Genomic DNA, 66606 nt, shown 5'->3' with positions numbered 1-66606 from the left:
TCTAGGAACCAGAAGTTTTGTTTTTTAATTATTTTTTAGTTTTAGGTGGACACAATATTTTTGTTTTACATTATGTGGTGCTGAGGATTGAACCCAGTGCCTCGTGCATACTAGGTGAGCACTCTACCACTGAGCCACAACCTCAGCCCCAGAACCAGAAGTTTTAATTGGCTTAAAACTCAAGATTTTTTGAAACTTTGGATTCAGTGATGAAATAATTTCAGGGCAAAGCATATGTCTGCTTCTAAAACCTTCACATAGGATGCCACAGGAAGGAGGCACACCAGAGAGATCTGTGTAGCTGTACATATCTGATGTCTACATTCTGAAGGTAAATTTTCACAATGAGAAACCTTTGAGGTATGCACCAAAGATCACAGGGGAATCCACACCAGCTGGTATGACTCTCACATACAGCATCACTGGGGAGACCAAGTTGAGTTGGGGATCCCTTTGTAGGGGACTTCAGAGTCCTGGCCTGAGTTCCACTCACATATCTGCTTAAACCAAAGTGAGAGGAGGGCAGTTGTTAGAACTACATGAAGAAATGTGTAAATTAATTATATATGCTAAGCAATTACGTTATGAAGAACAGTGATTAGAAATTAATAGTTCATGTTAATGTGACAATCTTTAAAGGAAAATATTGTGATAAGGTAGAATGGGCATACTTGGAATTGAATCCTTTGTTCTTTGCTAGTTGTGAAGCCTTGGACAAGTTCCTAAACTTTATGGACTGCATGTTCCTTATCTGTAAAGTATCTTTTCACAGGGTCATTGTGAGAATTCATAGAATACATAATCAGTGAAAACAATTGGTAAAAATAATGATATTTGACACTTACATAGTACTTTCTATGTGTCAGAAACTACTTAAAAAATTAACACACATTAGCTTATTTCATTCTCAGAAAAAGAAACAAATGAGGTAGTTACTATTATGCCATTTTGAAGAAGAAACTGAAGCATAGGGAGGCTAAATAACTTGGAGAAACATAAAAGGTAAGAGAAGAGCCAGGGTTTAAGCCCAGGAAGCCAGGTTGTTAAGTACTACATTATATTGCCTCTCAGTGTAGTAACAATCACAATTAGAACCATGTTCTAATGTAGGTCCATTATGAAGATGTTGAAACATGAAATTCAGAATGACTGGCATTTATGAAAGACAAAGAATGTATAAAGATATAAAAATTACTTGAGAAATCACTGGATATGTTAGTTTATATAAATAATGAAGCTTTCATCAGCAGCTAGGGCCATTACATATACATTTTATTTAACATGTATGGCAGTGTCATGATGCATTATTGTTATCTTCAGTTTGTAGAAAAGGATAGCAACAAAAACAAAGGCTTAGTGCTTAGCCTATCAGGCACTTTGAAAACTTTTAAAATACTTTATTTAATCCAGTTTATATATTTATTTCATTTAATTCTCATAATAGCCCTCTGAAATACTTTCTGTGTTTTGAGATGGGGGTTTGTCTATGTTGCCTAGGCTGGCCTTGAACCCCTAGGCTCAAATAATCTTCCTCTCAGTCTCTCAAGTAGCTGGGACAACAGGCATGTACTGTAGTACCTGGTTCCAAATTACTGTCATCTCCATTTTTATAAATGAGGAAACAATCACAGAGAATCTAATTTTCCCAAAGTGGTACAACCAACCGTAAATAACAGAGTGGGATTCAGACCGAGGTCTGGATCTCAAGCTCTTATTTACTCTTCTACATCTTTGAATCGCTGCATTTGCTGCTCCTACTAAATAGACTTTAGGGAAATTCTACTTGTTCAGATTTCAGGTTAGAAATTTCTCCCATGGTTTCTGATTCCAGAGCACTGGTCTTTTCTCATAATATGTGCTTTGTTCTTATAATATGATTACATGCTCCCACATAGACTACTGACCTATTTCCCTGAGAGAAGATATTGAGTTTGACTAGTTGTAATCCTAGTCCCCTTCCCAGGGCCTGGCACACAGAACACACACACAAAAAAAAAATCTGTTCAATCCTACATGTTCCCTTCACCTATTTAGGCTTCCCAAGTCTCATTTGTTAATAGTGTATGTATCCATATTTCTTTTTAACAGATATAAAGTTACTTGACAAAATAGAGAAGTTATTTACATACCCAAAGCTCTCTACAATATAAATTAAATAATGCTTGGTTTTGCTCATTATGAATAAGAATCTTAATAGGATCCACCTGGTAGGTAGCTAAGTGAGCCATCACATAAAGAATGGTATAATCAGGTTTTCATAAGGTATCAGTTTTGAGAATGTTTAGGCACACATACAGAATAGAACCACCAATGGTTTACCCCACTTATTCTCATATAATAACCCATAAAGGCTTTTATTTCACTCAGTAAAAGCCAAAGTCCCTACATAGCCTTTTAGGACCTCTCCTTGAAATCCCTAACCATGCTCCATCTTTGTCCTTTGTCCTCCACTTCTTTGTCCTTATTTCTACCTCTCAGCCCCCAAGTGACATTCAGGCACCACATCACCTAGCTAATTCCTTCTGCTTACAGTCTCCATTGACCTTTTCAATGGGGCCTGTCCTGACCACCATTTTTAAAATAATATTTATTTTTTAGTTGTAGTTGGACACAATACATTTATTTATTTGTTTATTTATTTTTATGTGGTGCTGAGGATTGAACCCAGGGCCTCACACATGCTAGGTGAACGCTCTACCGCTGAGCCACAACCCCAGCCCCTGTCCACCCTTTTTAAAATTGCAAACTGAGGCACTTTTTCATCTGCACTCTCTCAATCTCCCTTATCTGCTGAATGTGCTCCTTATCACTTTCTAACATACCACGGTAAACTTTACCTACTTATCATGACTATTATCTATCTGTCCCTGCTAGCACATAAACTTCACAAGGCAGAAATCATCATCTATTTTCACTGGTCACTGATGAGTCCAAGCACTCACAATAAACTCTTAGAAAACACTTGGAACAGGGTTGGGGTTGTGGCTCAGTAGTATAGAGCTTGCCTAGCACATGGGAGGCACTGGGTTTGATCCTCAGCACCACATAAAAATAAATAAATAAAATAAAGGTATTGTATCTATCTACAACTTAAAAAAAAAAAAGAAACAAAATGCCTGGAAAATAATAGACACACAAAATAATTTGCTAAATGAACATAAATGGTGTTGATTTCAGTCTCCATTTTGCCTTTACAATAGAAATAGAAATCACCCTTAATAGATAATAGAATAATTGTAGTTCAGTTTGGATCCACCTCTGTACTGTGCTTATTCCAGTTGGAATACTCTGTTCTGGAATATTCCCTGGGTTGTAATGGTAGATTTAGTTTATACACTCTCTAACGCTGGCAATGACTACATCATGCCACTCTTAGCCCCTTGAGTGGTCATTTTCTATGTTCTTTTTGAGGACCTCAAAGTTCTGCTCTGGCTGTTTTCTGTCCTTAGGCTTCAATAATGGCACAGAGTTTAAAGTTCTTTTGCCTTAAAGACAGAGAGGAAAAGATGGATAAATTAGTTTATATAAATAGTGAAGCTTTCAACAAGACAAAGAATACTATAAATAAATTCAAAAGGGGGAAAATAATTGCCACACTTATAACAAAAGGCTACTGACATGAACCATAAATCAATAAAATAAAGGCCAACAACAAACAGAGCAAAGGAAATGAAATAATTAATGGAAGGATGCTCAATCTTACAAAAGAAATAATATAATCAGCCAATTAAAAATAAAGCAACGAGGAATTTCATTTTTCTTCTATTAGTAGCCAAGAAAAAAATGTTTGCAAAAAATGTAGGGAAATAGAAACACTTAATGTATGTCCTTTTGGTGGAACTGTCTATTGATACAACCTCTTTGAAGGACAACTGGCAATTATAAGTATATTTATGAATGTATATGTCCCCTAAGAAGATGATTTTGTTATATTTTCTTTGATACAACTTGGGATTTTTTATTTCTAGGTGTGCATATAACTTTTTCAAGTATAACATATTAAATAATTAGAAAAAAAATTCCTTCTAATTGACAGGAAGACTACACGGCAACATTTTCTTCCTATCCCATGCCATTAAACAGTCCCCAGCCCAGCAGCAGTAGCCCATGAATGTCTTCATATCCCACATCCATGTTAGATGTGCTTCAGGACTCTGAGAGCATCTGCTTACATCTTATCCACTCATTCATATTCTATTTTTCTCTCTCCTCCCCCTCATTTTAGAAATAATTGGAGGACTTATGGAACTTGATACAGCTACTCAAAAAACTAACTCTAATCAAAGTAATTTATGCTTATATTATTATTTATGCTTGTCTAATTCATAATATTAAATTTTAATTATAGGAAACTTATCTTCTGAAGTATGTTGTTCTATTTTAATAATTTTTTATTTTCTCAACATATATATGCTGTAACAGTAGGAAAAATGTTCCAGAGCCTGATGGGAGGTTGGGCGAAGACAGCCAGGATTTAGCATGATTATGACCAGGCATGGTAGCACCCACTCATTTGAACAATTCCCAAATCCAATCAAAGTTACCTGGCTATAATTTTAGGGAAGCAAGGCTTAAACAGATATAAGTGATATTAAGAAACTTTAAAACTTATCAAATGTGTTCTTTTAGAAAGATAGAATTAATGGTTCTGGGGAGTGCATCATAGTTATGAAAATGGGAAGTTGGAAAGCAAGTATTGCTCATGTGTCTTGAAGGAGGAGCAGAAAGAAGTCTTAACCACTTATGATTTAACCAACAGCATTTGGTCCACTTGGAAATATTGATCCCAAAGGGAGTATGTATAAAGGAAGTCATTAAGGTATTGCAACCCGTTTCCAGCAACAATTCCTTGTTTCACCTTCCCAAGTTTTCTTGGTTTCTCATACAGTTTTATCTGTAGTCAGCCTCATTAGATGCCATCCAGTCTCAGAACACCCACTAGGGGCTTTAAGAGTCATTTTAGTTTAACCTCTTCCCAATATAGAAATGTTTCCTGCCACCATGTTCTGAATGTTTGTGTCCCCACCACCAACTTTCACAGGTGGCAAACTAGTGCCCAATACAATAGCATTAGGAGATGGGATCTTTGGTAACTGATTAGGTCATAGGAGCTCCACCATCAGGAATGGGATAAATGCCCTTATAAAAAGGGGCTGAATAGTTTGCTCAAAAGAGCTTGCTCACCTCTTCTGCCATGTGCAACAAAAAGGTCCCGTCTAAAGCAGAGAACAAGCTATCATCAGACACCTAAACTGCTGTGCTTTTAGACTATCAGCCTCCAGACTGAACAATGAATTGTTTACATATTACCCAGTCTAAGCTATTTTGTTATAGCAGTCTGAATGAACCAAGTCACTCCCTGACTTTTCATCACTCTATATCCACATCCACCATCCTACTAGCCCAAGTAAATTTTCCCTCCTAGCTGCATTCCCAAAATGTCTTTTTTCAATTTATTTATTTAATTGGCACATCATAGTTAATTGGAATAAATTGTGATATATTCATCCATGCACACAGCATAATTTGGTCAACTTCATTCCCCAATTTTTCCTCTTTCTTCCCCCTTTGCCCTTACCCTTGGTCCTACGCTTCTATTCTACTGATTTCCCCCTGTTTTTCTGAGATCCCCCTTTTAATTCCTTTTTTCTCTCTAGCTTCTGCATAATAGAAAATATCTGACCCTTGATTTTCTGAGTATGGCTTATTTCACTAAACACCCAAGATGCCTTTAGGACAGACTCTTTAGTACCTTTTTTAAAAAAGGCTCCTGAAACTCAAGTTTACTTTTATGAGGAAAGTGGTTATTGTTTGTTTGCACAATTTTATTTGGCCTTGACTGAAGGGAAGGAAACCAATAAAACTATTATTTTATTTATTTTTTATTTATCAATAGTAACCAAAAAAAAAAATCAGGAGTTACAAAAACAAGTTAAATGCAATATGGAAGCATACTAAATACAAATACATTTTCACAAACACACAGGCAACAAACCTGTTAATTGTTTCCTGAAGTTTGACTATTTAAATCATAGGCTAAAGGAAAGACATTCAGACTGGTTCACATGGGCTTATTAGCTGATGGAAGAGCCCTGCTTTCCCAAAACAGTGATAGTCCAGAGTCACGGCATGTGGGAAGGTTTCCATGGACACTGGATCTTAGCAGACACTGCTTATAAAACCACACACACACAGAAAGCCCAAAAAGCTTGCAGCTATGCCTTACATGCTTTCAGAGGGCTGAAAGAACTGAACCTGATTTGATCCTGCATGTTCGTTTCATGCAAAGCTCTATGTACTCCCCAAACTAGGCTATTTAGCAGCTTTTCCATGAATGGTCCTCAGATCATGTGATCTCATGATGCAGACAACAGCTGCCCTATTTACACAGAAGCAGCAGAACTCAAGAGGACTGTGGATTTGCTCTTGGGAATTCAATGTTGCAGGGTTGGGTAGAGTCTTGGATGGTAATCATTGTTCTAAATGTGACCAGTGAACAGACACTGTGGCTTCTTGCTTTAAACCAACTAGGACTCTTGCCCTCTCTCATTGTGTCCAAGAACTGGCAAAACTTCTTTTAATTAAGGCATGCTGCTGTAAGTTCTCCAAGGCACTTGGACAGGGAGCTGCATTTCAGACTGCACAAGGGTGTGGGGAGGTTCAAAGTATTTTTTAAATGGGATGGTACATGAAAGAATTTTTTTGAAGAATTAGAATCGAAGTGGAATTTTCCCCTTTCAAATAGAACAAGGAAAACTACTTAGAAGGAATTCTGGCAGACTTTCTCACAATTGCCTGTGCATACAAGCTACATAATATGTAATTTAATTTTTGCAAATGAATTCTTCAAATGTTTGACCCTTGTTATGACAAACACATCTAAAACAGGGTAATGAGCAGGTAGAATAATCCAAGGCCACAGACACAGGACTGACTGTGAACAACTGACTTCTCCCCAAGGTTCAGTTTGAAAATTCCATCTCTGTTTTTCACCCCCTCAAATGTCAAACCTTCTTTTGTTCTCTTCTCTAATGGGAAAGCTCTTTCTGACTCCAACAAGAGATTGCCCATGCCATGCACAGCTGAAGACAGAGGGGTGGTTCTTTCTCTTGCACTCTCCTCTTGGGCACACTTTCCCATGGAGGCCTGGCAAGGGTCATTCAGGCTGAGGTCCAACTTGGACATCTTATTTTTGGCTATCTGCCTCTTCTTGTTGATAAGGTTTATCACAAGAAGGAAAATCACAGGAACCTACCTGGATCTGGACTAATTACCAGAACCACAAAATCTGTCAGATCAAAAGGGTAATGCATTCTTATCAGCTCACTGAGGAAACTGAGGCCCAGTAACAGGAGATAGGGGCCATATCACTGTGCTAGCTAGTGGCAGATCAATGAGCATGTTGGAGGCACTGTAAGCTTCCAGTCTTTCAAACAGTGATTTGCCTGAACTTCTCAGAATAAATGAAAACAAATTAACTTTTTGGATCTTGAAAGCTTTATATGAAGACGCTTCATCCCCTGGCTTCTGTCTGAGGAAACTTCTGCCCCTTGTGGTACATAGCTGATCTGCTAGAAGCCAGAGGTGCTGACATTGTAGGGTATATCTACTCTAGTATGTGGTGGGGTGGGGGGGGGTCTGGGTTACAGAAGTTCCTGTACCAGGAAGAATCCCAAACTCCTTCCACCTCTGAAATGGTAGTACTGGAAAATAATTACAAAAGCTTAATATCTAGTCAAGAAAATAAAATATTATAAAATAACAACAATAATATAATGATAATAATTGAAGAATGAAGTCAACTTGCCAAAAAAAAAAAAAGTGTTTGACAGAGATATAGCACCTTTGGTAAAAAGTATTTAAAAAAATTTGGTTAAGTCTCTACGGGGCTTGAAGTATGCAAGTATCTGCATCATTTGGGCATACCCTCCCAGAAACTCCATCCAAGCCTGTGGGACACAGGTAACTAACAGGGTGGTTGTGTATCTAAAGGCAGTGGAGAAGCAGAGATGCTGGAGGTCTGTCATGCTGACAGTAGCAACAGCATGGGATGAAAGCAGAAAGAGTTCCTCTCCACTGTCCTCCTGCAGGGACGGCCTGCTCAGTCTTCTCTGGCACTGCGTGTCTCTCCCTGCAGTCTGCACACAGCTGTGGTGGACTCAGAAAGGCTTCAGATCTGGGTCTGCTCCCTCCCCACCCTGATGCAGTTTCTCTACTTGCCTCTAGCCCCAGAGCACAGTTTCTCTGGAAGTATTCCTAGAAATGAAGGCTATGGCCCTTCCCCTACTAGCCAGCCACCCCCACTTCCTTTATTGCAAAACAAATAAACAAAATAAAATTCATTGCTATATAAGCAAATACTGGTGATTTGGCGATTGTAGCAGACACTTGCATATACTGGACTCAGCACTGGAGTGGAAGAGAAGGTGCTGGGTTCCAGACACTGTGTCTCAGTGCCTCTTCTTAGATCTCTTTAGTGCTCACCTTCTTGGTCTTTTCAGCTGTTTCCTTTGAGATGTAAGAGAAAATAATCATCAGGGAAATATTAAAAAATCACTGGCATTTATCTGGGTCTCAAGACTTTATACAGCCGTCATTGACAGATGCATTCTTTTTTTAAAAAAATATTTTTTTTCTAAATTTTTAATTGTAGGTGGACACAATACCTTTATTTTATTTATTTATGTAGTCCTGAGGATTGAACCCAGTGCCCCACGCATGTGAGGCAAGCACTCTACCACTGAGCCACAACCCCAGCCCAACAGATACATTCTTTTTTTTTTTTAATGTTTTTAATTGTCAGTGGACCTTTACTTTATTTATTTATATGTGGTTCTGAGAATCGAACCCAGTGCCTCACACAGGCTAGGCAAGCACGATACCACTAAGCCACAACCTTAGCCCCCAACAGATACATTCTTATGCTGAATTTGAATTCTGGTAAGTAGGAGTTCTTTACTGAATTCAGAGCTGACTCCATCTGCACTCCTATGAAACAAGATCAGACCTTATTATTTCCATTTTACGGATAAATAAAAGAATATTGATATTCTGAATCCCACAAGTCCCAGAGAAGTGTTAAGAGCAACAACAGTTTCTGGAAGTAGACAATCTGAACTTGAATTCAACTGTGCTACTTTCTTGGTAACCTTGGGCATACTGTGAAACCTGTATCTTAATGTCTTCCAACAGTAAAATGAGAATAAGAAAGTACTGGCTTTTACAACACTGCCTCGCATTTTTCTCAAAGAAGATACACATAGTTAATGAGGACTTAAGAAGATGTCCAACACCACTAGTCATTAGGGAAATACAAATCAGAATCACAATCAGATACCACTTCACTTCCACTATTGAAGCTAAAATAAAAACAATAACAGCTATGTGTGGTGGTGCACATCTGTATCTACAGCTGCTCAGGAGGCTGAGACAGGAGGAGTACGAGTGTGAGACCAGCCTGGGCAATTTAGTAAGACCTTGTCTCAAAATAAAAGAAAAAGACTGGGGATATAGTTTAGTGGTAGAGAACTTGTCTGGTGTGTCCAAGGCCCTGAGTTTGATCCCTAGTAACAATAAAACAAAACAAAACAAAACAAACAAACAAAAAAACCCACAAAAAAACAACCAAATTAAACAAACAAGAAAAAAAACCCAAAATACTGACAAGGGTGTGAGGAAGTTAGGACACTGTTGATGAGAATGTACAGAGGTGTGGCCACTTTGGAAAATAGTCCTGAATATGGAGTTACCATATGACTCAACAATTGCACTTTCAGGTATATAAGAGAATTAAAAAAATATTATTATGGTTTGGATGTGAGTTGTTGGGTATCCCGATGATGGCAAATGCCTTCATTTATTTGATTGGGGAAGTCTCCAAAAGCAGGAGCCAAGAAAAAACCTCACATGTGAGACAATGCAAGACAGTTCAGAGGAAAGATGACTGGGTTGTAAGAGTCTTAACCCAATCAGTGAATTAATCCCCTGATAGGGATTCACTGAGTGGTGGGGTGTGGCTGGAGGCAGTGGAAATTAGGGCGTGGCTTTGGTGTATATATTTGTGTCTGGAAAGTGGAGTCTCTCTCTCTGCTTCTTGATCACCATGATGTGAGCTGCTTCCCTCTGCCACACATCCCGAGAAATGGAGCCAGCCTTCTAGAGAGTATGAACTTTGAAACTATGAGCCCTCAAATAAACTTTTCTCTTCTATAGTTGTTCTGATCAGATCCTTTTAATCATAGAAACGAAAAAACGGACTAAAACATACATGTTCATAAAAAAATTTGAAAACATACCAACACAAAAGCTTGTACAATTAATATTCACAGCAGCATCATTCATCAGGGCTCAAAATTAAAATGACTTAAACGTCCATCAATTGATGAATGGATATACAAAATGTGGTATATGTGCAATGGTATTCAGCCACAAAGAAGAATGAAGGACTGATTCATGCTGTAAGGATGAACTTTGAAAACACTATCCCAAGTTAAAGAATTAGACCCCCCACAAAATAAATAAATAAAAGACCAAATAGTGAATGATTTTATTTTTATGAAATATCTAGAATAGGCAAATCAAATCAAGTTAGAAAGTAGATTTGTGGTTGCCAAGGGCAGAGGGAGAATTCTTCCTAGAATTAGTGGTGGGAACTGAACAGAATAAATAAAACCCACTAAATTGCATATTTTTTAGCACTGAATTTTATGACATGTGAATTATACCTCAATTTAAAAAAATAATTAGAAAAAAACCATTGGCCACAGTGACTAGCCACAGTCAGTTTCCATTCCCAGCCCCTTGCTTCAACTGTTTTGGTGGAAACTGGCATGGCTTCTTACTGCCACACCAGCACCTCTGCCTGAGGGCTTTCTCTAGCTTTGGAAGTCTACACTGCCTGCATGTGCTATAGCCAGAAATGCCAGGGAATTAATGAACCCAAGTAGCCCTCAGCCAATGGCTGATGTGAGTTTTTGTAGAAATACTCCAGTTCCTCCCATCTCAGGCACAGTAACTCAGTTCCCAGAGTTCCCCAATAGGATTAAGTTCTGAGTGCCCCTGTAGTGCCTTGCCTGGATATTCTTCTTTTTATTATTATTATTTTGGTCTCCCTAAATTGTTCAGGCTGGCCTCAAACTTGCAGTCCAGCTGCCAAGTAGCAGGGATTATAGGTGAGCGTCTTCATGTCTAATCTGAATACACTCTTTATTGCTTCCTTCCTGAGTGCATTTCCCTACACTTCTGCTGTTTTATGGGATTGCCTCCCACATAAATGCTCTACTTGAGTCCTCGTCTCAGTGTCTGCTTCTGAAGAAATTCCCATAAGACAGAGAAAATTAAAAATGTTAGCTACTGTAATTCACTCCCCACCATCTGTTACTCCACTGTAACTTCTCCACACTAGATGAAAGAAATTCCTGTGAAGTTTTTCCTTCCCTTTTAATTGGTTGAACTCACTACTCACTCAAGACTTGTGAAATTAGGAAAAGCAAGACTAGAAGCTTCTGCTTAAACAATGGACAAGAGATTTTGACCCAATCGGTGATAATAATGTCAAAATGCACGTAAAGAATGATCAATAAGGGGCTGGGGTTGTGGCTCAGTGGTAGAGCGCTTGCCTCGCATGTGAGAGACCCTGGGTTTGATCTTCAGCACCACATAAAAATAAATAAACAAAATAAAGATATTGTGTCCATGTATTTTGAAAAAATATTAAAAAAGAATGATCAATAAATATGAACAATTACTACCAATAGTAATTTTTTTTAACTCATGTTAAACATTTCATCTCAGTGGTTTAGTAGCTTTTGTGACTGTGATATTCCTTAAAAACTCAAACGTCAGGGAGAAGGCTTCTATTATTAGATCTAGTCAACAGATAGATAATGCAAGGAGCAGTATCCTGTTAAGACTACACAGCACAGTGGTAGAAGGACAGGCCCAGGACCCAATATTGCCACAGTGCCTCAGTGGACCTCTACTCTGCTAAGAGCGCTTTCCTTAAAGAGGCTTTCAACACACTGACATATACTCTGAACAGAACTCTGATTTACTACCTTTTGAATCTCCAGGAAGGAGAATTTTTGTCAATCACAGGTTCTTCTCTGACCATATGGTATTGAACTTAGATCCTTTCTATTGAGGTATGAATCCACTCATTTCTCACTGAGTGTCTACTTCATACCAGGCCCAGTGCCAGATGTAAGGGCACAACGATGAGCAAGTTACGGAGCCTTCTCCAAGCGCAGTTCTCAAACTGGGTATGGGCACACCATGATAGGAAACACTAATACTGCTTCAGACCATGCTCACTTGCTAATAGCCACCTTGCCAATTCTTACTTATATAGTCACTCACCAAGTTGTAACTTACATCTGTTGGGTCTTGCTGGGCTCTTAGAGGACTTCATCAGTTTGATAATGCATGTGAAATGATATCATGCAGGATCTACTGTATTGAACAAAGTGTGTCTCCTTGGTCTCCTGGGGCAGTGGGCAGTGACTGAGAGAAGGGCCTGGAGGCAGCAGCAATACCTGAACCAACACAGTGGCCACCACTCACCTGGTGCTTTTGGAGCTCCTGGACATATCTGGTCACCTCCTCCTCTGTCTGGGTCTGGGTCCCCTTCTGATTCTTTCCTGCAAAAAGAACCAAAGCTCAGACATTGGCAGCTGTGGTAAGCCTGTGAGGAATTCACTAAGATCTTCCTTATGGGTTCTCAACTCATCGACCATTTAACCTATGGAGGGAGAGTAGATTGCTCACATTTCTCTTGAGTATGAAGCCATGCAGGGTCTCATACAACTGACATCTCCAAGGTAACACACTACAAACAAGAAATCTACCAACTATTCTCTGGCCTCTGTTCCCAGCATCTTTCAACTGATGGCACATCATGCCAGGGGCTGGCCTAGCAGAAAAGCTATGTCAAGAACCTGGGTCCTGGCTCAGGAAATTCCTCAAAATGCCCTGATGAACACTTACATATACCATTGCTGGATGAGGGAGAGCTCATTGGTAGAGCACTTACCTAGTACAAGCAAGACCCCACATTTGCTTTTGATCCCTAGCACCACAAAAGGAAAAAAAAAAAAAGCCTAGCTTTCATCTTCAGAGATTCAAATTTAATTTATGTAAGGTTGGGCCTTTGCATCAGTATTTTTTTAAAGAGGCTCTTGTGGTGTGCAGACAGGGTTATAAACACTACATTTAGTAATGTTTCCCAATTTTGTGTAGGAACAAACAAAACAAAACAAACAAAAAAACTTCACAGGTTCCCAAGCTCTTCTTTTTACAGATTCTAATTCAGTACATTTGGGATGGGACTCAGGAATCTCTGGGTATCAATCACAATGTTTACCATCAGGAAACACCAGGCAGTGGCATTGACCTGCCCCTCCCAGCAGTTTCACTTGGCCCTAGCTTCACGGGTCTACAACATCTTGATGTCCCTGCTTGCTTTCCCTTTGGGATTTGTGACCTAAGACCAGTTTGCTAACTTTCAGGCACTACCCCAGAAATGCCTCTGAATACTGCCTCTATAATTTCCTCTTAGATCCAGGGCCTCCATATCAAGATATGCTAAGATCCTTGGGGTACCACCATTGGGATTGCTCTTTAGTTTCTGTTGTGCTGGGGAGTGAACATGTGCTGGGCCTCAAACACGCTAGGCAAAAGCCCTACCACGGATTTATACTCCCAATCCCTGAATTATATTTTTATATCCAAACACAGATCTGAATTGGGCCTTCCTGGGAGGGAGAACAAGCAGTCTAGAGCTGTGTGCCTATGGAAATAAGCAAATGATGGAGGGAATGATTTGAATTTTATCTGATACATGTGATGGGGCTTATCCAGACAATGATGCTTAGGGTTCTATAAACCAGCTGCATGCTGACTCTTGCATCTTAGAAATGGAAGACTAACTTTCAAAATCCAGAATGAAAGCAGTTATGTACTGAAGGTGTTGGGGGAAGTCACGCAAAGGGTGCTTCCTGGTTGAGGCAGGCCTAGCTGCTGTTTTAAGATGTTCTCTGCTGGCTTTAGTAGCTACTGTGTGTGTATTCTGGCTATTGCAGCTTGATCTTGACTTCCAGCAACTTCTAGAAATTGCTAATATCTGTACTCTCCCTGCTCTCTGATCCTACCTAGAATTAGGCTGGTATCTTGCCCACAGTGAAAATGGACTTGGTCCTGGGTAGTGGTAGGCTAGTGATCCCATGGACAGCGTGAGCCTCTGTTTATTATACTGTTGGTGCTCCTCAGCTCCTCGTCCAGGAGAAGCTCTTCCTAGCTCCTTGGGCTCCTCCTCCCAGTCACCATTTTACCTAATCTTCCTGATACAATTTTAGGTACCAGTCCACTTCTTCTTGCCTCAGCTAACTTTTTAAAATATAATTTTAGGTTCACGTGTAACTTTTGGGTCTGGTTCCAACTGACCTTTCCTACTCAAACTTAAGGTGATTCAATTCCATTCCAGACCTGGCTTCAACACCCTTCTCTGCCTTGCCTCCAAACTGAATAGTCCCCAGTTCTTTGCTAGGGCTTGATTTCTGCCATCACTGTAGCCCAAGACTGTGATGGGACCCTATTGGTTCTAACACATCCTTTACTCTCTTCTCTGTCCCCCTAATTTTTTCTGACATCTTTATCTCCCCATCCCTCCCTGCCCATGTCTCAACTACTTCAACATTATTTCAAAAAAAAATTTTATTAGATTACCTAATTCTATAGTTCAATGAGGGTCTACAGATATTTTCATTCCCCACCCCCCCGCCCGCTAGGTATTTGCAATTCTAGGAGTTAAAATGAGGAGTTATTTTAACTTCCAATCACCTCAGTCTTTTATATATAGTATTCCCTAAAGTGTCACAAGGATTAAGTGCTTAGAAGAATGCCTGGCACCTAGTCCTAAATTGGTGTTTGCTTTCATTATGATCATTCCAGCTCATATCAACATTCACATGTGGCCTTGGTCTCAGTCATCACTTGTTTGAAGGCTCAGCTGTGATTTTCAAACTTAATGCATCTGGGCCAAGTACTTCACCTATAGTGCTGCCCCTGGGAGCTCTGACATTACAAGTCTGGGTCTGTTACTCGCTGCTTGGGCTCCTTGTTCCCAGTCACTGTCCTCTTTCCCATGCCCCCAGCTGCTCCTTATTTCTGCCAGGGGCACAGCTCACCATCACAGGTCATGGCTGTGCAGACCCAGTTCCCACAGGCACAGACACAGCGGTTACAATCCACCTCGGTCTCGGCTCCATCTGCATACCTTTCATCCTCCAAGGCGCACTCTGTTGGACCAGAAATAAGACAATAGTTTGGTTGTGAAGGTTCTTGCGGTAGTCTGCACCTTGCCCTTTTCCCTGACAAGGCCTGCCTGTCCCTCAGAGGCACCATGGCTGAGCAGACACCCTCACTCAACAGAGACCCTTTTGGACCTTTACAGCACCATGGAGATGATGGGCTGGGGCCCAGACTAGAACTGTGGAAAGGGATTTTCTCAGCCAACTCTAGGGAATTCCACCGACCCTCTCTATCTTGGCTCCCACTAAATGCCTCCATGCCTAGTAGCTCTCAATTTCTATGTTAGGCATACTCTTCTCAGGAGGGTTGAAAGATGGGTTGAGGCATTTGAGGAACTCTTGGAAGCTGAGTTTCCAGTCGGCATTTTCATCGGACAGTTCAATGAGCGCGTCGACACAGAGTCCTCTGCAACAAAACACAGGAGAAACACATCAGCAAGGCTTCAGCCTCACACCCAAGACAGCGAAGAACCAGACTCACACACAACTGGGGCCTCCAGGAGGTCAGGGAGAGGAGTGTTCATTGACCAGTTTTCTTTCTACACTGACCTGTCTCAAAACACCACCCAGACCCTGACTCCTATAAGCACCTAACCTTCAGTTTATTAAACTGGATGCCGGATCACTCAAACCTGTTCTAATGTTCTCCCAAGATGACTCAAGTTTTGTGAATGGTTCTGTCCACTTTGATTGATGTTTTCCCTACCTGCACACCCTCCACCAGCAACTGCCTTCCCACTGGTGTGACTGTCAAGTCAATCAGACCAAAAAAATAAAAAACAGAAGAGATGACAGATGATGTGAGAAGAATATGGGATTTGAAAGAATATGGCATACAAGCAAGAATCACACTACCACCATTCTAGAAATAGATCTTTCAGAAGACTTTTATAGAACTGCAGTTCATTCACATCACCCCTGGCTTGGATTTGAGCACTGACTTAATTTACTACCCAAATGGTCTTGAGCTAGTTATTCAACGTTTCTGAACCTGGTTTCTCACCTAAAAAGGAAAGACAACTCTCTTGCTGGGATGTTTTTAAGTTTCAAACATTGAAACTGTAAAACCTTATCTGACTTCAAAATATGAAGGATTTGCAGATTCTATACCTTAAGGTCATAGACTACTTTTAGGAAGAATCCTTTTAGAAGATGGGCTTTGCACTTCTTTTGAACACAAGAGAGGAGCTTTTACTATTTTTAATTCTTACTGATGTACTGGAACCGCATTAGAAGTTTCGTGGAGATTGATTTTTCTTAATATTTATTTTAGGATAATACCAGAAAATGAGAGGGATATACATTTATAACAGTTAGAGCGATCATGTGAAACAGCACTGACTGTCTAATCAGCAGTGAAGCTATTTTAGACTGAATCAATGTAATTCCTTCAAAAAATTAACCAATATAGTATCACCTAAATCATTCAGAAACAACTGTGCTCTGATGAGACCTTGATAATTTAAAATTCCAGTCTTTTTTCCTTGTAAGTTCTGGCCTAAAACTAACTATTTGATCAAATATCAACATATCTGATCAGTATATTAGTTCTTAATATATTAGTTCATAAAGTTCACAGAGTAGAACAGGAGAGAGTTCCTATTTTTTCTTCATGTTGTCATGGGTGGCTCTTTCCAGGTAGGAAGGGGCTCGAGTCCCCTCTTGTAGGCAGTGTTGCTTCATCTCACCTGAGCAGCTTGTTGTTCTCCTGGTCTGCATAGGTGGTGATGTTAATGGCAGTTTCATTCTGCTCCACAAATTTCAGGAACTCACTGGAGTCCAGGCGAGAGTCACCATTATCAAAATTCTAGAAGGGTATGAAGAGATTTTTTCAGGATTGTAGAGCCCCAATCCCATCGTTGCCTCTCCAGGACTGACCCATCTCAGATTCATGTCATTCTTGACATCTTTCAGTCCTGTCCTGGCCTGGTCCCGAAGAGCTATGGCAATAAAGGCTGGATCACTGTATACCCAGAGAAGGAAGCAAGTGACAGACCTGGATAAAAGCTACCAGGAGGCCTTTCACTCCAGACCCTCCTCAGGAAAGCAGACTGGACAGAAGTCCTAAGCTGCCCCCAAAGCCTGGGGTGCCTGAGTGTGCTCTGTGCCAGCCCTAACACTACCTACCCTGCAGACATTCTCAACTTGGGGACAGACCAGCCACCACACCACATTCTCAAACCTGGATGCACACAAAACAGCAGGGTGTGAAATCCCATGTGATGAATCAGCAGCTGTGAAACCTCAGTGCTTTTATCTCACTACTCTGGAGCAGCAATGCAAGTAACCCTCCAAGTTCCCTTGGGAATCACACAACTCTGTCTTGCTGTATGATTCTAGCCTCCCTGCCATGATCTCAGGGTCTAACTTTCATATTCATACCTATAACTGACCACAGCAGTGATAAGTCAGGGCAAATCAGTAAGCTGCAGGCAGGGGTGGTGCAAAGACCCCAATCCCTGAGAGCCCACTGCAGATGTGTGCACAGATCCAGAGACTAGACTACGCAGGCTGTCCAGACCACCCAGATGACATCCCATGAGTGCAAGGGGAGGGTGTAGTGAGCTCAGGCATTGTCCCTTCATGTTAAAATGCTAAACTGAGACCTCAGACATCTGGGACCATTCAAGAGGCCCAGGCCATAGCTGCATGAAGGAGTCTATTTCAAGGTTCTGATCAAATTCCACAATGGATGCTGCTGCTCTTCTAACTAGTTCCAATGTCATTTCCTTCCTAACTCTCAAATTCTTTCCCTGGGCTGCCTCATACTGCTACCCTGGGAAATAATCAGCATCCCATGTTACTTTCAAGGTGGCTCCTCAGATGGTGCAAGGAACTCTGGAAGGAAAGTTTGTCCAGGTTTCCAGGCAGAAGGGACAAATGTAGCTACTGACTGTCTGTATGAATGCCATGTGCCACATGTGCACCACTCTAAAGTTATAAATCAATCCATGGCATGTGCGATGACAGGTGTATATAAAACAACTATGAGGCCCTTGCTTAAACCTCGTTATCACTCTTGTCCTGATTTCCAGGAGCAGATCTCAGATACTCTTATTCACTATATGGTCTCCCTGAGAAAATTTCCCTGCAGTTCACCTGTGAGGTCTTGATTAACTAAGGGAGCATAATTAAATAAGCTTGGCCAGGAATATTCTTAAGAGCAAAGGACTTTCTGGAGTCCGAATGTTGCATGTGCTGGGTAGTCAGAGAATATGTCTAGGAGGGGAAGAATCCCACACTGGCTGCACACTCACTATCAGAGGGACCCAGTGGACACCTTGAACCTGGCAACTGTAGGCCAGAGGCTCTCGAAAGGCAGTGCTGTATACACACATTTCAGTATCACTGGGATCAGGAGGCAGGCTTGAGGCTGAGAGGACATTCCATTCTGTCTGTAGTCTTAATAAGGGCCCTGATGGGCCTCCACAGGCCAGTTCAGTATGTGGAGTCCATAGGAACACAGGTCTGGTATCTGCCCCAGAAATAGCATGAAAGGCCTGTGGGGTCTTGATCTGGAACCACAATCCAACATAATTCACTTGGCCTCTGTTCAGTCAACCAGTTACAAAGACACAGACCCTCTGTACGCCTGTACTTCATGGCTCTATATTCGAGACAACAACACTTTCCCTCTGTGGGACTGCTGGATTGTAGAAAGGCAGAAGATGAATGTTTGGAGACTCATGATTGGGGCTCATGGTTTTAAGTTTAGAGACTATTCAGAGCAGATGGGTTGAGGCAGATGTTGACTCACTCGCAGCAGCTGGGACGATGGGGTACATGACCCCAGGGTAAGGGAGACAAGAAGCCTGGCTCTAGTTTCAGCCCTGGCCTCCAGGAGTCAATCTGGAGTCACAGGGTATGGGTGACATGGGCAAGAAAGACACTTCCCGATGGTCTTCCCTTCTCCATTCTGTAATTCTTTTACCTAAGAAACAATGAGTGAACCACTGGTTGAGGTGAAAGGCAGATTTTAGCCTTATTCAAGTTCCGATTATATTTGCTCTTCCACTATTCTGATGTAAGGGATACCAGTGAGACTGGAGAGCAATTCAGTCTCTGGGAGGTGTCAGATCTGTCCCAGCAAGCAGCTGTTGACCTAGTAAAGGAGGGAGTCTCCCTGAGAAGAGACCACACAGGCCTCTGATAATCATTAAAACAACAACAACAACAACAACAACAACAACCCAACACTGCCAGTGTGTCTGGGAAGAGGAACGTTGTGTTTGGCAGCAGCAGTCAAACTCAGTTGGCAGAACACCCTAGAGAAAAGCTGTTTTCTCAAGGGGCCCTGCGGTTTTCAGCTGGGAGCCTGCAAGAGTATTACTGCTGGGGATGGGAGGAGGTGGAGATGTGTCAGGGGGCAGTGTGGCCTGGATTCTAGGGAATCAAATCGAATAACAGATGTCAGAGATGCCTGAGGCAGGGTGCCACAAAAGGGCAACTACAAACAGTTACAAGGTCCCAGGAGGCCCCCTGGAAGGAGCTTGCTGGGCCCCACAGCTCCAGCTGCAATCACAGGGCAAAGACACTGTGCACAACAGGCCCTGTAGGAACCACTCCCTCGGCTTTGGAAAAAGCATTTTCTTTTAGTTACTTTTTGCTCCTGTCCAACTCTCCTGCTCAGCAATGTGACATGTTCGTGTATGGGAGGGGAAACACGCCTGCCAAGGGTTCTGTCCTGTGGGAGTAGCTGAGAGAGAGGACAAAGTGAGAAGAGCTAAGCTTTTTCATCTTGGTGAGATCTCCAAAACCTGGAATCCAGAGAGATTTAATCTCTGCCATAGAGAAGCTTCTATCTAAAAACAGTAACACAAGAGAAGTCTTAAATGATCAAACACCTCTTTTAACTCAACTCAAAATTTCTCCATCTATAGGCTCCAAAATAATAGTTAAAAAATAAGAATCCATAGACTACACTGGTGTTGAGCGTGCTGGGTGCCCTCAGTGCTGTCATGTAGTCCCTCGAGCATCTGAATCTTCTCCCAAGTCATGGCTTATTAGCTCCAGGAACAGCAGGCTTGGGAAGCAAGTGAAGCACCTACCTAGAGATCTGTGTCATAAAGTGAAGGGGGCTTTGGTGCTTCTGTGAGAATGTGGGTACTGGAATGTGGGTGTCTGTGTGTACCTGTCACTGTGATGTGTGTATTTCTGTGGGTGGTATGTGTATCTGGCCTATTGTTGCACATGTGTGTATGTGTCTGTGCTTCTAAGTGTGATGCTCTTACGTGTGTCTGTGTTCCTGTCAATCACCTGGAAGAGTGCCCTTTACTGCTATCAACATTCAGGCTCTCTGAGAGAGCTCAGGAGTCCAACATGTTGCCAAATACTATTTCCTCCTTCATTTTCCCCTTTGAAACCAGCATCTTTCCCAACCCTCATTAGAATTCAGTTGCTTCAGGTAAATCTGATGGGCGATGTTACTTCCGAGGTTCATGAGGAATCTCTGACCCAGGAGATGCCAGTCCATTAACTCTTCTTAGATGAGGAAACTCAGGACTATGGATGATGAAGTCAGTGACAGAGAAATGTTAATTTGGGTAGGTAAAAGGTTGAAGTGGTTCAGGTCTGGGTGAGATCAGAAGGTACCATGTATCAGCAGCTAGCTCTGTAGGTGTCTTACAGGGTAGGGGACAGAGCTTGGGCATATTTCTCATTGACAGCCTCTCTAAGAACTTTGGTTTAACTGCCCAAGAGGGCAGCACGTGAGTGCTTGATCCTGAAGGTTGACTGCTGGACTCCCATTTATCCAGGGGGTCACAGGGCAACTCCACGGCTTTGTGGGATGGTCAACAACATGAAAACACCCAGGAACTCTAAGCAGCTGCATATTTCCTCCTGCAGGCACTGGGAGAAGGAAGCTTCCCCTTCTCTGGGCCTGAACAGTCCTGACTACAAACAACACTGATTACCTTAAAGTACTTGTCTAGGATTTCACTGTAGTTGCTGCCTTTAGAGAACCAGCCGTCTGGAATGATCTCAGCTTCCAGCCACTGGATAATGCGACGCCGAAGCTCATCTCGATTAGCCTGATAGCAAACGACTGCAGGAAAGAGGAGAGATAAGCCAGGTGGTGAGGGAGGACCCCAGGGTCATCTGGCACCCGCTCCCTGGGGAGCACAATACCCAGGCTGAGTCATCCCATCCAATCTCCACAGCACCTGGTGGGACAGGATTATCACACAAGGGTTCACAACCAGAAAGTGTCTAACCAGGAGTCAAGCTAATCTCACTAAAAGCATTTATTAAGATTGAGATTGAAAATGCTGAAACAGAGCTGCTTAAGTGAGGAAAAAGACAGCAGAAAAATACAGAACATTTTCATTAACTTTAGGAAGAAAAAGGGGGAAAAAAATCAATGAGCAGAGCAGCTCTTTTGGCTCAAGATAAGCTAAAGTAACACATGAATACATGAAAGCATTATCATTTGTTATGCTACAAGTTTTCTGATTTTCTTTTCCTTTTTTTTTTTCTGGTTTTTCTCTGTTTTTATCAACCAGGTCTATCAAAACTTTCTCCCATTTAAAATTTTGCACCACCTTGCTGAATGCAGTGGTACATGCCTGTAATCCCAGTGACTCAGGAAGCTGAGTCAGGAGGATCGTAAATTCAAGGTTAGCCTGAGCTAACCTTATCTCAAAATAAAAAGGGCAGGGGATTAGCTCAGAGGTAGAGTGCTTGCCTAGGATGTGGCAAGCATGTGCCAAGCTCTAGGTCCTGGGTTCATTTCCCAGTAACACACACACACACACACACACACACACAGGCACACACACAGGCACACACCACACCATCTGTATCATCCTCTTTTATGAACAACAGAAAACTAGGGCCAAGGAAGGGCCATGTCAAAGCTCTGCTCTGGACAGCTGTTGTAAGCCATGTGGAAGCAACAGGTGGGATCCAGAGTTGGGTGGATGAGGAAACAAAGTAAAGAAAGCCTTGGCAGAAGGAAATTCCTGGAAGACAACATATGTTGGGATGTGAAGGGGGCACGGAGCCAAGGATGTGAACAAGTGGGCATTCTTCTTCACCCTGCCCTTCCTATGCCCTTCGTATTCTGTGTGATATGTAGAAACTCAATCTCTCAGCCTCAATTTCTTCTTTTGTGAGGTCATTACAGTAAGATCTACCTCTCAAGGACATTATGAGGACCTGGACAAAACATAGGCTAAAGCGGTCTGGAACTACAATTCAAGATAAGATTTTAATCTGTATAGATAGAAAAAAACCACAGAAGTCTTACTAGCATTTTCAGTTATCAACTTTCGAAGGGGTTGTCCCTCAAAAGGCCTGTGACATGAGCATGCTTACAGAGTGTTGGAAAGAGGACTTAGTGGCCTTCCTGTCCACGCAGTGTCACTAAGCAGTGAAAATGGAAAACAGCTAACACCCCCCACCTCCAACAGCTGCTTTAATCGGCAAGCACCCCCTAAAAATGCAGTGTTTTGCAGCTTTTGTGAGCTGTGTTCTGGGTCACAGGTTCTGAAAAACAGAAGAGCTGGTGTGCTCAGCAGGATCAGGCAACACAAGATTTCCTCAGAGATGCCTGCACACAGCAGGAACAAAGCAGGCACTCACCTGGGCTGGCAGATGGACTTACAGATTTCTTCTCTGCAAGACAAAGGAAAAAATATGTTAACATAAAGTGAAGAAAATTTCTGATATTTCTAGGATTAAAACTGCCCCACTCAAGGAGGGCTGTTTGTAGCCTTTCCATCAGTTTGTCTTAAATTATTATCTTTTCCTTCTTTCATGGTCCAAGGATGGGATCTTTTCTTTTCTGCTTTGTTTGACATTTTGTGTCCACTGGGTTGCCCTCCTGATCTCACACCTCCTCCTGTTGGGTTGAAGGCTTCCTGGGATTTTGAGAATTCACGTGGAGAAACATTCTGGTCAGGGACTACATTGGGGACTTAACACCTGAGAAACAGTTTCTTGTTACTCCAGGGGAGGTCAAGACTGGGAGGGCTGGGCAGGGCGATGGCTTGGCAGGGGGATGGTGTCTAATTAGCAACAACCACAGGATGCCTTCCCTTTTACTCTAATAGTAATGGTTTGAGTGCAAAAAAGAAGAAAAATAATAGTACCAGGGCTGGGAAGTTTCTAAATTTAATTTATACATTCTGAAAAGTTGTGGAATTCCTTTAAGGACTTTCTTCTTATTATTATATTTATGTGATCACCTTCACTACTCTCTAGCTGCAGGTAGGTGCTGGAAGGCCCCTGGGGCCTAATCCATAAAATTCAGCAGGCTCCTGAATGTCAGGAGGGTGCATCTCCAACCAATTGGATGGTCTTCTCAGCTTTGGGTGGCAGTGACCTTGGTAGAAAGGTCATATGGTCAGCCAGGCCATACACCACCCCTCCCTGTCTCTCCACAGGTAGAGTTACCATGCAGTAGTGATAGCATGCTTACCTTTGCAGTGTCCATCATAATCAACCTGGATTTTGGATCCAGTGAGGCAGGCATCACGATGCAGCTCACAGTGGTTGAGGTAGGTCTTGCCGTTACTGCCACACACAGGCCTCTTGTGAGGTTTGCATTGCTGAAATAGACCCGCGGGAGGATGCTTGTGTGGTTATGGGCACTAACATGCACTTACACACACACACAAAGTCATCTTCTGAGGGAACTCCCCACCAGCATAGATGGAACCTCGATGCCGCCGTAGGACAGAGCCTCAGGCATGGCCATCAGTGACCCTACCCCACTTGATGCTGAAGGCACTCCAATGCTCAGTCCCTCATGGCCCTCTGTGTCCATCCTGATCCAGAGTCATCTCTTCTATTCAGTGAAGAAATGGATGTGCTTCTATGGCTCAAATATTTGGGTCCTCTCCAAAATTCATGTTGAAACATAATCCCCAAATGCAACCACAGTGTTAAAGGAAAGGCCTTCAGGAGGTGATTAGGTCATGGGTCTTTCCTCATGAATGAGATTAAAGCCCTAATAAAAAGAGATTTCACAAAGCATTAGGCCCTTTTGCCCTTCTGCCTTTTGCTAGGTGAGGATGTTCAAGAGGAGGATGTTCAAAGTGCCACCTTGGAAGTAGAGACCAGGTCCTCACTGACTTCAAACCAACTTGTGATTGGATCCTGGTCTTCACAGCCTTCAGAACTGTGAGAATTAAATTCCTATTCTTTATAAATTACCCAGTCTCAGATTAATTAATGAATTAACAGAAAGGACATTTTATTGGGAGTCAGGAATCTGGATTTTTTGTTACTTTGGAAAAAGTCATTCAATATCTTTGGAAGATCTAAGAGCTCTCAAAATTCCAAAAATTTATGACCCAAAACAGCCGGAGCTGGGAATATGGAGACTGATGGGTAGGGAAACACACACACACACACACACACACACACACACATTTCAGTTCTTTTAGGGACTAATCATAGGGATCTCTTGTTTTGTTAGTATTTGTTGGTATTTGGGGACCACTTTGTTTTCCTCCTAGTTTCACAACCTCTGTTGTGAGGCTGGGGTTGGGACTACGGTAAATCCTTATGGACAGGAATATGGAATAAGGTTCATCTGGCAACGAGGTTCAGCTTTGCCTACTGACAAAGATCACCATCAAGGTTTGCCAAGACCACAGTCAAGCTTGGTTTCTTTAGACTTTTGTGTTTCTTGAAGGGAGAAAGGAAGAAGGGGAAAGCAAATTCAGCCTAGACCTGATAAAGGGACCGTAACAAGAAAGAGTCGATGAAAACAAACATATAAACTATCTTTATGGCATCTGGTGGGAATTAGTTCACTCATTCAAAACCACACAACTATATGTGGCTAAGCTGAGACTAGACGTGAGGCTTCCAGATCCTAAGTCAGGGCTTATGCCATCACTTTGTAGTCAGTATACTTCTATTGAGGACCTCTCACAGCAAAAGGATCCTCAGTAGGATCAGGTTTTTAGGTTTCCAAGTTGGGAAACTTGTTTTTCTGCAGCAATGGATCAGGGTCCTGAATCTGGGGACTAAGTTGATATAGTTATTTGAGAAAAGCCTGTGTTGCCAGGTTTTAGGTTGGTTTGACAGAGGAAGGAAAAAAAGCACATATCCAAGGTATTTATGTCTACCTTGGAAGTGAGAATTTACTAGAATCTTGACTGTCTTTCAAAGGCTCACTTTGCTTTTTAGATGTCATCTAAAAACAAAATTGCAAAACCTGCATTTCTGTTCACTATTTTAAAAACCTTGGCACCTCTTTTGACCTAGAGCCTTGGTGGCTTGATCCTACAGAAACAAAGGGAGAAGCATGAAAGGAAATTTGTACAGGAATATTTTTGTTTGTGGTGATAAGCAACTCAAAGAACCACTTACGTGGCCATCTATGAAAAAATAATTTAATAAACCTAGTTCTTTTATATTAATAAATATTATGCATCAGTTTTAAAAGGAGTTAAAACTGTTCTGTTCTGGAATGCTGTCCATGATATATTGAAGAGTGCAAGATATAAATTACATATCTTTTTATCTATAAGGATTGTAATTTCATTTTTGCATAAAATAGGGGGAAACACAGGTTTATATTAGTACACACACACAAAAAAAACCCTGGAACAATAAATACAAAACTGATAATAGAAGTTATCTCAGACTAATGGGATTGAACAGTTTTGAGGAAAGATTATTAATTTTATGTCTGAATAAATGTTTATACTATTTGGCTTAAATAAAACAATTGCTTTTTGTTTGTTTGTTTCCAGGGTTGAACCCAAAGTTGCTTAACCACTAAGCCCTAAGAAACATTCCTAGCTTGTTTTCTTTATTGTTTGTTTGAGACAGGGTCTCCCTAAGTTGCTCAGGGATTGGCTAAGTTACTGAGGCTAGCTTTGAACTTGCAAGACTCCTGCCTCAGCTTCCCCAGCTGCTGGGATTACAGGTATGTGCCATTGCACCCTGCAATTGCCAATTTTTTAATTAAAAAGCTCTTATGTAACTAAACACATTTTTTATAAGAAAAACTTCTACATTAAAAACTATGCATCAGATTTTTAACCCTGGGGAAAAATACTACATGCCTTTTACGTAGACAAGGTGTACTTTTATAAAGATAATGAAATTGTTGGCACTGCTCTGTTTATTGGCAGCTCCAGCAAGGCAGCCACACGGGTCTTGGCCACTGTCATTCTGCTCCTGACATAAGCACCTACCTCAATGCAGAGGCATGTGGGCTCTCCCTTCTCTGTGACGGCACATTCCCTGCCGGCTCCACAGAACACATTGGCACAGATTTTGGATTTGCTTCTTAGTTCTTCCTAAAAGACAAATAAAGGAAACCATGTTACTGAGATAAGCCTATCACAGGATCAGCCAATGGTGGTGATTATCTTTCAAGCTCGGACTTTGGTCTGGAATTGCAACCCATGGTGCTAAAGGGTTTTAATCAGCCAAAAGTTGATCCTCCACAGTCAGCACCATACTCCTAGGCTCAGGTATCTCTGAGTCCCTAAGATTATTTCTCCAAGAGTAAGAATTACTTTCTTTCATGCTTTCTTTCTTTAGAAAATGATTATCCAGCACCTATTATATGTCAACACTACATTTAGGGCTGGAGATAACAAAGGACAACCCTTTTCTCAAGAAGCTCTATGACTCTCATGAAGAGACATTTAGAAATGAATATATATATATATATTCATATATATATTAATGAAAGTACAATAATAGGGGTCCCATGGAGCTGGAGGGTAGCAGAGGAATGCAAGAATCAAATAGGACTTTCTGAAGATTTGACGTCTCAAGTGATTCTTAAAGGATGAAAAGACTATGCCAGGTAGTGATAGGAACACTGGAAAGAAATATGAACATCTCATAGTCTAAAACCTCATCAGGTGGTGTCAAATACAACATCATCTCAAAGACAAAGAAAGATGGCTAAACCATGGAAATATGGAGTTATTTGATATTTGTCCCCTATAAGTGTCTGCTTTGGCTTCAGGAATATGAGGGCCAAATCATCCAAAAGAGAGAACTCCCCTCGAGCCCCTTGCTGGTCAGGAGTCGCAATCAGATGTATATGGTAGAACTGACAAAGCAGGGAACAGCCTCAATCTATGCCACCTGGAAATATGGGTACTGACAGGAGCTAATCTGTTGGTGGCACATTCCTTCCCTCCCATTCATTGGTGGCAGAAAGCCAACTCCACCTCACTCACTACTCAGCCCAGCAGTAGAGGTGATTAAACTAAAGAGAATGAAATTTCTTCAGCCCTTCTTCCTGACTGGCTAGGCTGGCAGTCACCAAAGGCCAATGGGTTGGCACTGTTTGTGACAATAAAGATGGCAGGTAGCATGCTGGGGTCACAGGGCTAGCTGTGGTAAAGGCAAGAGTCCATATTGCAGCCACAGTAAGGCTTTTATAGCTGGTAAATATGTTATATTTATGAATAAAAAAAAAAGCAAGAAAACAAAGTAGAGGCTTGAAAGCTGGGGACCCATGGCCAATCCAGTTGGTTTGCTGCCACCCTGAGGCTGCTCTGCAAACTCCTGGTTGTTCTCCGCCCCCCCCCCCCCCCCGCACCCCCCACCTTGGGGGCTTGACAGTCCTGGAGAGGTCTCCTATTGGTCTAGAAGTAATTTGCATGCTCACATTTCATTGGTTCACATGCTGTTGCTAAACCAATTCTTTTTTGGATGTTGCTAAGGCAAATTCAATAAAGCTGGCAAGCAAGGAAGAAAAGAGGAAGTAATTCCCAGAGGAGTAGGTGGACCAGGGAGCTGTTGTTTCTAAACATGGAATGCTGATAAAATCAAGCCTATTCTCCAGACAGGGCCCTCTTCTGAGAACTCTGCCTGGGAATGTAATGCAATATTGAAAAGGAATAGGAAAAAGCCATTGCTGATCAGTGTTAAAAAAACACCATCAACAAAAAACCAATCTCAGGATACCCTTCTCCCCACCCCCTCCCCTTCATTAGATGTACCAATCCCTGTGGGTGTGTCCCATGTGCTTCAGACACACAAAAAGCATGCTCAGACACATTGCCTGCACTCAAGGACACACCTGCACATAGCTCCACAAGCAAACACCCACAAACCTCTTCTGGCTTGCTGCACATCCCTAACTAGTCACTTTAATTTTTTGAGCTTCATGTGTAAAATAGGAGTAAATACTATGAAGATGAAATGAGATAATATATTTGGAAGTGCACCACAGTAAAGCAAGCTGCCCATGCAAAGTGTGATTAATGGGAATATCTTACAGAGAACTGCAGAATAGCAGATGACCCTTACAGGGCCTCCTTTTATCATATGTTGTTTTTAGTGAGGATTAAAAATAAAAGTTTATTCTTTAAATTTAATTCAGTACAAGTCATTTTTCAAAAATAGTTTCAAAAATCCATTCGGAGACAATATCTTTGACTCACCCTTGAATAGTACAGTTAAAATTTACAAAGAATTTTTTTTTTTAATAAAACTTCATCTTACTGTGTGGACAACCCTGCAAGAACATGTATATTATTATTATCCATTTTATACATGAGGACATTGAAGATCAGAATGGTAAATAACTTGCCCAAAGTCCCAAAGTTAGAAATGAGAGGAGCTAGGATTCAAACCAGATCTCCAGATAATAGATAACCAAGCTTCTATTTATAATACCTTCTCTTTATAAAATACCTGCTAAATGATTTATTATATATTAGACTTAAGGTTAAGGAAACTAAATGGGCATATAAACTGTGTAATTAATAGGCATAAGGAGAAAGTGTCGAGGAGCTGGACATTCCACCTCTGTTCCTTTCTTGCCATGGTCATGGGCAAGGTACTCTCTTTAAACCTCAGTTTCCTCATGTATAAAATGGAAATACAGATCCTCAGAGGCTTGTTGTGAGGACTGAATAAGACACATTGCATGCTGCAGAGTGTCTGCCGCACAACAGAAAATGGCTGCTACTACAATGGGTAATTTATTTTCAGTTTTCCCACTGAGACGCTGTCATTGTCACCTTCAGCTGTCATGACCCCATTCTTACTTGTCCTTGCTTACAGTGGAATAGTAATACTGAAAGAAGGAGGGCTGATGGAATGGAAAAAAGCAATGGGCCTAACAACCCCGGAGTCCTGTTTGCAGCAATGAGGGAGGCCACCAGTTATACAACCATTCCTCTTTGCAGGTGACACGTCTGTCAATAGGTGGCAATCTCTCTCTTTGTCTTCCACAGCCCAGAGCCGCAATGCAGAAGTAGTCTTGGCTCCTGCAGCTCTGCCCAGCTGTTTTCCCAGTGAAAAGTGGCGCAGGAGATGAGGAAACAGGACAGACACCCTACAAGAGTAGGCAGGAGAATCTGCCAATTTAGGAAGGAATGTCTTCCCTGCAACCCTCAAAGCCCTCCACAGTTCACAGGCAGGCTTCAATGCAGAAAAAAAAAAAAAAAAATCAAGAACGAAGAAATTTTTCTCCAGAGTGGTCACATCTTTGTGCCACTGAAAACCCTTCTGCAAGCACCATCTTCTATGGGAGCAAAAGTGTCAGGTGCATCCCTAAGGCTCCCAGAATGTTTCTTAAGGTGGAAGGTGGCCTTACTAATCTGTTGAGTGACCAATTCTGAGTCAGAGAGAAAAACACCCTGAGTTGGAAAAAAAACTGAATGAAAAGGCTCATGGGCAGTGATGGCTGCATGGTGAGGAGTGTCACGGTGAGAGAGACAGAAAAGAAGTGAGGAAGACAGCAATGATGAAGCGGGGCAGCAGGGGAGGTGGTGAGTGGTGTGGGTTTCAACAGCTGATCTGAGGATCTTTCTGTGGATCCCATCCAATGGCCTTCAGAAGGTCTGGGTCTAGTAGGTGACATGATGAATGTGATGTTTTGGAATGTGAATTTGTATCAAGTCTTTCTGATTCTGAAATTCTAGTTTAAAAAGCAAGGCAGCCTGGATGGAGAGAATCAGAGCAACCTGGTAGGTCTAAGGCAGCAGTCTAGTCAGGAATGACAAACTCATAAGACCCCACCTGATGTTAACCACAGCACCTACAACTGAGCGGTATTCTGTCCTTACCACCTTAGTTCCATGTAACAGATGCAGAAAATCTGTGACATACGGAGGCCACATAACTAGTGAAAGAGCTCAGAAACAGAACACAGGTTGACCTGACCTAAACCTCGAAGTTCCTGTATGAAGTATGGTGGAGGCAGGGAACCATGGGGGGAGGGGACAGCTACAAAGGCTGGCACAGGGTGCAATGCACTTCCTATGAATGAAACAGAACTACTTGGTTTACCACCATAATAATTTTTGGAATTGGGTCCCAATACTGGAGAAGAATATCACCTATGTATAGATAATCACTTGGGCACATGCATGTTCTCTACGGGCATGAGGCTACAGGCAGATCCATTTATATAACAGCATTAACAGGCACCTAAGTCTGAATTTATCCATGAATTCAATGGGTTACATGGGAGCAGGGGTTATATTCTGTAAGTGTGGGCACCCAGATACAGTGATAAAAATCAACAAAATATTTGCCTCCAAAACAGAGAACTCTCAGGTTGTTCTAGCTTTATGCTTTCATTTTTGACTTGCATCCCTGTTGTTTTCATGGTATGTGTTAAAACTGGGCTCTGAGGATTTGGTTAAGGTTAATTTCACATTGCAGATTCCCTTTGGTAAAAGATTGATCAGGAATATTTCTTTTACCAGAAAGATACTCTCTCTGAGCAACTGTCAGCTATTACATGGAAATAATAATACTTTATAATTATTCAGCAATTTTGATAAATATGTATTTGTTACTACCATTTTTGACTCTCAAGCCCTTTTAATATAGGCAGGCAGGAGGCTCTTCCAGATTTAAGATCCTGTGATGTAAACAAAGCTGAGGTTCACAGTCATAAGTGACTGGTCCAAGATCTCACAGCTGCAGAGTGCAGAGCCAGGTCCTAGTCCTAGGCCTCCAGACTTTAACATCAGTTTCTTTCCACTAAATTGCTCTTGATTCAAAACCAGGAAAGGTATCATCTTGAATCCAAAGTCTTACAAAAAGGAAATTATTTTTGCAAGCAAATGGAAAAGCAAATTATTTGCAAAATCACCAGTGGAGGTGATCATGTGTCTGAGTCTCTGGACCAACCAGCATTAGGTCTGAGCATAAAATATACTTTGAATGTTCAAAAGAAAGTATTCTGAAGTCAAACAATTTCTAGAAGAACAGTATGTTTTGGCAGGAGAGGAAGCTTATAAAAGCAAAGCCATAAAACTGTCAGCTTAATATACCGTCATCTCACTAACATGAACTGGGTCGGCTCTGCCCCCTCCAACCTCTTCCTCCTTTCCACTTTATTTAAAAGGAAAAAAAAAAAAAAAAAAAAAGGCCCTGACTTTGCCAAGGTGGAATGGTGGAATTCTGGCTCCACTTGCCACTATACTGTGACAGAGCGGCTTTGTTGCCGTGAGAAAAACTCTCCTTGCTTTGCCAGAATTAGTCATGGAAACTTCACAGGAACATCAGGGCCCCTCAGAAACACAGAGTACTATGGAGCTGGGGACAAAGGAATTCACAGAACTGGAGAGAGTGGGGGCAGGGTGTGGTGCTTGGGGTGGGATGCTGGCTGCTTCCAGAGAGCTGGTCTGGAGTGGAACTCTGTAATAAAGCCGGAGAAAGCCAAGAAGAAAGAGTAAAATTGCTTCAGACCCTGGGAATCTAGCTGGAGTGCCACGTGACTTGCTCAATCTCTCTCTTTTTCTTGAAAAAGGAATGTGTTCGTGCATCCTGCATAAGCTAGGGAAAGAGGCAGAAAGAGGTGTGATGATTTTAGCAGTAGTTCTGATACACTTGGCAGTAGACACTACATTTGTGCCAACCCTACCATAAGGGCCCCTCCCTTAAATGTATTCACAACCAATCCCTCAACTCAAGGTCCAGGTTTTGTGAGGCCTGAAGCTTAAACAATTTGGGGGCCCTCTATAAGGAAAAAAAAAAAGCACATAACTTTGAATGCAAAATTGGGCACAAGGCCCTGCAAGAGGCCTTGCAAGTAAAAGAACTAAAACTGATGCTTAATTAGCTTCATGGTAAATCCAAGTTTCCACTTGCCCTATTATTTTATTCATAAACAAGAGATCTTTCTAACAATGGCTTTTGGGCCTTCAGTGTGTTTCAGCCTTATTGAATATTTTATGCACAGATAATTTACCTTAAGTAGATTCTAAAGGCCTTCCATCCTTGGCTTTCCCACAGACCCACTATGGGTCCTGTCTGAGAAAATGCTCAATTAATAGTTTTTACATTAAATGTTGTTTGGGGATACAAAGTTTCAATTATGCAAAATAAGAAATTCTATTTTCTTAGCAAATCAGAAGTATTTATGATGGTACAGTTAACATGGGTACTTCTAATCTGCTAAGAGAATAGTTACATCTTCTACACATACAATGGTAAGTATGTAGAGGTAATAAATTGAGTCAATTAGTTCGATTAGAGTGATAGTTTCACAATGGACACAAGTACCAAAACATCAAGTTGTATATTTTCAATGTATAAAAATTTCATTGATAACGATATTTTTAATAAATCTGTTTAAAAATAAAAATAAACTAGAGGAGACCTCATTCCCACCCCTAAACCCTGTCCGATCTACTCCAGTAATTTTATAAAATACAGATTCCCTGGTTCCTCCTCCAGAGACTGATTTTGTAGGTCTAGGGTGGGGCCCTGGATTCTAGCAAGAAAACAAACTGTCAGGTGGTTCTGACGGTCAGTCAGGTTTGTAGCTCACTGGTTCACTGCAGACACAAGCCCAAATAATCTGTGGCACCACAGAGTTGAGTGATGAGGTGCTGGTGCTGTGGGAAGGAAGCCTCTACAGGCTGAGCGGTTTACCAGATGGAGCCGCAGGAGCAGGGCCAGAGTGCGGTAATGTGGATGCAGAGGCCCAGAACCAGGAAAGCCCAGGTCTTGCTCAAGGAGCCAAGGATGGCTCAGATTTGAAGAACATTGGGGAAAGGGTGGGACAAAGACTGTTGTAAAGGGCTCACCTGGAATAACATGCTAAGAATCTGTACTTGTTGACGGAAGTGAAGTACTAGTAAGCCAGTGAAGAGTTTTGTTTTGTAGTGTTGGGGATCGAACTCAAGGCCTCTTGCATGCTAAGCAATCTCCTCTAACAATGAGCTACAGCCCTGGCTCGTATTTATTTAGTTAGTTAGTTTTGAGACAAGTTAAGTTACCTGTCACTAAGTTACCCAGGCTAGCCTTGAACTTGTAATCCTCCTGCCTCAGTCTCCCAAATCTCTGGGATAACAGAGGTATTCACCAAACCCAGCAGCCCTGTGTATTTCTTAAGGATTCTCTAACTGCCAGGTGCTACTTGAACCCAGAGGAGACAGCAGTAAATAAAACAGACAGACATACCCATCCTCAAAAAACTTCAATTTTAGTGAGAGAAACAGATAAGTAAAACGTGTGCTGTGCGAGGTGGTGATATGTGATATGGAGAACAATAAAACAGGAGAGGATGGTCTGGAGTGTTGGAGAGTTAATGGCAGCAGTTACAATTTTGAATAGAATGCATGGCAGAGAAGTAAGGGTAGAGGCATGAGTCTGTAGCCCCTGCAGGAATCAGCTATGCCTTTCTTTCTTCTTTGTATAAATGAATGAATAAATCAAAACTCGGGCAGATCTGACCTAATCAGCAAGTATAGAGAAAAACATGAAGAAGCTTGCCTAAATCTTTCTCTCAATTGGATATTTAAAAAGCATTTTAAAACCGGACTCTTTGCATCAGTCTTGCCTTCCTCCGTTTGTCCTCCTTGCTGATTCTGTGAGGTCACACACTGGCTTAAAATATTTCAGCAGCTTCCGGTGGTCTCCACACATTAAAGTGTCATTTTAGCCTGGCATGCACAGGGTTCTTGATTTGGCAACTTAGCCTTATAAATTTGGACTCTTGTTTGTTTATGTAAAGTAACTGAAGTTAACCTAAGCGAAAACATTTAAAAATTAAAAATGTCACTTGGGGTCCATTCAAGTTAGTCTGTCAGTGGCCAGTAACAGCAACACTCATGGTGCTTCTGGGAAAGCATGGCTAGGCTCCACAACATCAAAATAAGGGATGCATCACACCAGAAGGATTAACTTTGAGGTACAAATCACCCATTGTGGACTTGCCAACTAAGAATTATTTAAGTCTGCTTCGTGTAATGGTGCATGCCTGTAATCCCAGCGATTTAGGAGGCTGAGGCAGGAGGATGGCAAATTTGGGGACAGTCTGCACAACTTAACAAGGCTCTGCTCAAAAGAAAATTTATAAAAATTCTCCTTTGTATTAATTTCCAGGTCCAGCTCTATCACATCGTATGGGATACAACATGCTCCTGACATTATCTACTCAGTATATGATAATGTACTATGTGCCTACTACAGATTGCTGTGTTCAAATTTCAAAAGGGACAATGCTGTTTACCTTAACTATCTTCTTATTTTACAGAATCTGTCACATGGACTCTGTGTTTGCCTTTTCAGACTGAAAAATCCAAATTGGCTCAAGATCTTTGACTCCTTCCCTAGAGGTTTAGAGGAGTGTGTGAAAGAGATGGAGTCTTGGGAAGGGTCAAGTGAGGGAGGGGCAGGTGGGAGTGAGTCAGGTATGAATGAGTCTATGGGGACACATCCCAACGACAGTTGAAAATAAAGGCCAAAGATGCACATCCAGATATCATCTGTATAGGAATGAGAAATGGGGACGAAGGAACAAATGAGCTTAGAAGCAAATGGTGGATAGAAGGCTGAGGGCAGCTGGGCAGAGGAAGGGAAAGGATGAGCAGACAGCACAGAGAGAGCAGGAATTGGGCATTTACCCCTGTATACCCAGCAACTTAGGAGGCTGTGGTAGGAGGATCACAAGTTCAAGGTCAGCCTGGTCAATTTAGTGAGACTCAGCAACTTAATGAGATCCTGTCCAAAATAAAAAATAAAAAGGGCTGGGGATGTAGCTCAGTGATAGAGCACCACTGGGTTCAATTCCAAGTTAAAAATACCCCCCCCCCAATAGAGAGAGAGAGAGAATGAATGTATGTGTGTGTATGTGTGTGTGTGTGTGAGTGTGTGTGAGTGTGTGTGCAGGAGAACAGACTGCCTGTAGTTCACAGGGGTTCTCCGTACAAACCAAAAAAAAACGGGGCACCAGGCGAAGTTAGAAGGTTTGGTAAGCAGAGTGCCGGTTGGATTTCAGGCACTTATCTCCTTGGGCAGTTAACAGCTTGTACAACTGAATGAGGGCTCAAGGCACAGAAGCCAAGAAAGGAGAGGAGGAACACTCAAGAAACCTAGAAGACTAGTAAGTCTAGAGAGCTCCAAGGAATGAATGACTGGATGATGAATACCATTGCACTACTGCATGAGAAATAAATTGGTGAACATTGGGATGAAACAGCCAAAAAAAAAAAAAAAAGATAGTTAGAAAAAAAGAAAGAAAGAAAGCTCTTAGACCTCCATTGAAGTCTGAGACAGTAATGCAGAGGCTCAACCAGAGACAGACACTTAGAAGGACTAATGCAGGAGGCTGGAGAGGGGCCCTGGACATGTCTCTGCCTCAAGTGCAGTGTGACTTATGGAAAGTTGGAGCCTCAGTTTTCCCATCTCTAAAATGCAGAGTTTGTAGATGTTAACTAAGTTCCTCACACTGCTTTGAATTCATGGGGCAGGAGATGTAGTTCAGTGATAGTTGCTTGCCTAGGATGAGCGAGACTCTTGTGTTCAATCCCCAGCGCTGCAAAAACAAAGACTGGTTACCTACAGAGCTCTTGACAGTGTTTCAGGGGCTTTGCTGGGGGAATTAAAGTTGGTTCTTATAGTCCACGGACATTCATAAACAATGCCTTTTTATTCCCTCCTGGATTCCGGCAGAGGAAATCAGGGAAGCAGTAACTGGACCCCAATTGAGTGGTCTGATTTCACTCATGGTGAGCTAAAGTTTTATTCGATTTGTGTTTGCCTTGCATGAAAAAAAGGGAAGAAAAGAAAGGAGAGAATCCCTAAAGGAAATTCACAGGAGATTCACAAGTCTCCATTCCTGCCAAGAACCTGTCACTGAAGTATGTCTGGGGCTGCCAGAGCTCACATTTACTCAGCATTCATGCTCTAATTATTTCCACATGTAGTTCAAGGAAAATGGCTGATCAAAAGTTAAAAAAAAAAAAAAATCCCAATACCTACATCCCAATACCCTCAACTCAGAGGGGGAGAAGGCTCTAGGGCAGCTATGGGGGAGTTCCAGACAGCCAGTTTTAGAAGTGCCCCCTGCAGCCTGACACATCTGGACCAACATCCCTGCATGTTCCAAGCACTCCATCCCATGCAAGTCAACCCTCCACCTCCCCGTGCTTCCCATGCCCGGAAACAATTAGGATTCATTCTTTAGAATTCTGAGTGGAATGCAGGAATTAGGGCCTTTATGTGGTGGAAGGCAGATGAGAAATGGACAGATCTCAGAGGAATCTAGTTCTCTGTTCCATCCACTTTGCCCTGCTAGGAAAGGAGTCCACTGTTTCGAGAACTTAGGCAGCTTCCCCTCCACCACATCTGTGGCTCCTTTCCATTACTGCAATTTGCACATGGCTCCTACCTTGAAAGCAAAGCTACTGTCCTCCATTGACCTAGCACTGAGTTGGCTTCCTGACACTGTCATCTACCAGCATCTCCTTGGGTGCATTCAACAAGTTGTTCAACATATGGCTCTGAGTCTTTTGCCTCTCTCCTGGGTGACTTCATTGTTTATGTGACCTCAAAGTCCTTGGCCTCATCTTCAAAAACTTTCTACTTCTCAGGGCCTCTGTCTATGGAGAACTGTGGGAGGTGTCTGCAAGCTGAGCAGGTAGCCACTGCAGACTTAAGTTGCAAGCAGAAAATAAGTAAAGGGTATAGGGCTCCTGAGTTTCTAGATTTGGAAATGAGAACTCATTACCCTTTGAAAATGTCACCACTATGAGGTATTGTTAGATGCTTCTTTAACCTTCACATGGGCAGAGAATGTCCCACAAGATCAAATAAAAAAACTAATGTTATCATCTGGGAAGTCTGATTTATAGTCTGGCTTTCCTGAATTCTCCCTGTCCTTCAAGGTTATAGTTATACCATTCCATCCTGGCTATTTTTTTTTTTTAGGTTGGTATGAATTCCTCCTTTGTTTTCTGACCTGTGATTTTCTTTATATGAACTCATTTTGATCACTTAAAAAAATTGAATTGATTGTCACATTCTGTCTTTCCAGCTAACCTATAAGGACAAAGACTATTATTTTAAGAGTCCTTTCGTAGGTCCTAGTACAGCATCCTGTGCCACTCAATCAGCCTTTGTTGAAAGCACAAAAGAGCCAACTGAGCCACACTTCCCTGGGAATTGGGGTGGGGACAGGAAGGCAAGATGCCCCTGCCTGCTTTTCTCCTAAGGCTGCTCCCTCCCAGTATGGGCCTTTTGGAGAACTTAAGGACCCCACCCTTCCCTGCCAGATCATAAATATTCAGCCTGGAATTCACTAATTTGAGACTGTCTTAGACCCACAGAAAGATATATTGGGTGTGTGTGTGTGGGGATGTTGATGAGGTGAACAGGGGGCAAATGGGGAATGAAATGGCTTTCAAGCATTTTCTTTGTCCACAGTTAATATATAACCTAGCTGAGACATGTTGAAAGAATGTGAATTCGATGGAAGGAAAGAAAGTGAAAAGGATAGGGTAATGTGGGATGTGAGGTAACTCAGAATAAGACAAAAACTGGGTGGGACTTTTGGGGTATAGGGATGGAAAGCCAAAGAGCAGCCTGACTCCTTGGTGACCTACACATGGGGAAAGCAGAGATGAAGAGAAGTGAGAAAAGGGCAAGAGAAACAGTGAAAATGGGGTTATTATCCAAGGCAGCTATTTTCTGTGAACTCCACTCCGGACTCAGAGCCTACGTTGTCCTATGAGATTGAGGGTGGCAGGTTGGTCAGTCCCCTTAGACCAGAAAAGAAGCTTCTTGCCTTGCTCCACCCACCTCCACTCCCAGAACCTTCTGGGCCAAGCCCTTCCCTATCCATTAGGCTGACCTTGTGAGAAGCTGGAATACACTGAAAAGTGGATTGTAAGGGCAAGGCAAGGCCTTAGCTGTGCCCAGGTAAGGTATTTCCCCCAGGGATCCGCACATTCAAGGAACTGTGATGCCCAAACAGGATTGAGGCCCTCTGACAGAATGTCAGGAGCTTAGCAGGGGGTGTGGGGTGTGGGGGTGTAGTCAGGATTACTGGAACAAAACGGAGCTGGGAGACCCAGTAGAGCAGAGCGACTCTCCAAAGTTCCAGGAATCTTTGGGGACAATATGGCTGCAAAGCAGCTGTCAAGTTTCCAGAATCCCGGCAATTATTCTCTAGCCCAAGGATGCAGAAGGGGTTAAAACTCAGCAAGAAACTACAGGCTAAATGAAGTCTCCATATGTGTGACTCTGTAGGGTTCTAGGAGAAGCAGACAGATGTAATTAGAAGTTCTCAGACACTGTGTTGCCATGGCAACAGCTGGCCAGGAGAAAAGAGGGGAGGAAACCTGCAGCCCCAGGAACAGTCCTCCAAGGAAACGCCAGCGGCAGGTGGTACCCCTCACCCTCAGGTTTCATGGCTGGTTCCTCCAGATTGCCCATTTCCAGGCTCTCCCGGACCCTCTCTGTCTAGTTCCTCCTCATTCCCCATTCTACACCTGGAGCAATTCCAAATGCAAATCAAGGGCTCCCTTCTGCAGCATCCAGAGTAAGGAATTCAGGAACTCTTGGGAGGAGAGTTTGTGCAGATGATCTCATTATCTGGGCAGTGCCTGCTTCCAGGGGCTTTCTGAATCTGAGTCTGAAGGTTTGGGAGGCTGCAAGCATTATTTCTGTATCACCACGGAGCCCAGCTCTTCTGCAAGGATGGTACTACAGAGGAGGTAGAGATGTGTGATTGTTGCCTTCAGCCATATATTTTATCATCCAAACTTGGGCATTTGGAAGTAAAAGGGAAACTTTTAAATAGATACACTTGGAAAAAAGGCATAAACGGACACCTGGTCACCTTATTAATTAGGAATAATTGTTATTCTGTTATTTTTATTTTATAGAGTAGAATTCTAACCTAATGAATATGGGTTCCCAGAAACCCAGCCATAGATTTTGGGACTGATTTTTCAGTGGGAAATACATGTTTAGATACCCACAAACCAAAACCCAAAACCAAAATGCTAGAAATGAGAAACCCAATGCAGCATGGGCTACCTCCTATAACCTTAATCTCTTTTGATTCAACAGTCACATGAGAATTTTCAGGGCATCTGCTGCTGGGAAGCTAGGGAATCTGGGCACACGGGAGCACCTTTGCATGTAGATTTTGATCATCATAAATCCTTTTGATTATTCCTCTAAAGAGAAAAACATTTATTTCACACATTGTCACCAAAGAGACATGGTTCTCTGTGAGTCATTTATGGTGGTAAAGTGGTCAGTGGAGTGAGGTCATTCAGAGCAGTGACACTTAATAAATCTGCCTCTGAATACAGAGGTGCCATTTTTGCACATTCCTTAACAAAGGAACCAGTGGATCAGGGATCCTGTGGTCAGGAAAGGCAGAGGAAGGTCAGACACTCCCAGGAGACCAGCAGAAATGACTGTATTTTAGGCATAATAGAGCCAGCCTAGGTATTATGAGCATACGGTTCAGCCACAAAATTGTAGGATGTTTAAAGGGCCAGGCCCACCCAGGGTGCATCTTCTAGTGTTTTCTTGGAGACTTCGGGAATCCAGTCATCAAGTGGGAGTTCCTGACAGTTACTACTGGCAGCCATGGCTGGTGGTGGCCGCTTCTGTGCTTTGGTTTACGGTTGGAAGCCACTGAGCAACAGGACTTATTTACCTCACCTATATCCACATGGGTCCTGGAAAGGGGGGTGCAAATTTTCACTGAATTTGGAACTTCCCCAAGCTTTCTAGGGGAACAGAAAGAAGTTCCTTGAGATCTGTAGGCATCAATTTTAAGACCTGTGCTCTTTGCTGGGTTGTCAGGAAGTTCTGGCACCCTCTGCCAGCCCCCTGGATGTTAATAACCCAATTAGAGAAACAGTAATCTTCCGGAACAAATTAGGAACTAAATAAAATCAGTTCCTTTGGAAAAAAGCAACACTCCAAACAGAAATTAATCTACATTTCCTTATCACTTAAACTCACTTTTGAACAAGTAAGCAATAGACAGAACAATCAAACAATAAAATACCAAACGTGCCATAAGCTGGGGGCTCAAGGACAAATAAAACCCCGTCTGTGTCTCTAGCAGCTTATAGTTTAGGTGAGGAGATGGGGATGTAAATACATGAATTTTCAAGTAACAGAACACCATGATCTAACAGAGACAATGCAAGACAAAGTATGGCTAACTGCAATGCATGGTTAAATGACAACAGTCTAGCACTGCTCAATCCATCAGGAACAGAATGTCAGTCTCATAGAGAAGTTAAAATTTCCTAGTAGCCACGTTTTTAAAAATAAAATAGGTTAATTTTAATAATTTAAGCAAATATGTCCAAAATATTACTATTCTTTTTTTTTTAAGAGAGAGTGAGAGAGAGAGGGGGACAGAGAGAGAGAGAATTTTAACATTTATTTATTTTTCTTAGTTCTCAGCAGACACAACATCTTCGTTTGTATGTGGTGCTAAGGATCGAACCCGGGCCGCACCCATGCTAGGCAAGCGCGCTACCGCTTGAGTCACATCCCCAGCCCCAAAATATTACTATTCAACATGCAATCAGTATTATTGATAGAGTTTATACATTTTTTTCATACCTAGTCTTTGGAATCCAATTACACTTAGGGCACATCTTAATTGGACTGCTCAACAGCTCTAAACAGTGAGTCCTGTTCTGATCTGAATCAGAGGAGGAGAGTTTGCGTAGAAAGAGTAAGACTTTCTTTCACTTGGAATGACATAGAAGTGGTGTACATAACTGAAGGAACAGGCATTATCAGAATCTATAGGCAAGGCAGCATTCTGGGTTATATCTGGGACCAGGATATTGAAGTAAGGAATACCTAGTACTTGGTGATTTATTTAATTACTGTGGTCTTGCTATGTTGCTCAGGCTGGCCAATTGTGATACTCATATCTTAGCCTCCAGAGTAACTGGGTTGAGAAGCGTGTGCCACCACACCTGGCTTATCTAACACCTTGAAAACGGGCAGAAGACATGGGTATGTAAGCCTCATTCTACCTCCACTTTCAATGCCCACAGACAAGACACTTCAACCTTCTGGTCTCTATAAGATAAAAGTGTTTGCCATTTCCTGCCTTTATGACTTTTCATGGGTTAACTTAGAAACTAGGACAAAGGGTTAATTAAACCAAACATATTTGAGCTACCTCTTAACTTTATTTATTTATTTTTTGGCACAAATATCCATGGATTAATTTGGCAATGAGGTGGCTGTATTTTCTCAAAAACTTGGGTTTTTTTCCCCCATTTTCTTGGTTCGACTGCTGTAACTCTCTTGCTGCCAGCTTTCAACATTACACATTCACATTTAGTGCCTTGAGATTCAAGTCAATGAAAACATGCACATTCTATTCTTCCTGAGACATTCCTTTCATGCATTCTTTGTTTGGAGTCCTTGGGATGTTATGTTATAGCTGGGGGTGGGGGTGTTGGGGAAGAAGCTACAAGACGTAGTTGTAAAGGCCAATCAGGCTTTAGCTGACAGGAAGCCCACCAATAAGCAACTGCCAAGTATTCTGTTCCACTGCAGCAAAACCCCCTATTTTTGAAGAGATTAAAATCACATGAGACCCTCAAGCTGTACCAACAATGCACAAAGGCCTCCTTTTCTGTTCAAAAGGGTAACAGAAAACTCTATACCCAAATCTACTAGTTTAATTGCTATGAACAGATTATCATTTGTGGCAAAATTACTCCCAAGTACTATGTGACAGAGTTCTCAAACTGCTATCCTTTTTTAAAAACTAATTAAATACTGGAGAAATGCCACATATTTAATTACTTTTGGTTATCCATGGAGACCCCTAACTCCACTGAAAAGTGGAGCAATGTGCTGTAGTAAGTAAATCAGGGAACTTGGTCTACGGGTCAAGTGTAAAAAAGTTTGGAGAGTTAATGTGGCAGGTGAGTGGGGTGGTATGTTCCCAGGGACTCTACCCCAAACTGATCACTGTTTTATACTGTGGAACTTACCCAGGAATAAGTTATTTCTCTGAGATTTGATTGAATGAATGCAGCAACAATAAATGTCTTTTTTTTTTCCTTACCCACATTGGAGACACCATAGTTGCTATTAAAACGACACGGGAAAGAGAGCAAGAACAGGAAGGATCCAAAAAAATAAAGTTCTCAGCAAATGGAAAGGTCATTAGACAAAGTGAGTTGTAGCTCTGGGCAAAGAATCACCATCGACAACATTTAATGCTTTACTTTGTATTCCTTAGGACATTTTCCCTCTGGGAATGGTGCCCAGTTTTATCAGAATTGCTGATCATGGAAGGGAAGAATAAAAATATTTACCATTCAACTTGCCTTTTCTGTCTGTCTGTCTGTCTCTCTCTCTGTATGGGTGATATGACCCAGGAGTGTTTTACCACTGAACTATAACCCCAGTCCTTTTTATTTTGAGACAGGTCTCACTAAATTGCTGAGAGCCTTGTTAAGTTGCTGAGGCTGGCCTTGAACTTGCTATCCTCCAGCTTCCCGAGTCACTGGGATTACAGGCATGCACCATTGTGCCTGGCTCCATTAACCCCATCTTAAATTCAATTTCACCTAGACCTGAAAGAATTAAGATTCATGTATCTGATTAAGCAAGCCCAGCATTACTACCATATCCAAGGTTAAACAAAATGTTGACAGTCTAGTGTTGTCACCCATCTTCCCAAGTATACATTATAACTGCAGAATCTGGCATACAGATTGATGACTAGGATACATGGACTGCAGGCATAGGACACTACACATCTTCTCATATGAGACATCTGACTTCATTATTAATCCATTTAGCCTGTGAATTGATTCAACAGATATTTACTAAGCACAGTTCTAGGTTCTGGGTGCTGGGGACCTATGGGTGAAGAAGACAGACAAGGCCTTTGTTTTGAAGGAGTATATATTCTAGAGAGAAAACAGTGAAAAACTAACAAAAAAACAAGTTCACTGCAGACTATGCAAAGTTTGGAGGGAAACGGTACAAATGGAAGAAATCGTGGAGCAAGGCATATTTATAGGTTGAGTAGTCAGGGAATGCTCTTGAGCTGAACCCCGAAGCATGACAGTAGTCACAGAGAGGAAAAGTGCAAAGATTCTGAAACAGGGTAGAATTTGTTATGTTCCAAGAACAGAGAAAACACCAGTGTGGCTGTGGCTTGAGGTCTGCTGGGGAGAGAGGTGTGGGGTTAGCTGGGAGAAGCTGACAAGGACCAGAGCGTGCAGGGCCTCATAGGCACCGAGAAGGTGGTACTTCATCCTTAGTGCAACAGGGAACATGGGAGGGTTTTACCCAGGGAACAGATGTGTTTTACAAGACTACCCAGGCCACTGTGTAGAGAAACAGACAGCAGACAGACAAGAGGGAAAAAGGAAACACAGCTAGGGTGCTACCACAACAGCCTGACACGATGGTGGCTGGGACTAGAGTATTGGTAATGGAGACAGACAGCAGTCAATGGAGAGATGACATAGCTAAGACTAATGCCCACAAGACTTGCTGAGGGACTGGGGTATGGGAAGGGAAAGTGAAATGTCAAAGAAGAAATCCTGGATACTTGAGTTTGATACCCAACAGTCTGAGGGCAGGTATGGACAGAGTCATGCTGATGGCCCAAACTGAAGTCAGGCCCAGAAGTCTCTCCTCTCAGGATGGCCTTGGGCTCTGGATGAACCACATGCCTGATGAAATGATGAAAAGGGATTAGTTCAGGAAGTGAGCTCAGCAAGGCCTAGGATCAGATGTAAATAGACTCTGCTTATGGAATCTGTCCTTACTGGTACACAGAAGATTAGAATTGAAATATTTACATTTTTAAACGTGTTCCATGGTGAAATGGTTGGGAAACATTGCTTACTGAACTTTCCTCCCAGAGAGTCAAAAATAATGTACTTGAATATTATAAGGCTCTGAAAAGCCCTGCAGAAAAAAAACATTTAACCCAGCATGTACATGAATACCACTCAATACACAACACCAGTCCAGGTTCTTTATTCTCTCCTGTAGTTCTACTGTTGCCTGGAACTCAAGCAATAACAAGAAGAATGGTAACTACCATTAACTGAGCTCTTTGTATACATCATCTTCCTGGTGACAGACTATATATTGGTGCTATTCTAATTTACAGCCTTTACATTATCATTTCTCTTGTGAGTTTACTTATAAATCATATAGTATTCACTTTGCAAACAGTTATATATCTTTTCAGCTCATACCCTTCAGCGGTGTTCACTCCAGTACTTCCTCAAGAAGCATTTAAGATAAAGATCAATCGTTCTTAACTTTATCATCTCATCTGCATTTGCTTAACTTGCTACAATTAACAGTGAGTTTCCTACCTGCATTAGGGCCTCCCTCCTACCAGTCCTCATCAGCGCTATTTTCCTGCTCCTATTAATTTCACCCATTTCTAGGGCAAGAACCACTTTGTGATCACTCATGTTTTGAATACTCTCAGCCTTAGAAATCCCTAATTTATGCTTTTCCTTTAAAGAGAACAGCATGATGTTCTGAATGTGGCTACTTTCTCATCTGAACCCATAGACTGGCCGTCTAGAGCCTAAAACAGCACTCAGCTAGCTAACAGCCAAACACACACACACATACACACAGAGGCACAGACACACTCATTTTACCACTCTTACTAGCACAGGTAGAGAGAAGACTTTTTCCTGGGGTTAAACAAGTCACCAAGGAATGAGAAGGTCTTTACGTCCTTGGACAGTGTAACATGAGTAATTATGGTCAATGACAATGTCATGTATACTGGGCAAAATAATAGCGTTACCTGGAAAAATAACCCAATCAGCCAACTGACACACACAGCCACTGGGGAGGAAGCTGGCTTCTCTCTAAGCCACACTGTAATTCAGTAGGCAGGAAATAAAGAGCTTTCTGTTTGATCAAATGTCTAAGGGGAATTTCAAGGGAAAATGAGATGTTCTAAGCTGTAAAATGACCAACACAGTAGGGTTAAGAACCTCAAGCATTGGTTGTTCCTAGAGGATTTTATATCACATCACGGTTTCTTTATTTTTGTATTTTAAAAAGTTACCAAAACCAAATTATAAAGTTATGTTATGTATCGTGTAGATGTACAAGTATGGAACAACAAATCCTGTCAGTATGTACAACTATAATGTACCAGCAAAAATGGGGGGAAAATGTAATTGAGATAATGGGGGAAAAGCACCTAAAATGGGGCATAAACAAAACAACAACCCTCAACTTTGGATATACTTGAGTTTGATACCCAACAGCCTATAGGTGGTATGGTAATTCAACTTTTGTATATCTTATCCAAATTAAGTTATACACGTCCCTTGGTAGAAAACGAACATGAAAACTTTTTCAATTGTTCTGTTCTGAGAAAGCTGCTAACTTTGTTACTGTCCTTTAAACAACATGGCCCATGAGTAGTTTAGGGAATTTTATGAAGAAACAAGTCTGCAGTGACTACTGGATGTATTCTACTCAACCTTTAGCAAAGGCTTGACTGGCCTCTATTCAACACTTCCCAGTCTCACTCCTCTCCTAGGCCTATCCTCCAAGAAAGGAAACTGAGAAACCCAAAGCGAGCTCACACCTGGAGTGTTCCTCATGCTCGGGTTTTCTTTGATCATTATCCAGTTTTTGATGCCAAGTAGAAAATTACTCTTCTGTTTAATACTCAGAAAATTACTCTTCTTGCAGACACCAAGTAATGCACAAGATGAAGGCTTTACCCTTAAATACCTAAACCAGGAAATCTGCTTTTCTGTATGCAGCTGTGGGCAAGGTCAAGCCCGTGGCCACACAGGATAAAAAAGGGGGAAAAAAAAATAGAAAACACCAAGGGAGAAAGACTAGAGGAGAGAGGAGCAAAGGACAAATGGACACATTCCCGAAAGGTTCTTAGAACCAGGCAAATTTTCTGCTTCTGTTTGCAGCCAACATCCCACCAATTAGAATATCATAATTATAGCATATAGCAAAGATTCAGGGTGAAGATGCCCTCAGAGAGGAGAGCCAGTATTCTGACCATTTGTGAATGAATGGTATGCATACATTTGCCTCTATCTCAAAGTAGCTTTTGTGAATTGGGCTGAGCTACCAAGAAGCCACAGGAAGCTACCCTAAGCCCCCCAGACTGGGACTCTGGCAGTAAAGTGCACTTGGGTATGTCTGAGTCTGTGCTCCAAGGGGCATCTCTCTGTATTTCTGTTTTATTAGATTAGATTATTTCTGCTTCTATAGAAAGTTCCATATGTACCAATTTCACACTAAAGTTTCAATGAGCCAAGTACCCTGTGAGAGCAATCAGGAATTCCTTAGGACTGTCTTGGAGTTCCCCATCCATTTCCTTTTTCTCTGTCACAAATGTTATGCCGCAAACTTTGGTCCTTCTTCCTGAAAATATACTTAATTAGCCTGATCCTTACAGGACTAATAAGAGAGTCTGACCATGGGATTTAAGAGGGAAAACATAGTTTTTATTTTTAAAATGAGGTAGAAATAAATAAATGAATAATACACATTTTAAGTTCACTAACAGTCAAACTTAAAAATCAGAAAAATAAGTTCTGGTCTGTGTGTCTAAACTTAGGAAGATATCCAGGCAGTCTAGCAGAAATCACACATAAACAAAACTAAATTAAAATAGAACAGTTAAAAGAAATTTAAAAATACATGTGCTTCTCCTCACTAGTGTCCTTAGGAATTTGTCTTGAAGGACATCCCACTAGAGAAGAGATAGGTAGATGGCCCAGTTCTCCAAGCAGTGAAGATTAAGTCAGTGTGGGTGAGTGCGTGTGTACATTCTCTTGTACACATGCACACACAGGTAGAGTCTACTCTGGGACACAGCCAATTTGAATCAATTCTAATCTGTACAAATACCCTTATTAGGAAAGACATATGCAACACTGGGTTCCCCCCACTCCCATTCAGGAACAATGGTTGGCACAATTTAGCACCCTGGGATTATCTAGTGGAATTTAGGAACAGGAGCATAGGCAACTACCAAACAGTTCAACAAGACTAAAACATCTGTACTGGTTTCTGCTTCCTTACTGAGTTCACCTCAGCAAGTTACTTGATTTAAACTGTGGATATCAGAAGCCAAGACCAGTTCTCATGCATAGTAATTAGAGCTTATTACTGATGTGGAAATCAGGGCCAGGGGAGGACCAAGACAGGAACTTTATCAACACCTGTTCAGAAGACCATGTAGGAGACCTTGGTCAGGCAACGTGGAAAGAAGCCAGGAGGATTCCAGAAAACAAAATTACAGTTCACCCAGTATTTTCAGACAGCTATTTTTGTAAGGTGTTTGCAATAATGCATCATTATTTTTAAAACAAAACATGAACATTTGAAGTTGGAAGGAACTTTTGTTTTTTGAATAAGTTCAATAAATCTTGAATTGCACACTTTGGATTTTGGGTTGTCTTTTTTTTTTTTTTTAAAGACTCTTCACTCAACCCAGGGGGACCCAGCATCCCTCACGTCTTGCCCAGTGTTGTGCAGCTGGCTTTTGAAGTGGAAAATCAAGTGATTCCTTTTTGTAGTGTAAACAGCATTTGGGATTCCTGGTGTTCAGGTGCCACATGCTGTAATGTTTATACTGCACTCAGTACACGCAGAGGAAGTAAGGGACCCAAAGGGCCACCTGCTTTCATTCATTCTGTTTTCTCATTCCTGGGCCAGCCTCTCTTTCCAACTATTACATCCTAGGCTGTAGTTTAAGACAACAGCTAATCAAATATCCTAATTCCATTAAGTAAAATATTCTGACAATATAGTCTAGAATGTCTGCCTTCTTTCAGATGGGCAGGATTTCTAAGCTGTGTTCCAGACCCACTCTAACCCTTTATTTTGAGACAGGGGATCAGGTGACTTGCCCAAGTCGGCATGACATGAGGCTTGTAGCTGGGGGTGCTGCTGCCTGCCCTGGGCTATTTGCCCCAGTCCTTCTCTGGCCAATAAGTAGTAACGGTTTTAAGCCAGCTCCCATCAGGGATCTAATCTCAACCCTGGCATCAGCCAACACTGCTCTTGCTTCTTGACTCTGAACATCTCAAGGCAGCTGAATCCTGGCAGGCTCATCAATTCCCTCTCCTACTTCCTCATGCCAGTCCTCTGAGACAGTTGAAGGTTGACCAAGAAAACTAGGAAAATGAGTGAGGAGAAACCATCAAAGTCAGAGCAGCAGAGGCAAAGTCAGAGCAGCAGCTCTGTGCAGATTGTGCTAGAAAGGCACAGTGCCAAGTAGACACTGTCTAGACGTTAACCGGCCTCTCCCAGCAGAGAGGCGAGCAGGGAGGAGGGGAGGCCAGGCTGGAAAGCTTGCTCACTTTTTGTTCAACTAATGCAAACACATGACACAACCTCCAGTAGGCTCCAGGCTGGGGGTTCACTCTGTCTAAGACATTTCTTCCCAGGGGCTGGAATTCAGTTATGTGCTAAGGGAAGTTCTGTTAATCCAGAAATCAGAGGGGAGCTGGAAACTCTTTTCTTCATTCCTGGGGAATCACAGTTCTCAAACTAGACTGAGCTGGGGAACAGCCAAGAGTAGCACACTGTGGGGCCAAAAGAACACAATTTTAAAATTTCCATTTGTATCATCTTGGCTTATCCACAAAGAAGAGTCACAAATACCAAGAGCAGGCTTTTTCTTTTTTCTTTCTTTTTTTAAAAAATATTTTTTAGTTATCAATGGATTTATCTTATTTATTTATATGTGGTGCTGAGAATCGAACCTAGCACCTCACACAGGCTAGGCAAGTGCTCTACCACTGAGCCACAACCCAAGCCCCAAGAACAGACTTTTGATGGAAGCCCCAACACTATGAATGACATCAGTTTATAAAATACACAGTTGTAGAAAGGGTCATTAGAGTCCAGCAAGCATCACATGACTCAATGTTTGAGGAGCTATGCACATCGGTTAGAAAAAGGGGCTCCTTTCCTCTGATTGGACAGATAAGCCCTGTACTTGGGCATGTGGCTTGCTGAGCCCAGTGCAGGACAGAGTCAGCCCCACTCACCCCCTCCACTGGTGAGTGGGGCTGAGTGTACACATGTGCAGTAAACAATGTCTACAATCACACTTTCAATAATTAGGCTGGAGTTTTAGAGCCATTTTGCAATTTGGCCTTATTTAATGTGAAACAGTTGTGAATACATCAGAAGAACAAAGAAACTGCCTTAAAACATCCCCTGAGTCACTGACCATTAGTTGCAAATGCTCTGACATAACAACTACTCTCCAGTATACATCAGAGAAGTAGCTAAAGGTGAGTCCAAATGGAGAGGACCAACATCCATGCGGCCAGAATGACCAGGCCTGACTCTCAATCATGGCACTCAACTGGAAACTGATGTAACCCGAAGGCCAGTACAGTGCTGAGTCCATGCACTAGCAAGAGTTTTTGGTTTATTTTCAAAGTCACTTTCAGAAATAAGGTACAGTGGCCCTAAATCACTGAGCTTTTATCTTGGAATTTTAAGTAGGCCACTCACTAGGCAGTTGATTTGGGGTAACTAATTGAATTCTCTGAGCCACGATTTATTTCCTCATGGATAAAATTAAGATTGCAATAACTACTTAACGGGTTGTAAGAATTAAATAAGATATGGCTTTTTCTCTCTACCTGCTGTCTGGCTAAGTATTAGTCATTTTTCAGAGCTCAGTTTGATAGCCAATTCCTCTGGGAGGACTTCCTGTGCTCAGCTCTGTGCTCACACACTGTTCACTTAGACCACTCTGAGCCTGTGTCCCTATCTGGCATCCTACTGAATTGAAAGCTCCTTGGGGACAGGCTCAGGACTTAATCACTGGCATAAATTCAGTGATCGAGAACAGATCTGTGAGACCTTCCACTTTGCTCTTCTGAGCGGATCTTGAGAAAATATACTTTGTCCCAGATGATTAATGCAAACTAGAGTGTCAAGGTTTTGTGCAATTCTATCTCTATATAAATGTGAACATGGTGGTTCACAGGTATTTTGGCGGCTCCTAATGAAGCCCAGACACTTCAGGATGACCTCTCTATAAAGGCAGGAAGAGGAAGATGAGAAAGAAAAGGACAGCCAAGGAAGAGGAGAAAGATGAAGAGGAGAACAAAGAGAATCACCCAGGGCCTGGGGATGAGAGGTGTGGGCACCGGAGGCTGGAGGCAGGACTGGCTGCACCCTGGCAGGGCCTTTTCATTAGGACTCCAGGTTTGTATACAAAGCACTAGAAGGTACAGTCTTGGTTCTTGAAGGGACAAATCCCAGCTTGCTCCAGAATACTTTCTACTCTGTCTTTAAGAGTAGCTGGTATTTATTTTGAGACAGTTAAAACAAGGGGCCCTGTTTCTTTGTGTGACCATATTTTCCAAAACCAAAATTTAAGACTTATCACCAGCTAACAGGCCATGCTGTGGGGATTACAGCAAGATTATATGAAAATGGCCATCTACCACATCTGGTGGTCACCTCCACACGTAAGGAGAAACCCAGGAGAGAGAACTCTATGTGGAAAAACCCCAGAGAAGTTTTATGCCTCTCCTTTTGTCTTTCTCCCTCTTTTCATTCTGGTTCCTTCCCTTCATTTACTGCCTCAGGGAGAACCTATACTGGCTTTTGTCCCAAGGTCTATAGGAGATGCTCAATGGAGGTGAAATCCTCTCCCTAGAGGAAGGACAGAGTTGTGGTCTTACAGAGGAAACACTACATAGAAGTTTCAGTAAAAGACTGGTTCAGAAGAAGAAACATTTCTTATATAAATATTGAACATCAAAATGTCCCCTGAGATAAATATCCCATTTTCTATTTATTTTTTATTTATTTATTTTTGTGGTGCTAGGGATCACACCCAGGGCCTGGACCATGCTAAGCAAGCATTCTACCATGAACAACAAGATCAGTATTTTTAAATCTTATTTTGAGACAGGGGCTACTAAATTACCCAGGCTAGCTTTGAACTTGTGATCCTCCTGCCTTAAATTCGTGAGCTGCTGGGATTACAGGTATGTGCCACCAAGCCAGTTTTCTTTTTAACCCATTTTGTCCCATTGTCCCAGATGTGGAAACCTACAAAACTTAAATTGAACAACAAATATGCCACTTATGGTAAGTTTGACATAATTATATTTGGAGAGTTGAAAACTTTGATTAACAAAGAAGGAGATAGATACTTAAACTCCTGGAGAAGGCAAATCAAAGAGGCAGGAGAATTCCATATACTATGGCTCGCTCTCTCATACACCCACATCCAATGGCTTTTGGAATTCTTATTAGTAGAGATGCTACAGAATGGGAGTAGCTAACAGGCTATGGGCCAAACTCACTTTTAACTGCTTTACATGAAGCAGCTTATTTGATTCTCATGACTAATCTGTGGGGTAGATACTTTGTATTAATCCCATTTTATAGATTGTGAAACAGGCCAGAGATTTTAAGTAACTTCCCCAAGACTGCATGGACAGTGAGGGCAGCACTAGGATTTAAACCCAAGGATTCTCTAGCTTCAAGGTCAGAGTGCTGAACCATCACATGTTACATCTTCTCAAGGATAAGTAGGTAAATGGAGTAATAACCTGAGCCAGTGCATACTCTGTACAATAAGAGGCAATGACTCATGAATATTTCTGTGTAAAGTAAGAATTTTCTTGTTGACATTATAGAGCCAAAAAACACTCTTCCTTGATGCCTAGTAGGGAATGGCAACAGGCACTTTATCTCTCTAGCAGGACTTTGTTTTTGGTGTTGATTTATGTACCATCAGTCAAGGAGCCCTTTCCATTACCCAACTGAACAGACAGGCAGAGAACAGCATCATTCCCATTTTATAGATGAGGAATGTGAGCTCATGGAAGATAAGTCACTTTGCACAAGGTCTCAAGTCTGGACAAGTCTGAGAGATGTCAGGAGATTTTAAAATGGTTACATCAGAAAGGGTAAGAGCAGAACTTCTAAGTCAAGAACTTTTTCATTCTTTACAATTAATTGCAGTTAATAATAAAAATGTTCAGTAACAGAGTTCATATAAAAGATAGACTTGGGGCTGGGGTTTAGCTCTGTGGTAGAGTACTTGCCTAGCATGTGCAAAACCCTGGGTTCAAACACTGGCACAGAAAAAAAAAATTTTTTTTTTTGAGACATCCAGATGTGAGAACGAGATAATGAAGGAAGGAACTCAGAGGAAGGCTTGCGTGTCATGAAAATGGGAAGTAAGGGAAAAATACCAGAGCCTAGGGACAGATAAAATTTCAGGTAAAGTCCCATGCAAAAAGCTGCCACCTACTGGATATACTGATGGGGTGAACAAAGTGGAGGTTGAAAATGGCCCCAGCTGCCCAAATGGAGCCTCAGAAATTTTGAGAAGTCAGGGATCACCCATCCCACCTCTGCATTTCAGGATTTCCTGAACCAGTAGAAAGAGGAGGAAAATGGAGTAGTAATTTCTACTAAAGCCATAGATTTGGTTCCTTAATGGCTGGAACCATTTGAGCTGTACAGTAGCTGCAGTGGTGGCAGCTCCTACAGTACAGGGACCATAAGTTATTGCCCTTTAACCCCATAATATTCCAGTGGTAGGACACGTGAAAAGTGACTTGCATAACGTCACATGCTTCTGTAGGAGATTAATAAATTATACTTAATAACGACTGTTGTGGGTAGAATAAAAGACTGGGGAAAAGACAGATATTGCTTCAGACACAGGATTTAAATCTGGAAAACAACAAGGAGTAGAGAAAGACAGACTCTCTCCCTACATCAACTCAAGCCAATAACTCGTGAAAACACACACACACACATCTGGGCCTGAAACAGACCACAGCTTCTTTTATGTATCTTATGACTTGTCTGGCAACAGCTTGACTGGTCACAAATAGCGTCTGGGATTATTCAGGGGACACATTAGGGGTCATAAATTTAGACGTAATCCTGGGAATAGCTTAATGGTGATGGCTTCCAAATGAGGATATAGAAAGTCTATTAAGAAATTACATGAAAATCCTTCAACCACAGCAAAAAAAAGGAAATTTATGGGATATATTTTGTATTTCAACTAACCCAAAAGCATCCTATTAGCAAGTTATTGCCAGACTCTGCTAATGTAGAGCTGTTATCTATGACAGCAGCAGCTCTTACAGCCTTAGCAACAGCGACTATTCAAACCTTCACTGGAAGGGCCAAGAAAATTCTCATTATCCTATTTTTGTTGATGGCCAATATTAGAAGTTTTGGCTTAATTCAAAGTGTTCAGATTCATCTAAAGAACTCAGAAGCTTGGACCAGAAACTGGCAAGCAGAGTTTTCCTGGAATTTTCATCCATTTCCAATCTGCATTCTATCACCTATTACCCCATGTTGTCTTTGTCAGTTTCACACAGACCTGAATTCTGCCTTCTAATTATCCTAATTTTGGCTAAACATTTGTCAATGTTTGTCCAACTGGATTGATTTTTTCCAGCAGGAATGGCAAAAAAACTTTTATTTCACAGACAGACTCTGATTGACTGCTTATAACTACCTCGAACATTACTGAGTATGATTTTCAAAAACCTGTTCCAGGTTCAGTAGGAAAGAACTTCATGATTGATTAGAACTGTCTGTCATGGATAAGGGAGAGGTAATGTTGATGTGTATGCTATGTTTATGCCATGTCATAGAATTGGGAGATATTTATTTTTATTTTCTACAGTATCCAATAAGTTCATTGAATACTTATGTTGATGGACTTGATCCATTTCTCTAGAAGGGGGATGAACCAATAGTGGCTAATTATGAAACCTCACTCCCTCCCTTCTCCTAAAACGATCCTTAGAAGTTTTATTCTTTGGATATTTCATTCAGTGTCTTGACAATATGGGAATTTCTGTGAATCCCTTTCTTTTTAAGAGGAATTTATCCCTCTAATCTTTTATTTAAATAAAAAGTTGTTATTTTCTGATAAAACATGAAAATAAAGTATACCCACAAAAAGAGAACATAGAAAAGATGAGAGCAAAGAATAATCCCAACCCTACATAGTATTTTGTAAACACAACTTTTAGTGGCACGCATGGCTATGCCATGATTTATTTCACCCTCTCCCACTGGATATTTAGTCAGTACTAAGTTTTTTGCTGTCATACATCAATTGACTAGTATCTTATGTACAGTCTCCTTAAATGTAATAATGACCAGGGCAAACCGGTCAAATAGAAAGATTTGACTTTCTTTCCTGAACTTAGTTTCTCAGTGTAGATTACAGTAGCCCTAGCATATCCATTCACAAAATAGTCAAGTGAGCTCCCCCAGAGCTGACCTAAGGTTTACTAAATCAAATTCGCATCAATGAAGACTGCATTTAACTATTTGCTGTCTGTCCTGGTACTTAACAAAGAAAACAATTTTCTACTATAAGCACGGTTAACTACAAGTTAAATGCTTAAAATAAAATGCAAATTGCAAGTCACATAGAGAGGGTTAAGTTACCTTTTCATCAATTATTAAAGGATCACTATTGCTAAAGCATGGATTAAAAACTTGCCAAGTGTGACTAAGTGTTGAGACATCAAGAGACTGGGCTGATAAAGATAATACTACCTCTGTCTTGATTGGGTGATGGCTACCACCTGGGTATATGCAGATGTAGAAGTTCATCAAACTACACCCTAAAGATTTGTGTCCATTTTACAACTGTAAAGGAATTTCCAATATCAAGGGAAGTTCTACATTAATGTAACAACAAGAATTACAAGGATATTTATTCACCATATCCTTGTAACAGACACAGTAGCTGCCACCATTTAAAGAACCTGGCCCACTGCTAGACTGTAAACAACATGTGTGCATAGCATTCTCAGCCTGTGGCAGTAAACGCTAACTGATGAGCAAAGTGAAGGGAAGACGGGTGCTGTTCATGGCTCACTCTTGAAGAAGGCACAGTTGCCAAAGCCAGGGTCAGAAACGTGTACACTGGGAAAAAGTATGTATTTGACCTCCAAGGACAATAATCATCTGGCTTACAAAATGAGCTATATTAACTTTATTTTTTTAAGTCTTATAATATCTGGTATTAGTTTGAGACAGAAGCTAATTGTGTTGTCCAGGTTGGTATCGCTCAAATGATCCTCCCACCTCAGTCTCCTAAGTAGCTGGGAGTACAGGAGTGTCACTATGTCTGCTAGGAATGTTCTGTTGGATGTCCAGTTATTTGAAGACGATTAAGAAAAAGAAACCATTCTCATATGTGACCACTGTTATTCATCCTTTACTTTTTGTTCTTGTGCAAGCATGTGTTGTTCTGCCTAACAGACTTCTTTGGGACATTTCCTCTGGAGTCATTATGTCCACCGCAGCCCATACCCTCTAATTTCTCCCCCTTACAATTCTTCCCCAACTTGCTCCTTGGGAGACTGGGAACTGGAGCCTGCTTTCTGTTACCAAATCCAGAAATGTTTACAGGAATTGTAACATGTCCACTTTTGGAGGGTGGAGGTACTGGGGATTTAACCCAGGGGTGCTTTACCATTGAGCTACATCCCCAGCCTTTTTCAAAAATTGGAGCTAGGGTTTCACTAAATTGCTGAGGCTAGCCTCAAACTTGCAATCCTGCCTCAGCTCTTGAGACACTGGGATTACAGACCTGCGCCACCATGCCTGGCAATATGTCCACCTTCTAAAGACATTCTCAATGACCAGGGCCTTGATTTGCTGGGCACTTGCCCTTCTGTTTTTGCTTTTTAGTTGTATACCTTCTCTGTTTTTAACATTCCAATTTCCAATGATGGTCTTCAGCATTACAACAACTTTATTTGCCAAAGGTAAATAAGAGATCATTTTAGTAGCAAATACACTGGCTGAAGCTTCAAGAAGTAGCAGTCAGTAGATGGAGGTTACACTCTAGGTCTACCTGAGTCTAAGAATGTAGAGGAGCTCCCACATCAAGCAACAAAAACCCCTAGTGGTTAGTTATATGCAAATAGGGTATAAATGAAAGTTAAGTGTGGCTTCTGAGGGACAGAACCCTGATGGTATTGTAGTGGGGTCAGTCAAGAACTAAGTGAAGTTAATCTGCCTGTAGAATTGTTATTGCATCTCCTTACTGTTCTCTTAGGTAATATACTCACAGTTCCCAGGTCAAATGTGGATCTCTCACTGGAATTGGCAATCTGATTTGTAAATCTATTCCCTTGATGCATGGTTCACAATAAAGAATTTCTAGACCTGAAATGTTGGGAATCAATGCTAGCAGAGGCCACCCCTAACAGTAAGTAGGGGAACACCTGGGCACTTGCCAAGGCTGTCCTCCTCATGGTCTTGTTGAGCCACAGAGTCTCCTTCAACTTGCCATGCTAGAGTGATAGAGATCATCAACTCATGGAGCAGGCAAACCAATATCCGAGTTCTCCCCTCCATGCCGACATCTCCAATACTTCTCAAGGAACTGTAGTCACACCCAGTGGAAGGGAATAGAAGAGAGAAAATGAACAGGCTTTGTGTAGTTGCTAATAGAAGCCCTCACTCTGCCATGGCCTCCACCCCATGTCCTGCCCTGGCCAGATGGCAATATTATATACATCTAGAGATATGTGCCATACTCAACACTGTCTTTTTTGCAGGGACTCTATAGAGTACATTGGTGTTTGCTCATGTGAATGGGGCAGAATTCAGATGGCAGCTGGCTGAAGGAATATGCTGGCGATAGAGTAGGTAAGAAAGGAAGCAATCAAAAAGCAACTTGGAAATGCCAAGTAAGAGACGATGGAAGGGGCTGGGATTGTGGCTCAGTGGTAGAGCGCTTGCCTAGCGCACACACCCCTGGGTTCAATCCTCAGTACCACATAAAAATAAATAATAAATGGAATAAAGGTATTGTGTCCAACTACAACTAAGATAAATAAACAAATAAATAATTTTAAAAAGACAATGGAAAACACAGGGAGGAATGTAACTCTTAATGTGATCTGTTAATAGTTTCTCAAATCTAACCAAATGGAATTTACATAGCCAGATGTTAACAACGATGTCAATCACCATTCCTCAAGCTTGGAACACCTCCAATTTTGAAGGATTACTCCAACAACTTTGGCTTCTTCAAATAGAAACATTATTTGTAGATAAATATATTATTTTTTCAAAGGCTGAATTAAATCTTTGCATTAAATCTTGGTGCAAAAAGCAATGAGAACCCTCACTTTATTTTCTAAATTTCATTTTTAAAAAGTTGAACAACATTTGCACAATTTTAACTAATCTAAAGTTTACCAAAATGGATTCTTGCCAATAAGTCTATAAATCCCATACCTGAGTGTGTTTGCTGAATGTCCTTAAAGGGAAAAAAATTCTACTGTAAGCACATTCACTACAAGACATAATTGTTAAAATATATTTGAGGTAAAAGTCTCCTATGGAGAGGGTTAATTTACCTTTTCATTAATAATTAAAGGTACATTATGAACACATGGATTAAAAATTTGCCATATATAGCTTTTAGGGCCAGGCACCAAAGGTTGACTCGATTAAAAGGTAATGATCCTTAAAAAACTGGAGTCATGAAATGTAACCCCTCATTCTTCACTGTAACTTTCTGTACCAACTCCTTCGATTTCCATGCCTCAGCACTTCTCATTTTGCCTCTTTCCCTGTAGATTTTGCCCAGGAATTCTGAGAATACTGGATGCTCTTCTACTTCCAGCAGGAAATTGCTGCTGGGGGAACTTCCTCCCAGGGCTAAGCTTTTCTCTGCATTGCAGAGGGGTGGGGAGGCGGGTGTACAGTACAGGCTGCCTAGAATAGATCCCAGACCTTGGGCCTCACAGCCTTGTGGTGACTGAACTCAGAGCTTCCTCACATCTCGTAGTATTTGCATTCCAGTTCACAGAGCCATTTCACACACTAGCTGGCAATTCTTAAGCCTGCTGGAAAACTAACCCAGGATTCACCTCATCCATCACGGAACTATGGCTGTCCTTTGAGGGCTACAGCAAGGGATGGAGGAGTGTTTTTTAATCAGGACTAAATCTACCAATGAAGAGGGATAATTCCTCAAATTTAAACTCTGGAAAATGAAACGGAAGAGAAGCAGGCCAGGAGTTGAAGGTGGGCTCTAGAGGCAGAGGGAACTGGGTTCAGATCCTTCTTTACTACTCAGTTATATGATCTTGGGCAAGACTCCTTAAATATGTTCCCTCCTCTGTAAAATGGGAATAACAAAACCTATCTTACAGGGTTTGGGGAACTAAAAGAAATGATGCAGTAATACACACAGCCAATGTCTGGTATACAAAATACTTGGTAAATGCTAAGACTTCATGTTTGGAAGTGGGTCTGGAGCTTGGGTTCAAATCCTATTGCTAGCATTAATAGTCAAGGGCATCTGATGCATTAGGTAAACTTCCCTGAATCACTTTCTATACCATGAAAATGGAATTTTATTACAACTCATAGTAGGTATCTAATAATTATTAGCTATTCTTGTTTCATTGGGAGTAAAAACTGCTTGTATTTCTACATCAACCAATAATGTAGTGAATTAAGTGAGACTTCAGTGTAATGTCTATTTTTTTAAAATCGTGAAGCCTTTGTATGCATTTATGAATTCTGCGGTAGAGTCAGGCTGTAATGCTAAGGGTGGGGCTAAACTGTAATATGAAGAAAAAAAACTAAAAGGGAGTATAAACCACCCACCAGGGAGCTATTTCTTTTGTAATGTGCATTCCATTTCTTCTCCCTCATGCTTTTTAATTCCTTCCACATTTCCTGCCATAATTATCAAATGTTTAGTTTCTGACCTCACTTTTCTGGAGACTAGAGCCCAGGGAATTTAGAATTGTTTATTTTCTGTCCATAAACCTTTGAGTTAATGGAGGGGCTTGTGAGCGAAGGGTTGTTGGTTTGTTTGTAGTGTCTCAGGAAGGTCACTGGAGTTGAAAAGAAAACATTACCAGGAAAAAAAAAAAAAGGCTGAAATGCCTTAACTGGAAACGCAGAGCCCCCAAAGGGCAGAGCCATGGATCTCTCACACTTGCGCAATGTGAGTTTAAAGAATAATTTAGATTTTTTAAATGCCCTTATATGGCCTAGATAATAACAAAAAAAATCTCAGGGCACTTTGAAAGGAAAATAATAAATTTTCAGGGAATCATAATCTCACTTTATAAAGAAGAAAGAGAAATTTATTTTGCCCCCAAAGAGGAATCTTTTGATTCCCCGACCCCCACCCCCGGGGAAGATAGACTTGGAAAGGAAAAGTCCTGAACTATTCTTAATTTCCTCTAAAGTGAAGGGAAGAACTCAGGGCGCCTTTTTGAACTCGACTGCTGCTGTCGCCGTGTGGGTCCCAGTCCGCCCAGTCGTGCTCTCTTCCCCACCCCACCCTCCCTCCATGTTAGGCGCGGTGGGGCTCTCACTTATGGCCCAAACTTATCCTGATCTTAAGACTGAAGTTTGGCGAGTAGCATTTCTGCTCCGAGCGCCCCCGGAGCCTCACCCCACCCCACTCCACCGCAAGTGTGGAAACTCCCAGTCCCACCCCGCGAGCATCCCAGGACGCACGCCGGCCGCCAGGCGCGCAGAGCCCCTTGGCCTGGGGCCCGCGTTGCGACCTCCTGGACCCACCCCTCACCTACCTCGGCGTGGACCCAGGCGACGGCCACGAACGCGAGCGCAAGCCAGTGTTTCCACATCTGAGGAAGAGAGAAGAGAGCGAGACTGAAGGCGCCGGGCCCCGCGCCGACCCGGGAAACTTCTTCAGGTCCCGCAGGCTCGTCCCCTCCGCCCGGGCACCCCAGGCCGCCCGGAGGGGTCGAGCCACCGCACTCCGTGCTCACCATGGTCCGGTCCGGGGCTCCGGAGGGCGCGGGACAGAACGGCAGCAACGAGCTCAAAGCGAAGGTGGGAGCTTCGCGGATCAGCAGCCTCCAAGGAAATTCGACCTGGGCTCGCCGCCCCTTAAGACCCCTCCTTCCCCGACTGCCTGCCCCCCAGCTCCTCCCATTCTCCTCCCACTTCTGCAGCAGCGGGCCCCGCGGCTCCAGCTCCCCTCCCTTCCCTAGTCCCTGGCTGCGGGGAGCCCTCGTGCGTCCTGGCTCAACCTAAACCCCTCTCACCGCACGGCCCTTCGCCAGGCATCCCTCCGACCCCCAGGACGCTGAAGCGAAGGCACTGGGGGCTGTCCCGAGGGACGCTGCAACAAAGGCCGAGAGGGGAAGAGGGTGCGGGGTGGAGGGAGAGCGAGGAGAGCCAAAACCCCTCCCCCGGGAGGGGCGGCTGGCCTGCAGCAGCCCGCGGCGTGAGCTGCCGAGGTGGCCAGGTGGGCGGTACCGCTGGAGGCCCGGGTCTAGGCCGGGACTGGAAACCCCCCCTCCCCGGGGAGAAGATGCCCTGCAGCCTAGGCAGTCTGAGCCTCCCTACTGCTGAAAGGGAGAGGATTGGGCTACAAAGGAGCCCCCTCAGCCCAGGGACTAGGGTGCCGCTGTAGCCAGAGCATCAGGAAGTGAGTGCAGTGGCCAAAGACCGGCCGGCGCAGGGAAGGCTGGTCTGGGTTCAATCGCAGGGTGAGGGTGCAGTCCCCTGCTTTGCTGAGAAGATCCTGAGTCCAGCATATACTGGTAGCCTTTTCCTGCCCTTCCCTCAGGTCCAAGAGCTGTGTCTGCTTCCTCTTCTCAGCCCATGCCTCACCTGTGTCCCTGTCCTTCTGTCATTACAGGTAACTGTCCTGCTCATGCCTTGAATATCCACCAATTTCTTCCTAGCAGCCTGCAAAGGTGTCTTACCTCTTTGAAGGTGCTCCCCACTCGCTTAAATCTGCTTCTTTTCCTGCCACGATGGCTAGTGCGGAGAACTAATCTACTTGGCATCTCAGATTTAACTTGCCCAAGGCTGAATCCCCCTTCCCACCAGCTCTGGAGCCTGCTCATCTACCTCCTTCAGTGGTTGCCTTCTAAACATATCTCCTTATTCCAGAGCTTGGTTGTCACCATAGCCTGTCAGTTTTCCCATTGAGATCGCATATGCATCCCTCCACTCCCTATTTCCACATGCCCACTTTCCTATGCCAGACCTTCATCTTCCCTCATTAAGAAATTCTAGAAACCACCTCTGGTTGCCCTCTGGCTCCAGCTGCCCCCCAACAACCCACTCTTCTAGTTCCACTGCAACACATTGCCATAGTTTCTCACTACTTGGCTTAAATTCTCTTTCTCATGTTTTTCCTTTACTAAGAACCTACAGCATTCTTACCCTATATCAGATCCAAACTTCTTCTTTCCTTGTGAACCTCCCATTACCTGGTATACCCTAACCCTCTCTTCATCTACTTCAACATGTTCCCTCTTCTCAAATTAGTCTAGTCTTTACATTGTCCTCTGAACTTAAATTCTTGACCCAGTACCTACTGTTGAGGATTTAGGGAGCTTCAAAATAATGCCCAGATTCCTCGTGCAAATTTAAAATCCATCAATGGCTATAGGAATCACACTGACTGGAGAGAAAATATCAGCTTTGTTCCTGGTGAAAGCTGGAATAGTGGCTTTAGAGCTTCAGGGACAACAGGCCTACTACTTCATCCTAGAGTTACAAGCAGAGTTGGAAAGCCTACTTGTATTAAACCCACTGCATGAAAAAAACAGAAAACACTGCTTCCTTCCTGGGGCAGGCCTGCTTCCTAAACTTAGAGTATAGAGGATGCATGACTACTTTGGATTTCGCCAGTCAGAAAACTTCCTCCTGCTCACTCCTCATGAAAATAAGAGGAGCAAGAAATAGATGTAGCCCCACTAGATATACTGTCCTAATCGTTGTGCTAGGATCAAAGGAGGGAAATATGGTATACAAAGTCTTATTTCTGTCCTCTACCAATCACAATACTTTGTACCCTTCATATAGCACTGTTCCTCCTCAAAACTGGCATTCTTGGTTTGGGGTTGTAGCTCAGTGGTAGAGTACTTGCCTAGAATGTATAAGGCACTGGATTCAATACTCAGTACCACATTAAAATAAAATAAAAGTATTGTGTTCATCTATAACTAAAAAATTTAAGAAAAAAACTGGCATTCTTCCTTCTGTCTATTAAAATTCTCTTTTGTTATTGTTATTTTCAGAGCCCAAGTCAAATTCTTTGCTCTCTAGCACCTTTTTCGACAAAACTTGGCAATATGTAAGGTTTGAAGTCAAACTAACCTAACTTTCAGTCCTGTCACTGCCATTTGCTAGCTGGGTGACCTTCATCAAATTACTTAAGAACCTAGCTTTCTGCATGTGACAAATGGCAGTGATAACGCCCTTCAGGGATTGTGAAATTTAAATAGACACATTATAAAAAATGCCAGGCAGGTAGCAGGCCTCCGTAAATGATCACCATTATTTTTTCATTGTTCTTTTCATCTAAATAGCAGTTTGTATATGTGCCAGGTACTTGAGAATCATTCAACATGTCTTATTTTATTTGTCACAATAAACTAAAAGGTTTTTTTTATTAGTTCCATTTTCAAATAAGAGAACTGAAGCTCAGAAAAATTTAGATACTTTTGCAAGGTTATACAGTTAGTTACCCAGCTTTTCAGCTTGGCATTTTTATTGCATACTGTTGTACAATGTTTAACACTTGTTTACATAGTCCTTGATTCAGAGTATGGTTATCAGTGGGAAGCTTTGGTTGCAAGTGACAGACAGAGAAGCCAATTTCAATAAATGGCTCTGAGATCAAATAGAATTTATTGACCCATGCAGCTAAGCAGTCCAGAGATAAGACTGGATTTAGGTAAGCCTTTATCTGGGAGTTCAAATAAGGTCACCAGAGATCACTTTCTTGCCATCTCTTGCTTCCACCTTTCAGCAGTGTTATTGCATTCCTGAGTTCTCCAGGGTGGTTCCTGCAATCCCAAATCTATTCTCTCATTGTGGTAACTGACAGCAAGACTGGTCTCATCTGGGTGAGAGAAAGAGCCTTTTTCTGGAGCTGCTACAAATGTCATAAGACACACTTTTTTTTTTCCTTTTGCCCTATTGGGGACTGAAGTCCATTGAGCTATATCCCTAACCCTTTTTATTTTGTATTTTGAAACAGAGTCTGAATAAATTGCCCAGACTGGCCTCCAACTAGCTATCCTCCTATTTCAACCTCTGAGTCCCTGGGATTCCAAGCATGAGTCAGTGCACTTAGCCATGGTATGCATTTTAAAAGGCAAAATTGAGTTTCTTGACATCTCCAAACTGATCACTGTGGTGGAGCAATTGGCTGGCTTAAGCCAATGAGGACCCACCCTTGGAACATCCAAAAGAAGTTCAGTCTGATGTTGTCAGGAGAAGCAGGGAATGGATGCTAAAAGAAGCCAGTGTCCACTACAACCTCTACTGTGAATTCATTCTTCTCCAAAGAAGGGTAAAGGGCCCCCAGAAGGCATGGGAAAAGAAAGTTAGAACTTCTATTTTTACTTATTGCCTATCTAAAAATAGAAATTGGCTTTGCAAATATGAGTTGACTCCGGTGTTCATATTTGGTTTCTATGTCAGCCATGAGTTAAACCTCATTCACCTAACACCATGAGGAGCGAGTGGGTATTCCAAACAAAGTGAATGACAGCAGCTAGTCCTTTTAACAGACTGTGGTGTGGTGTGCTGTAGCGTGCCCATTTCAGTGGATTTACACATGATACTATCTATTTTAAACTAGATTTAAAATAGTTCGGATATAAAACCATAATTGAGGATAAAGCTTTTTTTCTAATAGTAAGGAAAGGGCTAACTAACACATTTCCTACTTCAGAAAAGAGTTTACCATCTGTTCCATTAACATGATAAAAGCAATTGACAATTAAATCTGACCATAGTCAATTAAAAATTCAAAAGAAACATTATGACTATTTAAAACATAGATTCACAGTCATTGTTGTGGCTTAATCCCTTGTATGCCTTGAAATACTGGTTAAAACCACAACCTTTAAAAACCAGGTATCTGAACATAAAGACAAATCCTGCTTTTTTTTTTTTTCTTTTTTGGTGAGTATGTGTAATACTCAGTTTAGTACTTTAGAAAATTTCACTTAGTTTAATACTAAATGTTTAGAGACTTTATTTTAGGTTTCTTAATGACAAAAGACATACTGTTGAGGAAATATTTGTTTTCCTGCTTAATAAGGAATAGTAAAATAGTACATGAAGAACAATATGATGGTAAAATGTGGGTACACATTTTGTGTTTTGTATCCATGGATTCAGCTAAGCACAAATAGAAAATATTCAGGAAAAAATTGTGTGTTTTATAAGCATGTACAGACTTTTCCCCTTGCCGTTGTTCCCTAAGTAATACAGCATAACAACTATTTACATAGCATTTGCATTGTATTGGGTATTATAAGTAATCTAGATATAATTTGAAGTGTTTGGGGGAATACAATAACAATAGGTTATATGCAAATATTGCACTATTTTACACATGGGAGTTGAGCATCCTTGGATTGTGTTACCTTCAGGGGTGGCCTGGAAATGATCACTGAGGATTTCAAGGGATGACTATATATATTGCTGTAGATTATCAGAAGATGAAATTAAAACAAGTAACAGAGCAAATGACACCATGTGGGAGATTGCTGTATAGAGAATAAATATATAGATGTCTCAAATGTTCCTTAGATTATTATATTGGCTAAATTCTGTTTCAATAATGAAATGCACAAAGAATTGCTTTTTGTGCGTATGTGTGTGTGCAACCTAGGAAGGGTATACTGAGAGAGAAACATTCTTAATAATACATTGCATCTTTAATGAAAACAATATTTTCTGGAAGAACGGTGCAAGTAAAGCCACGTAGGAGTAGAAGGATTTGGGCAAGGTTCCACAGTGATGCTCACATGTGAAATCTTCAATGCACCATCCATGGAGGAACTGCTGCAGCAAAATCACTGGGGTCAGAGGGCACATAATGTTACAGAAAGTCATTGATGTGGTTAATAAGTTATATAAATTAAAATATAGCAGAATATTTATAATACTTAATAATGATGTGAGCATGACAATCAAAATATTTTATATTTCATTAAGACTCAAAGATGATTTTGAGACAGACGTCTTAAATGTTGCTAAACTTGAAAATATGGATCATTGTTTGACCTAAAGACAGCTGTTCCCAATTTGTTCCTTTTTTATGTGACAACAAGCAGAATGCTTCCTATCAGATTAAAATAAATTCACACATAATCTGTCACTTCAAGATGAAATGTGATAAAACTAAGGAGTAATAAAATAATTGCTCGTTAAGTCAAGAATGTTGTGGATAAAATATTTTGAAATTGGATAATTTGGACTGTTTTATCATTAAGTGATTTTCTTATTCAAAATAATAAAAACGAAGCACCTATAAACCTTTCATATATGCGCATTGAAAAACAGCACAATATTCTAACCTGTTTAAAAATCTTCCAACTAAGAGTTCTAATGGTTTATTTACTCATTTTTTAAAATAAAAAATGCAACAACTTTAAATTGATGAGTAAGTGATTTACAAGGCAGATGTAAATTTACTAGTCAGATTTCAACAAAACCTTTACAAAACTGTTTTTTAGGACCAAAAAATGAGACTGAAAAATGAGGTCATAATTTTCTGAGTGAACCCATAGCACACATCTTCCAGCAAGACCTGTGTGTGCTTGTGAGTGCATTCATCTTCTAGAGCTTCCTTAACAGAATACCCTAGACTGGTGATTTAAACAACATATTTATTAGTTCACATTTCTGGAGACCAAGGTGCCAGTAAGAGAGTAAGTTTCTTGAGACCTCTCTCCTTGGCTCACATGACTCTCTCCTGGGTCATTATGTGGCTTTTTCTTGAATGTCTCTTCCTCTTCTTATAAGAACACAGGTCTTACCTGATAAGGACCCTATCCTTACAACTTAATTTAGCTTTAATTACCTCCTGTCCTCAAATACAGTCACATTGGGAGTTAGGGCTTCAAAGTTCGAATTTTTGAGGCATGCAATGCAGTCTCTAACAATTAGTTATTTTTATTAAGCTCTTAAAGATATAAAACCAAATATCAAAATAAACTGGACCTAGAATCAGACTCTCAATATTCTATCACAAATTTTAAGCAAATAATTTCTAAATGAAGTAATGCCATCACACTCACTAAATTTATCT

At 41.7% G+C, this 66606-nt stretch overlaps 1 protein-coding gene and 1 long non-coding RNA gene across 3 annotated transcripts; one reads left to right on the top strand and one right to left on the bottom strand.

The window, feature by feature from the left end:
- Window positions 1-5864: 5864 nt before the first annotated feature.
- Window positions 5865-60565, bottom strand: Fstl1 (follistatin like 1). Its single transcript, XM_005327634.5, has 11 exons — window positions 60302-60565; window positions 60101-60157; window positions 26465-26569; window positions 23728-23857; window positions 22890-22922; window positions 21221-21351; window positions 16994-17112; window positions 15599-15711; window positions 15183-15293; window positions 12562-12638; window positions 5865-8508 (listed from the first exon to the last, which is right to left on the bottom strand). The coding sequence occupies exons 1-11, from the start codon at window positions 60302-60304 to the stop codon at window positions 8464-8466; spliced, it is 924 nt and encodes a 307-aa protein (XP_005327691.1). The 5' UTR covers window positions 60305-60565; the 3' UTR covers window positions 5865-8463.
- LOC144376406 (uncharacterized) lies at window positions 24306-34961 on the top strand. Of its 2 annotated transcripts, none has more exons than XR_013436857.1 (3): window positions 24306-24431; window positions 26097-26193; window positions 34744-34961. It is a non-coding gene; the product is annotated as an uncharacterized LOC144376406 (long non-coding RNA). The 2 variants fall into 2 exon arrangements; XR_013436858.1 differs by lacking the exon at window positions 34744-34961 and adding an exon at window positions 34593-34723.
- Window positions 60566-66606: the final 6041 nt, after the last annotated feature.

This window comes from Ictidomys tridecemlineatus, chromosome 3 (genome assembly GCF_052094955.1).
Source record: "Ictidomys tridecemlineatus isolate mIctTri1 chromosome 3, mIctTri1.hap1, whole genome shotgun sequence".
In the NCBI taxonomy this organism is placed as follows: Eukaryota; Metazoa; Chordata; class Mammalia; order Rodentia; family Sciuridae; genus Ictidomys; species Ictidomys tridecemlineatus.
Note: the sequence above shows the minus strand (reverse complement) of the source record. Positions and strands in the feature narration are given on the sequence as shown.

Excerpts from the sequence above, each read along its gene's own strand:
- Fstl1 (XM_005327634.5), bottom strand. Across the intron at positions 17,113-21,220 it reads TCCTAGACAAGTACTTTAAG|AATTTTGATAATGGTGACTC; the intron begins GTAATCAGTGTT and ends ATACCCTTCTAG. Across the intron at positions 8,509-12,561 it reads AGGAGCTCCAAAAGCACCAG|GAAACAGCTGAAAAGACCAA; the intron begins GTGAGTGGTGGC and ends TACATCTCAAAG.